This window comes from Leucopleurus acutus (genome assembly GCF_964270905.1).
Source record: "Leucopleurus acutus genome assembly, chromosome: 7".
Classification (NCBI taxonomy): domain Eukaryota; kingdom Metazoa; phylum Chordata; class Mammalia; order Artiodactyla; family Delphinidae; genus Leucopleurus; species Leucopleurus acutus.
Window position 1 is genome coordinate 53,217,833 of NC_139150.1, and position 72,089 is coordinate 53,289,921.

Consider the following 72,089-nt stretch of genomic DNA (forward strand, 5'->3'; position numbering starts at 1 on the left):
TGGAATCCAGACAGCCAGATGCCCAAGTGTTTTGGGACCCAATATTCTTGCTGCTACCAGGAAGAGGAACTCACTGAGACGTCTGGCTGGTAATTTGAATCTCGAGCATATTCTAATCTCTAGGAGGATACGGAAAGTTTCGTTTTGTGTTGTTTGATGTTTTATTTTATTTGGTTTGTTTTTTCTTAAAAAGCATGAAAAGGGGGCAGTTAAGAGGGTCCTCCAACACTGTAACTCCATCCTAAATAGAGATGGTGCAAAAGCACAGAGAAAAAGTTGATCGATTACTCTTCCTCATGAACCGCAAGTTTAATCACTAGGGGGTTGTAAGACCAAAGAACACTAAAACTAGTATATGTAAAAGAGGGTTGTTCTTTAGTACTATTATCTTTTTATAGACTCCAAATAAAACTAATTTCCCCACAGTAAATACAATCTACAGCATGAGACCTGAATCACAGATGCCTGGTGGAGTCCATTACACACCATATTATTTCCCCGGTATCTGATGAAAGTGAGAAAGGATGATGAACATTTTGGCATGCTTTATACAAGGCTGATCAATATTTTCCATTTCTCCAGTTGTGTGCCACTACAATTCACCAGCCGAGAGGACAAGTTAACCGGATACAGCAGGAGAGAGCAGGCCAAGCAGACCCGTACGTCAAGGCAAAAAGAGAAGGGAAAAATTAATGGAAAGAAGCTGGAGGAAGAGGAAGGACTAGAGAAGCACAACAACAAGCTCATCAAAAAGCCTGTGAAGTGACCAGTACACATATAATGAAGGTGGCAGAGTGATCGAGAAAGCACCCCCCATCCACGCAGCACCAGCCCAGTGCTGTCCGTCTGTCTCCACAGGACTGTCAGCAATTCCTGGAGCCCCAGAAAGCAGAAGCTTCAGATCCTAGACTCATCACCAAGAGAAGACCCAGAAGAGAACTTTGAAACTATGGCCAGTTGCAGCATCAGCTCACTCCCTCTGAGATCTGTCTCGGGAGGCTGAAGGCTGCCCGTGAGAGTCAGGGTTGACAGGTTAGATTTCAGGCTCCCTGACACTGCTAGGTTGGGGTGCCTTGCTTCCTCGGTCCCCACTTTCCCCAGGGACTTGAGACTTGGCAGTAATGGAAGAAAGGTGTGCAGATCTGGGGATAAAGTCCAGTCTTAGCCAGGTGGATTACCAGCAACTACCTATCTCCTAGCATGCTCTGGTGGGTTAGCGTGAGGAGACTATATTGGAGCCCATCGTTGAGTTCCTTCAACTAAATAAAGCAGAGCTTGGGGATATATTTAAGAATATCAAAACCAAACCATCACATGACCGGGGAATCAGGAAATGGCCACGAGGCCAGGGTTAGAAATGTGGACATGAGAACCCATAAGAAGCCAAGAGAACAATGAAGAATGAGGTCAGGAGTGATGAAGACCCAAGTCAGGTTTCCTGGGAAGAAAAGGAAAATCAGGGACAGTCACTAAGGCTCTGGCTGCTCATACACATGGGAGACCAGGGAGATGGAACTCCAACAAGAACATCTCCTGTGGCTTCAAAGGACCTGCTGCATCTGCTCAAGTCTCCTAGACTTGATCCTTCCATGAATTTACCCCAGGGGCCACTCGATCTGCTTGGTTTTTTGTTTGTTTGTTTGTTTTGCAGTACGCGGGCCTCTCACTGTTGTGGCCTCTCCCGTTGCGGAGCACAGGCTCCGGACGCGCAGGCCCAGCGGCCATGGCTCACGGGCCCAGCCGCTCCGCGGCATGCGGGATCTTCCCGGACCGGGGCACGAACCCGCGTCCCCTGCATCGGCAGGTGGACTCTCAACCATGCGCCACCAGGGAAGCCCCAATCTGCTTGTTTAAAAGTGGATGTTTATTAAATTTGCTTCTGGGATACCCACAGCCCTCACTACACGTAATAAACTAATGACCCACAAAGCAAGAGGACAGCCTGCTGTGAAGCTCCAGTTGACATGACTGTCCAGACGAAGAAGGGCCATCAGATGAATCTTTGGCCTAACGGGATACATACTTGATAAGGGTTATCTCTAGGAAGGGCAAGGAAGAATATGGGACCGACGCATCAAAAAGGGCTTTAATTTTACCTATAATGTTTTATCTTATTAAAAAAATTCAGAGTTTGAAATGTTAATTATAAATTTTACATGGTGGAAATTGCCATATTATGCTCAGTGCTTTCCAATATTTTTTCTAATGAATCGAAATAAAGAGAAAGAAACCAAAAAAAATTATGAGAGTGAGGAAGGGAGGATTGGGGGATAGGAGGGGGAGGGGGAAATAACAGGAAACGGGGGAGCTGGATGGGAGTGAGAGGAAAAGAGGAAACATTCATGTGGAAAGGCTTTGTGAGGCTATTGGAGAACCTAGGGCTCAACTGACACTGAAACCCAGCTCCACAGAGGTCCTTACAAGTATCTAAACTAAAGGGAGAATGAAGAAGTGTTAGAAGCCATGAACATCGAGACAAACATCTTAGAATCCACAGATAGACCCAGAGTCCTCTTCCCAGGAATAGTGTGACCCGAGCCTCTAAAGGAGAGAAGAGAATTACAGGTGAAATCCATTGATGTTCCCAGAATTTCAGGGACCCAGTAACCCTCTGAACCAATCATCACACGTTTTTGAAGTCATTTGTCTAGTCTAGCAAGGCAGTTTCTCTGCTTTAGAATAGAAGCTCATGAGAAAAGAGGATTCACTTTGCAGTTAAATGCTGAACCAATTTGTTAGGAAATTGACATTTTCTATGATGGAGTACCTATACCACATTTACATTTCTGAAACAGAAGTATGAGCAGTAAGCATACCACCTAGGGACAGCCTACCTCTTATGCTAGAAGCACAAAAATCCATTCCCTCTTGAGATAAGAAAGAAAACTGGAGTTTTTTCTCTTATAAGACTTTAAATATCCCAAACTAGCAGCTTATAAAATTTTCAGTGTTGGAGAGAAGAAAAAATCCCAAACATGTACAGATTGTTTCCTTTCATTAACTGAATACTGGTAACAGAGGAGGATTCATAACTGCAGGCAAAGTACATTCTCTCATTAATCCCAGCTGCTTAATTAAACCAAATGAAAGGTTCTAATTTTATTACGTCTTTTCAGATACTTAAATTCATTTATTGGGAAAGGAAGAATTTAGAAGGTTCAAGTCACATTTGGTTAAATTTCCTCAGAAGAAATCATCTTTTAGTGCAAAAGGGATTGTCTGAGACAACCTACTGATGGATTTCCTGCCCCCCACTTTTTAAGGCTGTCAGAGAACAAAGCAACCATAACACTGGGTCCGATTTCTACAAGCCACATATGATAGGAAGAAAAAAGCTTAGCTTCTTCACTGGAAAGTCACATTTCAGTCCCGGGAGAACGTAAAATCCGACCACGGCATCTGGCTAGCAGAAAACTACCTCAATTTAAGAAAATGCATTTATATATCCCTTCCTGGAACAGAAGGTAATCCAAAGTCACAGAGAAAAAGGTGACACATTTCAAAGCCATACAGTAAGGAGATAAGGAAATCTACACAAGGTCAGCAAAGAAACATCTGAACCTAGAGGTCATTCAAGACATGAGTTCAGTGCATTTGCGCTTGTATTGAAGCATCAGAAATGTTTTATTTCTGGGAGGGAGAAACACAAAATTGAAAGAAATGAGCAATAGATTATTGGGAAGTTTTGTATACGGGGACTAGTTTAAATGCAAACACCAGTGTCTAACTCTATAATCGGTAACAAATTTTTGCCCACCCCGCCCCCAAAAAAGAAAAATTCTTGACCATGAAAAAAGGGACTCCTGGGAAAGCTACTTTAAAAGAGGAGAAGACCTGCCAAATAGTACCACTCTGGTCTCTTTACTGATCACCGATCCATTTAAACAGCCTCTTTTCCTAATTTTCCCAAAGCATTGTTTTCTCACAGCATGTGGGTGTATAGCATTTCACGGAAGGCCTAAAACCATGGTAGGAATTATATCACAGCACCCTACATGCCCCAATAATAGAAAATACAATCACTGATTTTATGCAGCTTAGTTAAATGAAAAATGATATAAAATTATATGCAAATTCTAATTTTGTTAACATTACCCATGGTAGATGGCGGGCATGGGGAGGAAACATACAAAAGTGCTAATAGCAGTTACCTTAAGGTAATAAAATTATCATTAACTTTTTTCTTCTCCTTCCCCCAAATTATCTACATCTTCTCTGATGCGCCCGCCCTTCAACACGCAGAAGTAGACGGCCTCCTCTTCGCCTCCCACACCTTTGCGTTTCCATTTTACATTTATAAAGGAACGTCATCTCTGCCCCAGCTTATCGAACCGTTTCAAGTCTGTGCCTCTGCACTTTCCCATCTACAAAGAACTGCCTTCCAGTTACTTATCCGAGATGACCGCCAACTCCTTGCTGCTCAATATTTTGCACAAGTTCATTTGAAAATACATAGTATAAATGGAGAATTGCCTGAAGGCTCTTTCTTTTCCTTTATAGAATCACACTTTGGCAAAATGCCAGCAACGAGGGACATGCTATAAAGCAGTCCTATAGAATTCAGTGGCAGTCACTGTGGGGCATTTGAGAAAATTGATCCTCAGAGCTCAAAATATCCTCGTTATTTGTACCTGTGAGAAAAACGTAATTCTGTTCTCAGTGCCAGGGACAACTGAGCTCCTTCTAAGAAACTTTATTTTTAAAAATCATGTAACCAGATGAGATCTTCCTCTTTGCCCTGGTTGCCAAATTTTCATCCCACAAGCACACATTTTCTACCCCCAACTTTGCCTTATTTCTCATTGTCCTTAGTCCTCGTTATATTTTATATTCTTTTTTTTTTTTTTTTTTTTTTGCGGTACGCGGGCCTCTCACTGTTGTGGCCTCTCCCGCTGCGGAGCACAGGCTGCGGACGCGCAGGCTCAGCGGCCATGGCTCACGGGCCCAGCCTCTCCGCGGCATGTGGGATCATCCCAGACCGGGGCACGAACCCGCGTCCCCTGCATCGGCAGGCAGACTCTCAACCACTGCGCCACCAGGGAAGCCCCTATATTCTTATGTTTTAATTATCTTAGTCTTTATGAAACAAGATAGTTACAAGAAAATCACTTGCCTTAATGTTATAAAGAAAATCAAGTTTGAAAAAGCGTCCATGGACTGATGGAAGCATATGATCAGAACTTCCTTTCACTCTTCAGTGAAAAAGACATCCAGCATCTTCTCTGGCAAAACAACACTGATAAAGGAAAAGAATACTTCTCCAACCTTCAATATTTTCTCTAAGAATCCTGGGCTGTTTTCCATAAGAAAGCTGGATCTCTTTAAGAAGTTCTGAGCTAGCAAAATGTTTTCATTAAATACATCCAAACAGTTTTTCTCTGTGGTTTGTCCCAGGGAAATGTGTGCGCATGAGAGGACCTGCTGGTTGCTTGTTTTGCATCAACAGAAGCACACATTATATTCACTTTGGGGGGAAATAGCATAGATAAGGAAGACTCCCATGAACTTCTGTTCCAGGTCCTTTCCAAACAGAATAGTGATAGGTTCTAACTCTGCTTAGCTGGAGATAAGTCAGCATGACAAGGCAAACCTGTAATTCCAAAGCAGCCACTGCCTATACAGTGTATAGGCAATTGTATAAAGGTCATTGTATAAAGGTCATTGTATGATGGTCATTACGCCATGGCTGCTCAGGGGTCCCTTGGGACTGAGGATGAAGTATTAAGAAGAAATTCCCTTAAGTGTCAAGGGTCAGAGGGAAGATGTCTGCTTTCATATTTAAAACATTCCATGCAACATGATCCAGAGTTGGCTTGTTTTCCCCCTAAATTACTTTCCAGAAAAACTCCCATCACTTTTTGCAGAAATGGAGCTGTACCTTGTCACAGGGTTGTTCTATGCTGCCTTTGTGACGAATGCTCTTCCCCACAAAAATGAGTCCTCAAAGGATGACTGTTTTACCATAAGCAACAACACAAATTAATGGAGTGAGTTCTAACCAAGTGCCTGAAACCCTGCAAAGCTTTTTACTAAAGATCTCATGACTCCTCACCACCAACCTTCCAGGTAGGCCTATGCCCATTTTCACACTGAGGCTCAGGCTGCCGAGTACCTTTTCCAGGGTCACACAGTTACCAGATGACTGAAACAGGATTCAAACCCAGATCCGTCTAACTCCCAAGTACACACTCTTAAACATGACTTGATTGGGACTCCACTTGTCCAGAAGAGCAGAAAGTCTACATTCCCTTTCCAGCACCTGCCCACCCCAAAAGATCTAAGAACTCCCCAGGCACTTCCTCATAAACAAGGGGTTTCTTCATCCCTCTTGTTTCTAGGTAGCCCCTAGAACCAGAACTCAGATGTCTCCTTTGATCCCAGAAGCTCCCGACAGAAGATGGTTGCTTTAGAAAACAAAGACCAGAAACCTGGTGTTATGGACTTATTGTTTTCATCACCCCAAACTTCATACACTGAAGCCCTGGAGGTAGGGTCTTTGGGAGATAATTAGGTTTAGATGAGGTCATGAGGGTGGGGCCTCCATTATGGCATTTGTGTCCTCATAAGAAGAGGAAGACAGACCAGAGCTCTCTCTCTGCTACAGGAGGACACAGAGAGAAGGCAACACCTATAAGCCAGGAAAAGAGGAACTAAATCAGCTGACACCTTGATCTTAGCCTTCCCAGCTTCCAGAACTTTGAGAAATAAATTCCTGGTGTTTAGGTCACCCAGTTTGGTGTATTTTGTTATTGCAGTTCAAGCTAATACATCTGGGCTCCCATGAAGTTCAATAAGGTCTTCCATTGGCTATTAATCCCTTCACTAGAAGGCCTGGTCACTTCCAACTGTCTCCAGAGCAATGGAGGTGAGCTGAACCTCTACCCTTGTGCTTCTCAATGAGAATGGCATGACCTACAGAGGGTGTTTTAAAATTAGAAGGGCACATTTTGGTTGTCACAATGACTGAAGGTGTGTTACTGGCTTTTAGTGGGCAGAGCCAGGGATTCTAGACATCCTGCAAAGCAGGTGATACATCTTACTCATCAAGAACAATGACCTACATGACTCAACCATCCAAAAATACTCCACCAAGCATTAAAGTTTTATCCCCTGTTTATAATTATCTGAGCCTAGATCCTGATTCTGTTTTACATATAAGCACAAAAGATCGTGGCAAGGTTTTAACATACACTGAAATTTCCAGGAATGCAGCTACCACGTTCAGTAAAGGGAAAATTATTGGGTTTTTTGTTTGGAACGTCACCAGTTGTGGCTCACCATTTCAGAAGATTGTATCACTAACAGCTAAGCTGCTTGTAATATGACAGTCTTCAACCCACTATACCTGTATCAGTTGGCCTATGTGGCCATTGTGCTCACAGAGATTCTACATGTGTAATATCTGACTTTGTATTGTGTCTTCTGGTATAGTTGGGCCATATTGCTTTATTACAAATTGGTTTCCATTCATTTTTTCTTTATATTACACTTACGACATTAGGTTGATTATTTTTTGTAGATCATATATGTGTATATGTGCTATTATCTATACCTTTCATTTCAAGATAGAAAAGGAGCATTTTAAGATATTTCTTATTAAAGGGGTAAACTGATAGCATTGGGAACCACTCTACTCTCCCACCAAACAGAGTGCCAAAACCTGTCTAGGCAACATGGATCTTCAATTAGAAAGGAGGAGGGTTCCCTACTCAGAGTTATCTCAGCTGTGGGTGCCACATGCCAAACGTGACTTGGGCTCCCAACTGCCATCTCTTTAGATTCACCCACCCAAGACATTTGCTCAAGGCCAAACCCTTTGCTTTTGGGAACAAGGCAACATCCAGCATCTCTGCTCACACCCAACACATCTTTCCACCCTGAGTGCTTTTACAGAGGCCTTTTTATACTCCTATGGTACTAGATCACTCAGCCCGCCCTGAAGGTTTCTATAGCCTGAAATTACTAGGAAAGAGGGTTGAGATTTTGGTCCCTTCCTTCCCAGGAAGGTTATCAAAGTCCTTATGCAAATTTACTTACCCCTACCTACCCCTTCACGTGCACCTTCTCTCTTCGGAGCCAGAAGAAATGCTGTAAGAGATAAGTAGGGCAGGAACTATCTCCTTTCCCCAGTTGAAGAAAGTGAGGCCCAGGAGGAGTTCAGGAGCTTACTCAAAGACACAGAGCTCCTGAGCAGCAGAGTCTAGACTCCAACCCCAGTTTTTGAATCCAAATGCCAGCACAGGTCATATCACATCAAAGTGATGAAAATGGAAAATGTTGCAAAGCCATCCCAGAGTCAAACAAGCCCCTTCTGCAACATGCTGTTAGATGTATTCATTCTTTCTTAAACAAGGTAACCAGAGTCACCCTCCCTAGACAAGTAGAGAGGATAGGACTTACAATTTGGACAGTACTGGGTCACCAACAGGAGCCAGAAATTCTTTTAACACACACACACACACACACACACACACACACACACACACAAACTCCCACCTGTTACTTACTCAGCTGCTATTAATGGAAAATGCCCAAGCAATTTAGAATTTTATCTAGGGGCTACAAACTTCATATGGGAATTATCAAACACCACTGCTTATTATCCCCTGCGTTGCTGAACTCAAAGGTCCTGCAGAGCCTGGGAAAGAGCAAGAAGTTTCGAGGATGCCTCTTTTTCGTGTGTGTTCCTCATCACAGCAGGAGAGCTAAGGCCACTTTCTGCTCTGAAATTCCATATCGCTTTGACAGAAGTTATTCCTCCTTTCCCTTACCGAGCATGGGCACCTCACCATTCCTCTTCAGTGGGTGCCCCTGAACTCCGGGAGAGCACGCCAGGAGCTGATGGGACAGCCCTCCCACTTGCCTCTCAGAACTAACCTAGATCTGTGAGCAGAATGCCGCTCTGTGAGTGAGAAGGGCTGTGGGCTTCTGGGATCTGGAAACCAGTGCTTGCTACAAGCAACGGGAGCACCTCCAGGCTGTATGCATGGGACAGATGTGCACCCCTAGTGCCCACCCATCAGAGTTCATCCCTTAAGGATGGCACTTGTTCTGCATAATCTCCATCAATGAACAAGTACCACAGATCACATTCAGTGGTTCAAATTACACACAGTGGAACCCCACTGTTAACTTCTCTCCACAAAGCAACTTTAGCACAAGGTAAATGTTTCTTGTGTCCAGTCCCCAACTTAAGCTGTCAAGTTACACAAGGATTCCAGTACAGAGTGTCACATCTATGAGAGGTCCACGTTACATGCTCCAAAGGACAGAACTTTATGAAGGCTTCAAGCATTTGGGGTCTCAGTTCTGATTGCAGTAGGAATTTCAGTAGGTTACAGAAGGTAAGTCAGTACAGGCTGGGGACAGACATTCCTCACGTGTGTATGTGCTGAAGCCTCCCAGCGTGGGCACCATGGTTGTGGTCCCAAACATTACAGGGATGTCAACACAGCTGAAGAGATTGGACAGCCTTAAAAGGTTAAAAATAACAAAAGGAGGGCAAAGTTACACAGCAAACAAAGAGCAATGTTTTGTGATCCCCAACCTTATTGAATATGACACGTATATAATGGCCAAAATTTCATAGACCCCATCTCACATGACACTAGCAACCAAAGACCAAAATAAGCCACGAGAAAACACGTGACCGTAGCAGGGGGTTCTGGGTGAGAAGAGAGGGTGATGCACTCACAGAGACAGGTGGGGGCAGGAGGCTCCAAGTGTCCATAATAAGGGGGTTAGCCTTTGGAAGGAAAGACACTGGAAATTTCTCAGCAAGAGTAATGGGTACAGTAGGAAAAGCTGAGAAGATGAATTTGGCAGTCCATCTACACATGACCCTTGAACACATGTGTATGAACTGCACGAGTCCACTTATATATGGAGCTTTTTCAATAAATATATTGGAAAAGTTTTTGGAGATCTGTGACAATTTAAAAAACATGCAAGCGAACTACATAGCCTAGATATACCAAAAAAATTAAGAGAAAGTTAGCTATGTCATGAATGCATAAAATATATGTAGATATTAGTCTATCCTTACACAGGCACAAAGGTAAGTGATACTGCATATAAAATTAATCACATATTAGTTTCCTTACTGTTTTATAACTTTGCTTTCAAACAATTACATTACCATACAATATGCCTCTCTCTGGTAACTGGAGAAACTGCATATCAGCCTATCATCACAGGTAGGTGGGTTTTTAAGTGTAACAATGTTTCCAATACAATATCTAATATGAATATCACTGTAATACTGTATGCCATAAAAATTTTATAACGATTCATTCATTAGTGTACAGGTTAGGGTACTGTGAAGCAATCGTATTGATGACACTAGGCTGCCACAGGGCAATCATATTGCTGCTTCTTTGTTATCAACGCATGAATCATTATACCGTATGTCATTATATCATCATAAATATGAATTTCTTTGTACATTATCTTTTTACTTTTGATGCTAGTGTTAGTATAACATCTACACTGTTTTATATCATATAAGATGGTACTGATGCAGGTATTAACAGACAAGGCATCTTGTAAACAAAGTAAACTTACAGTATGGATAAAAACAGTACAGTGTTGTAAATGTATTTTCTCTTATGATTTTCTTAACATTCTCTTTTTCCTAGTTTACTTTATTGTGAGAATGCAGTATACAATACCTATACAAAATATGTGTTAATTGACTATTTATGTTATCAGTAAGGCTTCTGGTCAACAGTAGACTATTTGTAGCTAAGTTTTGGGGGAATCAAAAGTTATATGCAGGGCTTCCCTGGTGGTGCAGTGGTTGAGAGTCCGCCTGCCGATGCAGGGGACACGGGTTGGTGTCCCGGTCTGGGAATATCCCACATGCCGCGGAGCAGTTAGGCCTGTGAGCCATGGCCGCTGAGCCTGTGCGTCCGGAGCCTGTGCTCCGCAACGGGAGAGGCCACAGCAGTGAGTGGCCCGCGTACCGAAAAAAAAAAAAAAAAAAAAAAAAAGTTATATGCAGATTTTTGACTGCATGGGGTTGGGGGGTTGGCACCCCTAACCCCTGAATTGTTCAAGGGTCAACTGTATAAATAAATGCCACAAACCATCACAGTCTCTTTTTCAATCCAATTCAATCAATCAAAGACTCCCACTATACCCACAAGAAGTTTTTTTGGTTTTGTTTTTTTTTTAATTAACCAGGGAGTATTTGGGGAGAGAAACACGAAGAGCCCGCCAAAAATCCTGGTGAGCACACAATAAGGCACAGGGCTTGCTGCTGTGACTGTAAACCTAAGAAGTACGGTGTCATGTCTAGATACAGGACAAGTATTTATAGCATGATTTAAATGGCCAGCACCATTTCCTTCCAGAGATACTCTGGTGATTAAGAAAATAAAGATTCTAATGGAACAGCTACTTCATCTGACAGAGTATCACACCTGTCAGTGGGAAAAACACTGAAGCCAGTTCGTATCAGCGTCAAAGGAAATGGGAAGAGAATTTGACCTATACTGCTGAACAGTTCCTGTTTTCACCTTCAATTTCTAAATAACCGTTGTTGCAATACTTCCAGTAATTCGTCCAGTGAATCTTCCCCTGAAGTGGACCTTGATTTGAGGAAATGATTTAAGATCTACGAGGCACCCTTCCATTCCTCTTCATATCCTGTGAATTTTCTGCCATGGGCAGGACCTCCCAAGATTTCTTAAGAGAGCCAGGCAGAAGGCAGGGCAGGGACTGGGAAGTGGAATGAAGAAAAGAAAAATAAGCAAATTTATTGGATGTGATTACATTTCCCTTGCAAAGGCAGAAAAAGAAATAACTACCGCAATTGTTCTTTCCTTCAAGTTAAAAGAATTTCTAATTACCCTACTTTGCCACAAGATCCTAATCAGAACAGAGGGAGGTACGACGTTTCCATTTCTCTCTTCAAGGAATCTTCTCTAAGACTCCAGGTTTTGCTGAGGTGAGTCAATTTGGTGTTGTCATGATGACACAAATACTTCTTGGTGTTTCTTGTTTTGTTCTGTCGTTTTATTTTTGCCTTACTCCAAAAAACAAACAAACAAACAAAATGGATGGAGGCTAGATTGAAGCATGGCCATTTGGGAAAAAGTAAGAAACAAGAAAAACATACAGTGTGTCTTCTTAAAGCATGAGACATAGAGTTCACCAAGAGACTGCAACGTGAACTTTATCTGGCTGTGTTTAGTATTAACACCATCTTTCTCTATGTGAGATTGAGAACTCAACCAATCTGGGACACTTACTTGAGCTGAGTCTGGACACTGATCTCTGCTTGAGCTCTTTCCATACTGCTGAAGAGGGATTATTCCCCTGAAAGTCTGTCCACAGTCTCCTCCCAGGGAGCAATGGTGTCATGTTTGTAGAGTACTTTGAACGTTCTCAGAAGAAAGTCAGTGCACAAATTCAAGACATTCTTCTCACACTATGTAAGACATAACCATCATTTTTTGTTGTTGTTGCACATTTAGAAAACAGCCCCACCAGCCAGGCAAGTGCTATGGAATCACTATAAAAGGAAGAGAAGATCTTCCATGACCTTCAGAGATTTTCTGTTGGGTGTTCCGCATAGTGTTTGTGCCAGCCAGCCTGCCCTTTCTCCCTCATCTCTTTGTTCTTTGTTGAAGTCTCTGGCAAACGGAAGAGAGGAGTAAAGGAATGTCAAAAGAGAAACCTCAGCAATTACCCATCTGCCTTTCAGTCGCTTATTCACAGAAAGATGCCTTTCTGGAGCTCACCAAGAGAACCTGATTAAAAGACCTGTTCATATATTCCAATTCAATTTCACAAACATGGCAAACATTTAAACCATAATTTTTGCTTACTATTTACATCAGGAAAGGAGTAAGTTTTGATTGCAAAGAAGAATACTGGTGATATTGGGGTGTTATGGTTAAGAAGGTGAAAGGCAACCATTAGATTCAGTAGAAGTCTCAGCTATGTCTCATTTCCCAAGCTCCCTCATCCCAAACCCAGTACCCTCCCAATTCCATCTCTATCTACATAAGACCTCTGATCCGTGCTTCCCAATGGCCTTCTGTTATCTTCTTTTATTTTTTTTAAAGGTCCACATGTGTTTACTTAATTAATTTATTTATTTTAATTTTATTTATTTTTGGCTGTGTTGGGTCTTCGTTGCTGCACATGGGCTCTCTAGTTGCAGCGAACAGGGGCTACTCTTCGTGGCGGAGCACGGGCCCTAGGCACGCAGGCTTCAGTGGTTGCAGCAGTGGGCTCAGTAGCTGTGGCACGCAGGCTCTAGAGCACACGGGCTTCAGTAGTTGTGGCGCGCAGGCTTAGCTGCTCCGTGGCATGTGGGATCTTCCCGGACCAGGGATCGAACCCGTGTCCCCTGCATTGGCAGGCGGATTCTTAACCACTGCGTCACCAGGGAAGCCCATGTTATCTTCTTCCCAAGTCAAATCCAAGGAACAAGGTCTGATTTGGGTCATTAACCATCAATCGTCCTTCAGTCTGGATCAGTAACCATGAACCTTTCTTCAACTCTAGAAGGAAACCCCTCCCAAAGGGTGAAGCTTTTTTATTTCCCTCACATGTAAGAATTGTCCATCCAGAAAAACAATCAGACCCAGAAAATTACTATGGTAAACATACTCTCTGAGAGAGTTCAATTTCCCCTGGGGTAGGGGGAATAATTGTTAAGATCTCAAAATAGAATTTCAATTTCCACCAGGTCTTACATGTGTTCCCACCATGGTTTAGAAAACAACCACAACTAGCACGTTGTTAGTCTATGAGATGATCAGCTGAAATCACTATTCCTTAATGTTCAAAAGCATACTTTTTCTCCCACACAACTTATTCAAACGCTCCTTTAAGACTTCAGTGGGGGCTTCCCTGGTGGCGCAGTGGTTGAGAGTCCGCCTGCCCATGCAGGGGACACGGGTTCGTGCCGCGGTCCGGGAAGATCCCACATGCCGCGGAGCGGCTGCGCCCGTGAGCCATGGCCGCTGAGCCTGCGCGTCCGGAGCCTGTGCTCCGCAACGGGAGAGGCCACAACAGTGAGAGGCCCGTGTACCGCAAAAAAAAAAAAAAAAAAGAAAAGAAGAAAAGACTTAAGTGGAAAACCCAGCTCTTGCTCAAATTGCCTCTCCTAGTACAACGGAATCCCCTTAACTCTTTGATCTGTCTATCCATTTATTCCAGACTTCTGACTCTAGGAATCATTAAGTGGTCTTTCCTCTCTTAGATGGCAAACTCTGTCATGCTTCATAATTGAGTGGGCACTCGATAAATGAATGCTATAGTGCTAGGAGGAATAATACACTTCCTATTGGCAGCAAATCCAAGAGAAACTTCCTTAGAAGGAAGGACTGTCAATTACCACTTAACAAGCCTGAATTTTGGCTCCTGTAGAAAAGGCAAACAAAACAATAACAACTCACTCCTCAGTGGCAGCCACATCGCTATCTGGTTGCTGCCCTCCAGTCACCTGGCAGGCGGCTGGGCCCCAGAAAGTGCTCAGCAAGTCCTTGCTGGGGGATTGATGTGCAAAGGCATGAGACTGGCGATACATAATCTATCACTGATGGGGAGACACCAGCTGGGTTCCTCGCAGTCTGGTTGTGCAGAGCTTCTGACTTCCCATGGTCCTTGGCTCTCTTACAGCTGACAAATCTAGCTGAATGTGGGATGCCAGGCCAGGAGCAGGACACACAGAGCGAGGACAGCGAGGCTGTTCTGGAACACAGACAGGGGATTTGCTCGTGATTCCTCTGCAGCCGCCGCCATGGCATCCCTGTCGCCCTTGGGGTGAAGTTCATTCAAGTGTTACCACCCAGCTTTTCCTGTCTCCTCTGGGCCAGGCAGGGCATCAGGCCTGACACCAAGTGAGTCATAATTAGAATGCAAATCACTTGGGAAGCTTAAAAATGCTCAGGTCTAGGCCCTGTTTCCAGACACTGTTATTGAATTGATCTTGAGTAGGACTCCAGGGTTGATAGTCTTAAAAAGCTCTCCGGGGGATTTTAATGTGCATATGGGGTCCAGTACCACTGCCTTCCAACGTTCCAATCCTGGGCCCACACCTGTAATCCCTTTGCCTCTTTTACACGGGAGGTGCTGGTAATAATAAAAACAACAAGAAAACAATAAATGTCATTACTATTAACAAGAGTCGCTAACAATTCCTGAGCATTTATTATATGCCAGGCATATTTCTAACTGCTTTACTTGTATCAATATGAGTGCACTGAATTCTTTTTTTCTTTTTATTTATTTATTTTTTTTTGCATTACGCGGGCCTCTCACTGTTGTGGCCTCTCCCGTTGCGGAGCACAGGCTCCGGACGCGCAGGCTCAGTGGCCATGGCTCACGGGCGCAGCCGCTCCGCGGCATGTGGGATCTTCCCGAACCGGGGCACACACCGGTGTCCCCTGCATCGGCAGGCGGACTCTCAACCACTGCGCCACCAGGGAAGCCCTGAATTCTTAAAAGAAGTGGGCATACTTGTTATCTCCATTTTTCAGGTGAAAAAACTAAGGCATATTGAGAGGTTAAATAACTTGCCCAAAATTTCACAGCCAGTAAGTGATTGAGCCAAGCTTTGAACCCAGGAAGACTGGTTCCAGCACCTTCTCTCATAATTGTTAACCTACATTGCCTCCCCGCATGCATTGAAGGCACAAAGGCTTTCAGGGACCACATAGAGCGACCTCTGGATCCTATACAGCCATAATCACCTTCTCAAATAATCATATTTCTGAAGACATATATCTGATCCATCATTTCTTGATCCAAAACCTTCAATGGTTTACTAACTGCTTATGGGATACAGATCAAAACGATACACAAATAACTTCCCCAACGGTACTTGGCTACCCCTCTGGTATCTACTCCCACCTTAAGCCGCTCTACCCTTCAACAGTTCAGAATTACTTGCACCTCCTTCAAACAACCATAAAAAGCAGGCTGCAAAACCCAGGCTTCCCTCCACACTCCAGACACAGTCATCAGCATTTGAACTCCTCGTAAATGTGTTTCTAAACGATTTAGAGATGCTAGGACAAAACCTTCTCAAAGAGCCAGGTTGGACAGAAGTATATCCATGTAGAAACTCAGTCCTTCAAGGAATGCAAGCAGCAATGTCATACGAATTTAAACTACATGCATAGCCCACTACAACAACATTAGATATATCAACTATCCATTTCCACAAAACTCCTAAAAGTTTGAAAATGGAACTATCCTGGTGAAATGGTACATGCTTCACAGCTCACTGCATTACTCATAACTTGCAGATTAAAATTCTTATGTTCTAATAAGCATCTATACTTAGCTAGCACAGTAGGGACCACAAAGCCCCTACTTCCAAAAACACTCCAGTTGTAAGAGTGTTTTTAATGCTATAGCACTACATTCTAAAACCTCTTGTAAATTGCATTTATGACAAATGAAAGCAATCAAATTTGGGACAAGGATCAGAGGAATTAACTATCAGAATTAAAGTAGAAATGGTCAAGCACTTCATCCCTGCCTTGAAAAACAAAACAAAACCCTTGCAAACTAAAGGGCACTACGAATTCACAATGCAGCCAAAATGTAGATAGCCTACACTGGTCTACCTCAATTTGAATGGAATCTACTTGTCGTTTGCTTTACATCTCCCAGGTCTCTAAGTCTACACATTGCCCTTTGATACTGCATTCACAGCTGTCATCGACTGGACCAAACCCAGTTTGTCCTTTCGTTGTTCAAAGGGACAACATCCTTCTAACGGGCCATCCAAGTTCCAAATAATGTTCCCCTACCCTGTTCGAGGTAAAAAGCTCATACATTTCAGAAGCGTCTGACTTTACCTAGTCTAGCCCAGGATATCTCAACTGTGGCACCACTGATACAGATAATTCTTTGCTGAGGGGGCTGTTCTGGGCACTGTAGGGTAAGCAGCAGTAGCCCTGGGCTCAACAACTACAGGGAGGCATGACAACTCAAAAATGTTCACTGGGGGCAACACTGTTCCCAGATGAGCATCACTGGTCCACCCTCATACTCAACCCATTTTGGAGCTTCTCTCTAAACATAACTCTATTTTTACCACATTTGGCCACACTTTTACTCTCTGAAATTCTTCAAAAGCTATCTGCAAAATAGTCTTTGGCCTTGGGATTTCAAAAAAAGTGTTCTTATTAGATCGTAACCCTCAATAAAGGTTCATTTGTAATAAGCCCACATGGAGTGTTTGATTCAGGGCTGAGGTATGGCGGGAGTCGACTTGGTCAGGATGCCCAAGAGAGCAACTGTTTAAGACGGTCCTTACTGATACCTGCATTCCTCTTCCAAAACCACGCCAGAAGGGGTGGGTGTGTTATTTCCACTGTAAATACGTCCACAGGTGGAGTTTTGCCCAGTGCTTTACCATATACACGCGACTTCCCTCAAGAGGGCACCTCTATCAGCTAATTACTTGTTAACAATGGAAAACTCAATCCATACTGGGCTTAAGCAACAAAGGGAATTTATTTGCTAAGAAAAGTGAAAGTCCTACAAATGGCAGCTTTCAGGAGAATCGCACGTGGGCTCCAGCTCCAGTTTGGGTGCTGTTTCCCTGATTCTCTCAGCTTCCTCTTCTCCATGAGTCAGCTGGTCTTCAGACTGGCTTCCTTCACAGTGGCACAATGGCTACAGAAGTCCTGGCCTAAGTCCATACACCACATTGCTTATAAAAGAGTGCCTTGCCATAGAGGGAACCTACCTCAACATAATAAAGGCCATATATGACAAACCCACAGCAAACATCGTTCTCAGTGGTGAAAGGCTGAAAGCATTTCCTCTAAAATCAGGAACAAGACAAGTATGTCCACTCTTGCCACTTCTACTCAACATAGTTTTGGAAGTCCTAGCCATGGCAATCAAAGAAGAAAAAGAAATAAAGGAATACGAATTGGAAAAGGAGTAAAACTGTCACTGTTTGCAGATGACATGATACTATACATAGAAAATCCTGAAGATGCTATCAGAAAACTACTAGAGCTCATCAATGAATGCGGTAAAATTTCAGGATACAAATTAATACCCAGAAATCTGTTGCACTTCTATACACTAGCAATGAAAGATCATTAGGAGAAATTAAAGAAACAGTCCCATTTGCCATCGCATCAAAAAGAATAAAATACCTAGGGATAAACCTACCTAAGGAGACAAAAAAACCTGTACTCTGAAAACTATAAGACGCTGATGAAAAACATCAAAGCTGACACAAACAAATGGAAAGATATACCATGTTCTTGGATTAGAAGAATCAATACCATCAAAATGACTATACTATCCAAGGCAATCTACAGATTCAACACAACCCCTGTCAAATTACCAAGGGCATTTTTCACAAAACTAGAACAGAAAATCTTAAAATTTGTATGGAGACACAAAAGACCCCAAATAGCCAAAGCAATCTTGAGAAAGAAAAACAGAGCTGGAGGAATCAGAACCACCCACCCCCCCCGCCAACTTCAGACTATACTATAAAGCTACAGTCATCAAAACAGTATGGTACTGGCACAAAAACAGAAATATAGATCAATGGAACAGGATAGAAAGCCCAGAAATAAACCCACGCCCCTATGGTCAATTAACCTACGACAAAGGAGGCAAGACTATACAATGGATGAAAGACAGTCTCTTCAATAAATGGTGCTGGGAAACTGGACAGCTACATGTAGAAAAATGAAATTGGAACATTCTTTAACACCATACACAAAAATAAACTCAAAACAGATTAAGGACCTAAATGTAAGACGAGATACTATAAAAGCTCTTAGAAAAAAACAAAGGCAGAACACTCTTCGTTGACATAAATCACAGCAATATCTTTTTGGATCTGTCTCCTAGAGAAATGGAAGTAAAAACAAAAGCAAACAAATGGGACCTAATTAAGCTCAAAAACTTTTGCACAGCAAAGGAAACCACAAACAAAATGAAAACACAACCCACAGAATGGAAGAAAATATTTGCAAACAATGCAACCGACAAGGGATTAGTCTCCAAAATTTACAAACAGCTCATATGACTCAATATCAAAAAAAAAAACAAACAACCCAGTCAAAAAATAGGCAGAAGACCTAAACAGACATTTCTTCAAAGAAGACATACGGATGGCCAAGAGGCACCTGAAAAGATGCTCAACATCTCTAATTACCAGAGAAATGCAAATCAAAACTACAATGAAATATCACCTCAGACCAGTCAGAATGGCCATCATCAAAAAATCTACAAACAGTAAATGCTGGAGAGGGTGTGGAGAAAAGGGAATCCTCCTACACTGTAGATGGGAATGTAAGTTCGTACAGCCACTATGGAGAACAGTATGGAGGTTCCTTAAGAAACTAAAAATGGAACTACTATATGATCCAACAATCCCACTCCTGGGCATGTATCCAGAGAAAAACATGGTTCAAAAGGATACATGCACTCCAATGTTCATTGCAGCGCTGTTTACAATAGCCAAAACATGGAAGCAACCTAAATGTCCATTGACAGATGAAAGGATAAAGAAGATGTGGTACATACATTCCATGTATTTATATGTGTGTGTGTGTATGTGAGTGTATATGTATGTGTGTGTATATATATATATATATACACACACGCATATACACACACACACAATGAAATATTACTCAGCCATTAAAAATAATGAAATAAGGCCATTTGCAGCAACATGGATGGACTTGGAAATTACCATACTAAGTGAAGTAAGTCAGGCATAGAAAGACAAATATCATATGATATTGCTTATATGAGGAATCTTAAAAAATGATAAATGAACTTATTTACAAAACAGAAACTCACAAATTTAGAGATTGAACTTATGGTTACCAGGGGGAAGGGGAGGGGGAGGGATAGATTAGGAGTTTGGGACTGACATGTACACACTACTATATTTAAAACACATAACCAACAAGGACCTACTGTATAGCAGAGGGAATTCTGCTCAATATTCTGTAATAACCTAAATGGAAAACAAATTTGAAAAAGAATAGATACGAATAACTGAATCACTTTGCTGTACACTTGAAACTAACACAACATTGCTAATCAACTATGATCCAATATAAAATAAAATTTTTAATTAAATTAATTAAAAATAACAACACTGGAAAAAAATTAAAAATAAGAAGTCAGTGAAAAGGAAAAAAAAAGAAAAAGAAAAAAAGGGTGCCTTTCTAACCAAGCAAAAATCCTGAACTTCATTATAACTGGATCGACTTGAATAATGTGCTTAGGACTGAAGTATCCAATCAGTGTGGCCAGAAGACCACAGGCTGACTGGTTGAGACCCTTGAATTGATCACAGTGGCTGAGGGGGGAAGTTATGCTGATGGATTTAGAGCGATGGTTCTCAAAATGTGTTCCCTGACCAGTGACATCAGCATCTCCTGGAAACTTGTTACAAATGCAAATACTCTGGCTCCACCCCAGACCAGCTAAACCAGAAACTCTGGGATGGTGCCTAGCAATCCGTGTTTAACGAGTCCTGCAGGTGATTCTCATGAAAGCTAAAGTTTGTGAGCCACTGGTTTAAACCATCAGATCCTACCTGTAAAGCCTAGAGTGGGGTGAATCCCGTTTATTTCACTGGCTGCCACACAATTAGAAAATGGTGGAGTGGAGGCCTGAGAAAGTACCGTCAAAATACTGTGGAAGGAGAAGGCTCCAGAAGGGGACAGTTCGTTTCACTTCTTACTTCCTATGGTAAGGCTATGAAGTAGAAAACACAGTAATGAGCGCTTCAGCCTAGCAACATGGTTTGAAGATGACTTCTGCTGCCCATATTTATTAGTTTCCAGGGCTTGAAGAAAAAGAAATGCCCAACATTAACCCTCCCGTTCTCTGTGGGCCCTAACCCACTTTCCCTGGGGAAATTGGACAAATATATACATACAGGTTTGAGAGAAGTAAAGCTACTTAGCAGTTAAGACTGCATTGAAGAAGACATTCTCTAGGAAGGTTTCTTTTTTTTTTTTTTTTTAACATCTTTATTGGGGCACAATTGCTTCACAATGGTGCGTTAGCCCCTGCCCCACAACAAAGTGAATCAGTCATACATAAACATCTGTTCCCATATGCCTTCCCTGTTGCGTCTACCTCCCTCCCACCCTCTAGGAAGGTTTCTTAATCATGGCTAATCCTAAGAGTCGCCTGGAGTAAGGTTACAAGTCCAGCCCCTTGGGCTGTACTAGACCTACAGAGTCAGGATCTCCAAGGGAGGGACCTGGGAATCTGTGTTTTTAACACACATTTCCAGGGATTCTTTTTTTTTTTTTTTTTTTTTTGGCGGTATGCGGGCCTCTCACTGTTGTGGCCTCTCCGTTGCGGGGCACAGGCTCCGGACGCGCAGGCTCTGCGTCATGTGGGATCTTCCTGGACCAGGGCTCGAGCCTGTGTCCCCCACATTGGCAGGCAGATTCTTAACCACGGCGCCACCAGGGAAATCCCCAGGGATTCTTACGGATTGACCATGGTTGGAAAACACTGTTCTAAAAGCTGATGCAGGGCTTCCCTGGTGGCGTAGTGGTAGACAGTCCGCCTGCCGACGCAGGGGACACAGGTTCGTGCCCCGGTCCGGGCAGATCCCGCATGCCGTGGAGCGGCTGGGCCCGTGAGCCATGGCCGCTGAGTCTGCGCATCCGGAGCCTGTGCTCCGCAACGGCAGAGGCCACAACAGTGAGAGGCCCGCGTACCGCAAAACAAATAACTAAATTAATTAATTAATTAAAGCTATATGCAGAGGACTGGGGAGAAAAATCTCACGAAAGAATTACATGAATATTTCTGACTGCAAATAATAGCTTCTTCCTGTCCTTTCTTGGTGCCTTCCGTCACTACCAGGGCCTCTAACTGTTCTTCCTCTCGTCTCATCCTACACTGCTTCCCAGAAGTCACCCTACAGACCCCTTCACGTCAGAGTGAACTTTCTAAAACACACGGAATGTCAGGCCTCTGATCACAACCTATCACGGTAGAAATCGATCACAAGTCCTCACCATGGCCAACAGCATCAAGTCCGAAGTGTTGGCATGAAAGGGGGGGAGATAAATTAGGAGTCTGGGATTAACAGATATGCAATGCTATATATAAAATAAATGAACGACAAGGACCTACTATACAGCACAGGGAACTATATTCAATATGTTGTAATAACCTATAATGGAAAAGAATCTGACAAAGAATATATACATATTCTCACATATATGTATATGTATAACTGAATCACTTTGCTATGCACCTGAAACTAACACAACATTGTAAATCAACTATACTTTAATTTAAAAAAAATTTTTTTAAATGCAAAAAAAAAAAAGTGTTGGCATTTCATACACATTTCCATATAATCCAGGCCCTGACTTTCTTCCTTAGCCTTACCTCCTGCTGTCAGCCCACTGCAACCCCATTATGGAACCATCCTGAAGCCCCTGCATTTCCTCAACACTTGGTGTTCTCTTTGCCTTTGTTCCCTCTGTTCACCAAGGTCTTCCTTCCCCCTTCACCCAGAGTATCAGTCAAGTTAACGAAGGAGAGGTCATGCTGCGGTAACAAAAGCTCAGTAGATAAAGACAGCAAAGGTTTATTTTTCACTCAATGTCAGGAGGTGGTAAGTTTTTTCTCTAAAGACCCAGATGGTAAATATTACACACTTGGTGAGCAACATACAATTTCTGTTGCCTTTTCTTCTTCTTCACTTTTTTGTATAACTCTTTAAAAAATGTAAAAACCACTCTTTTTCATAGGTCATACAGAAACAGGTCACTGGCCATCTGCTGACCTCTACGCTACATGATCATTGCCAGAGACATGGAGACAGCAGAGAACTACTCAGTCTAGTCATTCGGACCAGGCTAATGGAGCAGCCATCTCGAGCATCTCTAGTCACCATGCAGAACAAAAGAGAGGGTCTCATGCAAGTCCCACTAAATGCCCCAGTCCAGAAGTGACACCCTAGAACTTCTGCTCACAAATAATTGGCCAAAATTGGTCTTTCAGCCCCACCTAACTATAATGGAGCCAGGAAGTGCAATCCTACCATGTGTCCAGCAGTAAAGAGAATTGGAATGGCTTGGTTAAAGTCATGACTTCAGCTCAGAGAAAAGTGCTCTGGAAAGCCTTTTCTGACCCTCTGGTCCCCCAGTCAGATTAGCTACTCTTTGCTTATAACCTTATAGCACCTTGAAGCCTAAGCGTGTGCTGTGCATAGGGTACCACAATCGCCAACTTCTCTGCCTCCCCCACCAGATCCTGAGCTTCCTTAGACAAACATCTCCGTATACCTACTGCCTAGCACAGCGCCTGCTACCCAGGGATGCTCAGTGTGTGTTGCTTCAACAACTTAACGAATGTGGTAGATTGTGGGAGTGGGGTTGCCTATGCATTTACCTGAAGGCTCTGTAGGCAGCAGTGTCAGCCTCTCTGAGCCTAGTTCAACCACACCCATCTCCACTCATGATAAATTTATCATTTTGGTTATTCGGTTACTTTCTATATTAATCAAATTCACTCTTCCTTACAACCTTTCCTTCTAATAATCAACACTTTGCAGACAGCTGGTCCTTGAGGCCACAGAGCACTTTGACTTTATGTGAACTGGTTTTGTGTCCAGTTTGTAGGTCAGAAGGCAGGCACAGACAGGCACTGAGATTTTCCCAAGTTACACAGCCAATGAGAGGGAGAGCCAAAAGTTATGCTTCCTTTTGATCCAACAAGAGAGCTACAGGGTTGAACACAGAGCCGCAGCTAAGTGCACCAACAGGTTATTTATATCCTTTGGAGAGATAGAAAGCATAACGTGTATGTCAAAGGTAAATTTTATTATACCATATCAGTGTTCAGCTTATAGTACACATATTTATCTCTGAGTAAAATATTAGAAACAAACCACACGACTATATTAATGTGCTCTTTCAGAACCCCGAGAATATTGAAAATGCCACACACCTGTTTTACCACCATCCCTTAATGCCTGCTAGGTGAGCAACACCTGCATGCATCTTCACTACTAATGGCATAGAGCAGAGCTCAGCTGTTTCACACGCAACACATGTGCGTCTGCTGCAGTTTGTATCAAACGTGTAACCACAGAGCGAGCAAACCAGAGTTCAAAATGAACTGTAGTGCAAGTCTCCACCAATACATATTGACAGAGTTAAGCCCCTTCGTGTAGACCATTCACAATCTGGGTATCCTCTGACCCCACCCCAAAGTGTATCCTGACCTGGAATTTTCCTCTCCTCTCCATCTCCTGGATCTAGTAAGTTCCTAATAAACATCCCATCTGATGGTTAGCCTTGACAATGCCCTGGAGCACCAAGACAAGAGGAATATAGCTAGCCAGGAGCCCTCTACTTCTCACATCATCGACAGAATAGCGTCAGAGCTGGTCCTATTGAAATCGGTGGAGTTTGAGTCATTCGAGATCGAAACTACTTTTTTAAAATATACAAACCCTTTATTTAAGAAGGTGAAATAGCCCGGTGTGTCCTCCCCGTCTGGTTAAATGGGGACAACCAGGGGAAATTGTGCAAGAAAACTGAAGTACACAAAAGCAAATTACAGGCTCAGTATTGCCAGACACAAAACAGGAATCAATCCTTTACAGGAGTCTTGCCTTTGCTTCCTTCTTTCTTTCCTTGAGCCTTGTAATTGAATGTTGCAAACTATATCAAGAAGAATAAACCGGGTTTCCCCTCCCCCAAGCAAGAAAAGGTTAAGCTTCTAATTACAGGCCCTCTGACTATCATTTGTGCAATTAGCCATCAACTATAATCGCTGATGAGAGAATGCAGAGCTGCGCTAGCGATATCCCCCTCCTCCTCAGCCCAGACTGGGTTACTTTCGTCCCATTCTGTTACAGAGGACCAACCACAACCGCGCGCACTCTCCTTACACACACGCTCTCACTTAAAGACACATTTAATTTTTAGCAAAAATGGCATCTTAGCGTTTGACTGAGACAGGCATCCCCAAACCCACACCAAAGTAGCCCAAACGTTTAGATCCACTCCTCTTCATCACTTTTAAGTGGAGAGAGGAGGCCCAAGAAAGAAGCTACCTACCAGCCTCACAGGACCAGCCCTCTTTGAGGCGCAGCAGAAGGTGGTAGAGAGACGCTTGTTGCCCCTGGAAACTGCAAGTCCCCCCCTCCGGGCTGTAAGCCGCGTTACTGGGAAGGCGGTGGCAATAGCCTCAGTAGTTGCATCAGTGCTAACTGCTGCTGCTGCCACTGCTGCTGCTGCTGCATTTACGGTTGGCGGCTGCCGGGAAGGTACAGTAATGACTGTAGGGAGCGCACAGCTGCTGCGGCGGCAGGTTCCCTGGATCAGGAAATTAGGGCAGGCACCGGGGATTGGAGGCGAGGGCGGCGCGCGAGCCAACCAGCGGCCGCCCCGGGCCCCCGTGAGCCCCGGGCGGACGCGCGGAGCAGCCGAGCCCCGGGAGCACTCCGGGTGGCAGCGGCGGCCACGGCCACGGCCACTCACGCTCACACTCGAACGCACACTCACACAACCCCGACGCAGGAACCTGGCTGCCCCGAGCTTATAAGAGGAGCGCGTCGAGGGTGGGGAGGGAGGGCTGAAGCCGCCGCGCCCGCCCCCATCCCCCGCTGACCACTCCCCCTCCTGCCCCCTCCTCGCTCCTCACCCCGCGCTCCAGCGGCCGCCAGGGTGGGTGCTCCGCGGCCGGCTCCTCTCTCTTCTGTCTTCTCCGCTCTTGGCTCCCCACCCCCTCTCCCTTTCTCCCCTCCTCTTCCCTCCCCTCCTCTGCAGCGCCTGCATTATTTTCTACCCGCGGGCTCGGCTTGCACTACCGCTGCAGCCCGGGGAGGTAGGTGGGTGGGTGGGTTGGCTGGTGGGGGGTAGATTGTGCAAGTTGTAGGGGAGGGGGTGCGCCTCTTCTTCCCTGCTCCCTTTACCCCCCTTCGAACTCCTTCCCCTCCTCCCCTTCCCCCTCCTCCCTCCCCGCCCCCACCTCCTTCCTCCTTTCCGAAGGGCTGGTAACTTGTTGTGCGGAGCGAGCGGCGGCGGCGGCGGCGGCGGCGGCGGCACCATCCAGACGGGCACCATGGGCACGTCCGCGCGCTGGGCGCTCTGGCTGCTGCTCGCGCTGTGCTGGGCGCCCCGGGAGAGCGGCACCACCGGAGCGGGTGAGTGAGGACGCGCCCCTCCGCGGCCTGCCCGGACCTAGCCGGGGCGCCAGGGGGCCCCGAGGCGCGGGTCTCCTTTTGCCCACCCCCCTCCTAGGAGGCGTCTCTTCACTCTCGTCGCCTTCTCTCCCTCCCCACCCTGGTGGCGCCTCTGAGCTGTCAGCACCGCGGCTCCCGGGAGCCAGGCTGGGGGGATAGTGGGATTTGGGGTGTCCTAAAGCCTTGCCCGAACTAGTCTTCATTCCCTTACACTGCCTCCCCTAAAACCTGTGCTTTGCCTCGTTTCTCACTCCGCTTGGCCGGGGATGGGGAATATGGGCTTCTGAGCCGTTGAACAATGGTTGTGTCTCTTCTGCCAGGCGGAGTGTTAGGAAGGAGGCAGGGGGCCGGGTGGGCCGGGACGTGCGCGGCAGCCCCCGGAGCGCCCCTCGGACTTCACGGAGGGTGGGAGCGGGCGGTGGGTGAGGAAGGGCGCCTCCGGCGATGCGGGGCGCCGGGTGCCGACCGGGAGTGGGGTTCCCCGCGGCGGTGAGGAACCCGCACGTTCGGTGGGCTGCCGCCGGGAGTCTCCGCCGAGCGGCTAGAAGTGCGCAGCCTGCGCACCCGGACTGCGACTCCCCGGGCGCCGGGCAGTCTCTGTGTAGTGCGGGTTAGAGGAAGAGTGAGACTGGAATCAAATAAGACTCACCTCTAGATATTTCTCCGCTCTCCGGGGAGCGTTTGTAAACCTCTCGGGTCTCCAGGATAGCTGAACGGGGGAGGGGAGTGGAACGAAGACTTAATCAGGTTAGTTTGCTGAGCCTCGTTCCCGGTGAGATTTCCTCGAGAGGAATTGGGTCCTTATCTGGTGACTGTAATTAGCCTTCATTCTAACCAGTAGATCAAATGGAGTAGCACGAGAGCTGGGAGAGCTGGTGTGTGACTGTGGCTTGTTGGGGAGGGCGGTGGGGACAACTGTCGGGTCCCCAGGGTGTGCCGCACTGGGCCTGGGAGCCCTGTCCTCAGCCACTCTCTCATTTGGGGCCGCACAACTTTCTCAGGCAGGCGACAAGAAGCCCTTCTAAGAGGATTCGGTGAGAATCCTGGCAGGTCCCTGAAGTGATCTCGACATGACACCAAGGGGCTGGCTTGCCACCTCTGGGGAAGTGGGACGGAAAACTGCCCCCGTCCTAGGTACCCACTCCAGAGTCCCTAGCTCCTGTCGCCCGGTGGCTTAGGAGACCCGCCTGCCCGCAGTCACGAGCCTCCTGAAGTGAGAGCGAACTTTAATGTATGGTCAAGCAGCCCCTCAAGCAATACTTGTGGGGGTTGAGTCTCCGAATGCCCCCTGCCCTTAGGTTCTGACTGTCCCGAGCGTGAGAAGCTGCGACGGGCTTTTCTGCGCTCTGCGATTGGCTGGCCGCCCGATCACGTTTAGGTTGGTCACGTGGCTCCGCGGGCTCGTAATTTAGCAGCCCGAGAAATGTTATCTTTAAGGGAACGTGAAAAACTGACAGGCTCCAATGGACTGTTCTCTCAAATGCTTTCCCCTGCCTGGACTCCTTGAAAAACGGCGAGTGTCTAGTGAAGATGACCCCTGATGTGTAACCAAACTAAGAGATTGGAAAAGCCCTGAAAAGTTTTCAGACTCTAACATTAATCATTAATGGTTGAGCAATACTAACTTATTAAACGATTTCTCGGAGTAGTGCCATGGCTTACATTACACCTTTCATATCATTTCAAAAGACTCCGATATACCAGAAACCACTGATGACTGTCCAGAAAGGTGGGAGAGAAGATTAGTTTTTGCTGCGTTCTTTTCATATTCTTTTAATTTAATGTATAATAACTTTCCACTGGAGGTTAACTTTATCCTATAGAACGCTATGAATGCACCTAAATTGTCGAAATGAGTTAGTTGAAGCCATATGTTCACCTTGTATCAGGTAGGTGAGCCTCCCTTTTGCTCCCCTAGGTCACATGTGAAATATGTGACATGCCATGAACAGCGGAAAATAGAAGCCCACGTAAGACTTAAATTCTTCGAAGGAAAGGAGACACATCCTTTCTGAGCTGGAGGAAATTGGGGGTTGGCTGAGGCAGGTATTGACCCTAAGCTAACCCAGGCTGGCTCCTGTCTGAAGTTCAAAGCCCCAAGGCATACGGACTGACTTTCTGGCCCTGGTCTTCTACACTCTGCCCATACACACGCATGATGCTGGTCTAAAATATTCTAGGACAGGACACGTGTGCTTTAAGACTCTGCCAAGGAACTTAAGTCAGGCTAACAAGAGAAATTAAAATTCAGTAATGGAGCATACCTGATGGAAAAAAATCCCTGGGAGTTCTAGGACATTTTCCTCCAGCCTAGGTAGTCAAGATTAGGATCTGGGGTACTATATATTCATTAAGGCCAGAGCCTAGAAGAACCAGGGTTTTGTGAGAGCTATTCAGATATGGCTAGCCACCAACAAAAGAGTCAACGGAACTTCTCCTCTTGTGGGGAGTGGGTTGGTGAAATTGGCAGTACCTGGAGGGACAGGAGACCGGAGGGCAGAGGGAAAATAAACCTGACTTATCCAGATAGCACCAAGAGGAGATATGACAATAATCGTAATCCTCATCTAGATCAAAGAGTGAGCATGTGAGCAGGGACTCTTTAAAGGAGGGTCACCAGTCAGGCCTTCATTGGCAATGACGGCTGCCCGTGGTCTGGAGCAGCATTGCTCCCCAGATCGCCCCTTTGCCCAATTCACGTGACATTTAGCTATGTACCTGCCCTGGCTCATTTTGGTTCTTTGCTTGAATTGTTTGGAGTCCCTAGATACCTAAAGCATGTATAAAGGCCAAGTGCAGTAGGGCTGCCAAATGTTAGGACTTCAATATAACCATACTGTATATTTTAATTATAGCAGCCTCCGTGCTCAAAAGAAGTGCTTCTGCCTTTTATAAAATTGGATACCCATAAACCCAATCTCACTTGAGTAGTTTTGTTACAGTTCTAGGAGAGGTGAAAAACAGTCACAAGCCCCTTCTGTTCCAGGAGGAATGTCAAACTGATCAGACTTAGCAAGAACTCCTAGAGTAGAGCACAACCAGAAGCTCAAGGGAACAGCCCCCAGCCGTAGGGCTTCGGGTTTTGGTCCAGAGACCAGAAGACCTGGAGCACCACATAGAAATGTAGATATTAGCTATTTAGACCATTTTCTAGTTCTTACAGAATGTGAATAAAGTTGTCCCTCTCTAGAGGGAACAGTGATCAAATTTAGGTGGTCATCTATACAATTTCGAGTCATAATTGAATTTACTTTGGATACTGACCTTTCTTTGGAAAGCCACCTTCACGTTACTAGTCTATAAAAAATTAAATCCCTCAAAGGACTATGATAAGCTCTATAATGAAGCTTATGATAAAAGTTCCTGCCTTAGAAGCATTTCTCAGGGTGGGCTAATACGGCTGCTCTCCAGGTGGTTACGTGATAGACTCAAAACTGCTTCGTTTGTTCCCGTCTGTGCTTAAGCCGCAGCACGGAGACTGCTTCCAAGAGAAAGAGTCTAAGAATACCTGGGGCAGAGATGGAGGAGATGTACCTGTTGAGCAGAAGTAAGTGGTCCAGGGGCAGTGTTCTGGCCCACCTAAAGAGTTGTTGGCTAGGAAATCTGAAGACTGATAGCTTTTCGTAGGACTTAAAGACAGAGGAATGGCTTAGCTCTAGGAGAATCTGGCTTTGTAAAGGACGATTACCTCAGTTTCACTCTGCATTTTTTCAGTCCGAATTGGTGTCTCTGCTAAGCTTTTCTGTTGGTTTTCAATAAAAATTCTAAACATTGTTAACACTGCCTAGTTAGATACACTAGATGCACTGCAGGGACTAAATGAGATGGCAGGTGATACCTTAAACTTAGCACACGTTGCCCTTCATGTGAAGTTTCCTAGAAAAGTTTGGGCCTGATGGCTAGATGGTGGCTCTAAATTAACAAGAGAATGCCTGTCAGGTGCTGGGAGAATAAATACAGCGATTCTGCTAGAAGTGGCTTAATATCTGCTTAGAGATCCTTGGCCCACTTTGTATTTTAAAGATGCTGCATGGGTGGGCGGAGCAGGGAAAGGGCATTCATGGCCCTGTATTTAAGAGAGAACTTTGGGGGCAGAAACTATAAGATAGGACCATGGTTGTGGGAGAGGGAGGGGTGGGCTATCGGGTCGGGCTTGTAATTTGCCAAACAAGGGAGGCGATAAAACCCTTGGTGATAGACAACATTTGCAAGTTACATCGTGTGTTATAATTCTTCCCCCAGATACTATGAGTAAATAAGGTTCTTTTATAGACTGCCTCTAATCTTTCGTTTTCTTAAGATACCTTTCCAAGGTCTGAGCTACTAACTGATCTGTAGGTTCCCTAAGTAGGTGGTAGCTTGATGCCAGCATCAAGCTGGCAGCCTTTGTACCTCTGCTCAAAAGCACTTGACTTCCATTTACTGAGTGCCCACCACATGCCATATAGCACCAGGCATAGGCGACACAGCGACCAAGAAGTTGGGCTCTTCCTTCATGACATTTAGTGTAGTGGGAAAGTCAAACCAGGAAATCAGTGATCCAAAGACAGCCTGGAATAGAAGCTCTGGATGGGAGCGAGCAGACCCAGCGGTGAAGACTTAATCATAAAAGAGGCAGGTAGCAGCTGAAGATTGCTGGAGGTCCCACACATCACATGGGTTACAGCTTATGAAGATTTCTCAAAACTCACCGGGAACTTAGACTCTCATGTGACAAAGCCAGGAATTAGTCCATCTCTGCAGATGATCCTACAAAGGTGACAGCACTCAATCAACAATGGATGGCTGCCAACGTTACCAAAGAGCGCTAAAATCCGTCAGAGGTAAAAAGCCCCGAAATTTCTAACTTTACCAGTGAGGCCCTGCGTGCCGGAACTGCTCTCCTCACGTGGAAACGAGGCTAACGGACCCACACTGACACACTCATTCTGATATGTAAGTGCAGGAAAGTGCTCTGTTTTTAAATGATAAAGTTTCTGAAGATGTGAAAGTACCCTCGTAGGCATTGAGAACTGTGGCCTTTGTAACCTAAGAGCCTTTCAAAGTATGCTAACTAGTGAAACAACTGCTCATACTTGGTTTCAAGTTCAGAAAACCTGGGAAGAATGCTTTGGGAAAAAAATCTGTAGTTCAGACCAACTTTATTAGTGAACTAACAAATCAACGGATGCATTGGGGAATACTCGCTAGAGCCTAAAAAAATTTTAGACATCAGGCACCCGGTCCCAACTTACAAAGACACATTCCGGGCCCTGCCATAGGGGATCTCCGCTTGTAGAGATGGAAACACGTAGGTGAGCACATCTCAGTATGTGACGGCTCTGTGACAGGCACAGGAGACAGTGAGAAAGCAGCCAGACCACACCTAATTGGTCAAGAAAGCAACTGAGGGGCTCGTTCAAGGATGCCATTTGAACGGGTGGTAAGCAATAGGAAGAAGCCGGGGGAAATGGGTAGGAAACTAGACTCCATCCTAGAGCCCGTGAGAAGCCTGCAAGTGATCCCATCCCTGGCACTCTGGGCCATTCCTGGCTGCCTGATTCACCGTGTTGATGTGGATAGAGAACATGGCAGCCTGGAGGCAGAGGAACAAGAGACAAATTTAGATCCAGTGAGAGATGAGTGCTTGGACATGCCCAGGACTTGATGGCAAAATGTCAGAGGAGAAGAATCTAGGCTCACGGTTGGACTACTGACTTAGAGTAAGTGGTGGGTCAAAGATCAGGCACATGGGGATGGGAAGACAGATTTTAGAAGAACCTCTTTACCGTGTACGCCTATTAAGATATCCAAGTAGATTTTACCTAATGGCACAAAGGTCGTCATCATAATCTCTGTTGTTCGATTGGCAGTTGTCACCTATGTCCATCTAGTGATGCACACGACTTATGGGGTGAGTACTATAGAGTCCAACCCTGAGAATGAAGTAGTCACCCGCATTGTGGGTAGAATCTTAGCCTCCTAACCTTCCCGCAGTGGTTTCAGCGTGTGGTCAGGGACCAGCTAGGTCAACAGCCTCCGGGAACTCAATAGAAATGCAAACTTGGGCCCCATGCTAGACCCACAAAGTCAGAATCTCTGGTGAGGGGGCAGCAGTGTTTTAGTAAGTCCTTCAGGGGTTTCTGATACAAACTCGATCTTGAGAACCACTGACTTTTACCACCCACAAAACTAATAACTTCCCAAATATATCAGGAGGGGCTTACTCTTTCTAGACAAGAAGACCAAGCATTATAGTCCTTCTAGGAAAAGACCTGCTAGGGATACTGAGGCAGCAGTTTTTAAAAATCAAAATGGGGACGGGAGGGTGGGCTCTATCTCAACAATAAGGCTGTGTTAGGACAGTGACATCCTGACAAGTGATAGTACCTAATTCCGGATTAATTTAAACTGACACTACTACCCACATCACAAGTCAGCAGAATATTCTGGAAGGAAGTGGTCCTGAGTCAGGTGCTCTAGTGGGTATGCGTGCTCAATCACATGGTATCTGGAGCCAGACTGCCTGAGTTCAAATTCTAGTTCTGCCCAAGGTGATCGTGGGCAAATACTGTCCTCCCTTCCCCAAACAGGTTCCCTGGTACGTAAAAGGGGAACAGTAGCGCTGACTCTGTAGGATTGAGAATTAAATCAATTAAGAAACTGAGGTCTTAGAACAGTGTTTGGCTAAGAATAAAAATTAAGTTATTTATCCATGATTCTCAAGATCATCTCAATCTGATGTAAATGGGAAAACTGACAATTGAACTGTAGGATTGAGTGAATCAGGATTAACCCAAGTATTTCACAGTTTTTAGTTGGCCCCCGCCTCGTTCTCACAAGGCTTGAGAGGCTGTCTGTAAGGCCAGAATACAGCTCAGTCCCTCATCCTCAGTTCCTCTTTCTAACCTTCTTCCCTTGTAGGAAAACTTCTTTGCTGACTTGAAAAGCTGCTTGTCCTAAAAGGAGTTTTAGCCTATGAATAGAAAGATTGGCGTTCAAGTGGCAAGCAGTAGGAATGAGCTGGACTAAAAATAAATGCCCTTGGCAGCCCCAGAAGTGCCAAAACAAATGGACTGAACAAAATTCCAGGAGATGATAACACCCGTACACTCAAGCAAATGGGAGGGCTGTGAAAGATGTGAACACTTGGCCTTGCTAGTCCCAGCAGTGTGGCAGCCGCAGCCCCTCTGTGCAGGCTGAAGTTCATGTCTGAGCCTGACACGCAGAAACGTCTTACTGTGGGCATCCCTTCTGGAGCACTCCTGCAAAGGTGCCACTCGGAGCCCTACAGGGAACTTCGTAGCCCACTTGGAAGGCTTGGTATTTACCGTAAGATCTATGCAGTTTTTTGGGTTTTTTTTAACCGAAGCTTACGTACTGTTCTTCCATGTTAACCGTTGCAGGGACAATTAGACAACAACGGCAGGCTGACTTCTAAATGCATTAAAACCCCTGAGTTCCTTGGAGCCAGTGAACTGCCAACATGTCTGGGTAGCAACGTTAACTATTTAGGTAAGCAAGGCTCCTGGGACATGGGTGCCTTGAAGTAAGTTTGCAGAGTCTGATATCAACTGTGTAAGCGCAGAATTAGTGAGGAAATCTTCAACGCTTCTGGGCCTTCAGTCATTTGTTACAAGTGTAAACAGCCGTGCAGACGACTAGGTACAAGTGACTTCCAACCCCCTGGCCCAAAGGGGTAGGGGTATTCATCCTAAGTATCAGAGCTGAAAGGAAACCCAGATCTAGTCCAACCGTTTGATTTCTTAAAGTTATGGAACGCTTTTCAAATCCTTACACAAAACTCCAATGTTGAAAAGAAATGCTGGTTGAAACAGGCGGAATACCCAGGTTCCCTGCTGTCGTAGCCCTTCCCCTGACTGCAGCCACCCCGATGCTGCCAAGGCATTCCTGTGAACCCCGTGACTTTGAGGAACCCGCTAAAAATCACATTGACTCCGACTTTTCACCCTTCTGAGCAGATAGACCCTGGGTTGTAGGATGCCGAGCGCTTCTACTTGTAATTTATTTTCTGAGGCATCATTGGCTTTAGCTTAGCCTAAGCATTGAAAGGACCCTGGGTGTCGATCATTTCAAGCTCACCCTGTTCTCTTTATGAAAGTATAATGCGGAACTTGAGACTTAACTGTCACGGATGGAAATAGACTACAGGCCCACAATCCTGTAATCCCCCAAAGCTTTGCAAACCGAAAGCTTAATTCATTTGGCATTTTCGATTCTTTTGGAGCTCTGTACGGCAGCATTCCCAGGTAGGCACCACAGGTGTAAAGGGAGAATCTTCCTGAAACTTGGGCAGAAAACCCACCATGCTGCAAACAGGTGGCTGAGCTCTCCCCGCTCTGCACGATGCAGGGGATTAAACAGAACTAGGGAGTCCTTTCTACCCAGGAGCAATCTTGCAAAACAAGGTGCTTAGGAAACTTAAGAAACCGAGGCGCGGCCATAGAGCTTAGGGTCTTTCTTCTCTTCTCTTTAAAGAAAGAGCCCTTTATAAAGCCAGCTAGCTTTACCCACCCCCACTCCCACCACTCTCCTCTTTTACAGAAGCAGGGATGGTTGGTTAGCAGCTACTCCATTCCTAACGCCACTGTGCTCCTTTCTTAACGGAGAGCCGTGTGTGTCATGGTAAAACACAGCTTTATGACCATCGGGCAGAAGCTTGGGTGAAGTGGAAACGTCTGAGATAAGAGGTAGAAATTCAACTCCTTTTTGTCTTGAGATATTGGAATAAACACTAAGGAAATGCCCGTGTCTGTCCTGAGCCCGCTCAACAGCGACTCTTAAAGCAGCATTGCTGGGATTTTCACCCAGCATTTATGACTGTTGATTGCCTGTATGTTCCAGTTACATTCAGAGAGCTTCCTTAAGGTGATAGTCGACTAAACACCAGCCTTAGGCTATTGTGCGCCCATAGTTAATACCAGGCCAGCTTGAGTGTCTATAAAATCTGTAGTTACAATCAAGGCTCGTTGTTAAAGAGATCTGCCAGGTACCTAACCCCAAGTGGAAAACCATCATCTGACGCCTACTTTTTTTTTTTTTTCTGACACCTACTTTTAAGTCCCTGTCCAAGTCGGATTATATGGTTACCTTTCTGACAGCATAGATATCAGCGTCGCTGTTTTTGTCTCATTTTGACCAAACAACTAAAACCTTTGGTAACTAACACCTTTTAAAAAGGAATTCTAATTGCAACCTGACTTGTCTTTCCAAGTATATGTATATTTCTGTTCTCTGACTATCATAAATTGTTCTTTTTTTACTTTCCAAGTAAAGTACTCTAAGTAGATTCTTACCACTCCCACAACAGTCAGAGGTCATGGGGATAAAGAACTACAGCCAGTGGGCCCTGGAACAGATAACCCCAGCATTGAGAATATTAAGACTATATCGAGACTCCAGTGATAAAAGGGGGAGGGTGAGAGGCAGCCAGGTACTTCATACTTGGTTTCGCGGTATAAAAACTAGCGTGCGATGCTTCCTGACAGCCTCTACCCTCTCCTTGTTCCCCCTTCTTATGCCCAGTAAAATATTTGTGGATTGAATGAATAGTATGAAATACAGGTAGGAAGAGGAGTTCCCTGGTGGCTTAGTGGTTAGGATTCTAGGCTTTCACTGCCATGGCCCGGATTCAATCCCTGGTTGGGGAACATCCCTCAAGCCACGCAGCACGACCAAATAAATAAAAATGGTTAACATGGTAAACTTTAAAAAATGCCGGGGCGGGGAGGGGGGTTGGCCACGCAGGGTGGATTTCCTGTTGGTCCAATGGTTAGGACTCAGCACTCTCACTGCTGGAGCCTCGGTTCAGTCCCTGGTCGGGGAACTAAGATCCTGCAAGCCACGTGGTGTGGCCAAAAAACTAATAATAATTATAAAAAAATAAAATACAAAATGAACTACAGATAGGAAGTGCCGTTGATTCATCCTGCTTTGTATCTGGGTCCCAGCTTAACTACACTCTTGTGGGCAGAGTGCTACATATAGTTCTTAGACGAGTACATTTAGTACCTAAGTAACCACACACCCATATGGTAAACTAGGACCAGATTTTAATCTCCCTGGGAATTAGCCACAAAGTATAGAACGTTCCCAGACAGTAGGGAGTAGCTGATAGTACGGATGCCAACTAGAGCATTGTGTACATGACACAAGAGTTCCAGTCTGTGCTTGTCACTGTAGCATCTGTTCTTATGCCCACATGCCACAGCTGCAGATGCTGAAAGGTACAGGAAGTCGCAAGGCTTTCTGCTGGGAAGACCTCCCTAAGGAATCTGCATGAACCATGTGGCTCCACTGTTTTTCTCGAATATTTGCAGTGTATTTGCTGTAAGCAACCACATCTTTGCCTTTTATCTCGAAGAAATTACGTCCTCCAGAAGGATCGACCTGCTAATGATAGGAAACACCTGAATATCAGCTGTCCCATTCCAGGCAAAAAAAAACTAAGTGCCCTACTTCCAAGTATTCATTCATGCCATTATGTGAATTATATTCATACACTGAGCATAGGAAAACTGAGTTTCAGAAAAATAGAATCCAGGTCTGTGGCTCCCACCTTGCTTTGCTTTTCTCCCATCACTAAGTTAAAAATGATCTCCCTTTGGGTGTGGAGAAAAGCGAACCCTCCTGCACCGTTGGTGGGAATGTAACTTGGTACAGCCACTATGGAGAACAGTATGGTGATTCCTTAAAAAAACTAAAAATAGATCTACCATATGATCCAGCAAGCCCACTCCTGGGCACATACCGGAGAAAACCATAATTCAAAAAGATACATGCACCCCAATGTTCACTGCAGCACTGTTTACAATAGCCAGGACATGGAAGCAACCTAAATGTCCATCGACAGAGGAATGGGTAAAAAAGATGTGGTACATATATACAATGGAATATTATTCAGCCATAAAATGAATGAAATAATGCCATTTGCAGCGACATGGATGGACCTAGAGATTATCATACTAAGTGAAGTAAGCCAGACAAAGGCAAATAGCATATGATACCAATTATATGTGGGATCTAAAAAAGTGATACAAACGAACTTATTTACAAAACAGAAACAGACTCACAGACTTCAAAAATAAACTTATGATTACCAAAGGGGAAAGGTGCAGGGGGGGAGGGATAAATTAGGAGTTAGGGATTAACATATACACACTACTAGGTATAAAATAGATAATCAACAAGGACCTACTGTATAGCACAGGGAACTCTACTCAATATTCTGTAATAACCTATGTGGGAAAAGAATCGGGAAAAGAATCTGAAAAAGAATGAAGATATATACATGTATAGCTGAATCACTTTGCTGTACACCTGAAACTAACACATTGTAACTCAACTATAATATAAAATAAAAATTAAATTTAAAAAATGATCTCCCTTCACCTCTTAACTGTACCTTCTTCGTGCTTTTTATCGTATCTTGGAGTCATTTTGTAAACATGTCTTTTTCCAATTAGACCTCCAATTCTGAGATGAGGAAGCATGTATTAAACCTCACGCCTTTTCTAAATATCCTTTACTTTGCTCGTAATAGAAGCATCATTGATGAGTAACAGTATAGAATGTGGACAAGAAATGCCATTAAAAGATCAGGATTTGGCTGCATGATTATAATGACACAAATGAGTTAAAGGAATGGGAGAAATGAGTCCACAGGTGAATCCCCTGCCCTGCCACCTGCAGTCTCTGGGCAATCTACGTTCCTTCTATCTTGGTCTGGCTCCCTTGACCCAAGATTACTATTCCAGCCACCATGCCTAGTTTTCAGGAACCAGAAAGGAATAAAATTAAGGAAACTGGATCCCCTGTGCCTTTGAGGATATTTCCCAGAAGTTGTATATACCATTTCTGCTTACATCCCATTAGCCGGAACTTAGTCCCATGGCTATGCCTCCTGCAAGAGAGGCTGGGGAATCTAGCCTTATCCAGATGGAGTGTGCCCAGCTAAGAACTCAGTTACTGTCAGTCACTGCCCCAAGGCCCATCCAGCTCTGGCCCCTACAGTGTTATGGCCTCTGAGTCTGCAGCTGTCCCTCCAAGAGGACTCCTATCCATGGGTTTCAGGTAACGAGCACCTCTAACTTACCATCCTTGTGTCCCAGCTTAGCTAAGTGTTCCCTCCTGATTTTAGGAAGAAAAGCCAAATGTGAACCCTCCCAATTCCAGTGCACAAATGGCCGCTGTATTACGCTGCTGTGGAAATGCGATGGGGACGAAGACTGTGCTGATGGCAGTGACGAAAAGAACTGTGGTGAGTAAAGAGCTGGACAGTCTCACCTGCCACCTCACTAGGACGTACACATTGTACTGCAAGATGATGATATTATATCTTAGTGTCTACAAATGTATCGAGATTCTGAAAAATAGAATCCACTCCTAAGAACTGCTTTGAACTCGAGTCCAAAGATTCTATACTTCCTGGTCTGGAGGGATATGATTGATTGATGTGAAGTTAGCGACTTGAGTATGGAATTTTGAAGATACAGTGGAGTTCCTTTCAAATGATAGACGCGGTTGATCTTAGATCAGACAAAATTTTGGTATAGGAAGCTAGAGGAAGGAAGGGGAGGACCAGAAATAGAGACAGACAGAAGACTGCTTTGAACAGATTTTCTTTCTTTCTTTTTTTTTTTTTGCGGTACGCGGACCTCTCACTGTTGTGGCCTCTCCCGTTGCGGAGCACAGGCTCCGGACGCACAGGCTCAGTGGCCATGGCTCACGGGCCCAGCCGCTCCGCAGCATGTGGGATCTTCCCAGACCAGAGCACGAACCCGCATCCCCTGCATTGGCAGGCGGACTCTCAACTACTGCGCCACCAGGGAAGCCCCAGACTTTCTTTTTTTAATTCTCAAATGGTTCCGATCCCCAAAAAGCAAGCCGTGGACGGTAAGAAATCCCCTGCAGTTTCAGGAATTAATTAACTCCTGGTATAGAAACTATAAGCCAGCCCAGATCAAAGATCAGATAAGAATTCTTTTTTTAATTCCCTGTCTACAGAGATGCTGATTTTAAAGCACTAGGCAAGATGGAAGACATTCTCTCCCCCCCCTCAAGAAAATAGGGATACGCCATCATACCCATTGATCAGCATCTATTAAAAGATCATTATGAGGGCTTCCCTGGTGGCGCAGTGGTTAAGAATCCGCCTGCCAATGCAGGGGACACGGGTTCGAGCCCTGGTCCGGGAAGATCCCACATGCCACGGAGCAACTAAGCCCGTGCGCCACAACTACTGAGGCTGCGCTCCAGAGCCCGCAAGCCACAACTACTGAAGCCTGAGCGCCTAGAGCCCGTGGTCCACAACGAGAGAAGCCACCGCAATGAGAAGCCCGCGCACCACCACGAAGAGTAGCTCCCGCTCACCGCAACTAGAGAAAGCCCGCACGCAGCAACAAAGACCCAACACAGCCAAAAATAAATAAATAAATTTATAAAAAAAAAAAGATCATTATGAGAAATGCCTGTCTTTGCAACCTATATAACCTCTCATTAAGCCAGGACAGCTGAGAACTACATGTCAAGATGGCATTTAGGTACCTTGAATACATGCTGAAGTTTGCTTTATGATCCCTTTGTTCTGGGTTGTAAAACTCTTGAAATAAGGTTGTTCATGAATGTCGGTGATAACATTGCCATTTGCCTTTTAAAAGACGTTACATAATAAGGTAGATAGCTAGTGGGAAGCAGCCGCATAGCACAGGGAGATCAGCTCGGTGCTTTGTGACCGCCTGGAGGGGTGGGATAGGGAGGGTGGGAGGGAGGGAGACGCCAGAGGGAAGAGATATGGGAACATATGTATATATATATAACTGATTCCTTTTGTTGTAAAGCAGAAACTAACACACCATTGTAAAGCAATTATACTCCAATAAAGATGTAAAAAAAAAATCAAAAAAATAAATAAAAGACGTTACATAAAGATGTCCACTATACAAACTAAAAATCCAGAAGAAAAATAGAAGCTAAATGTAGATTTTACCAACTGCCATCTTGTTATGCCCTTACCTACTTCATGCGTCATTACTAAACTGCTATAGTATAAACATACTGGCAGACAGTCCTGTGCTTGAGCTCTCAGAGCAGCATCATGGATGTCTGCATGCCAATATGTAAATTAGCAGCTCATTTGGAAGCAGAGTAAACCCATGCTGCAGTATCACAAAAGCAGCTTATCTCCAGTCTCAGGACCAAGAATAGTTCTCCAGTGTGACACATTTATATCATTTGCATCCTAACACTAAGATTTTAATCTGTTCTACGAGATATTGAGTTCCATGCTCTTTCTGGGTTACCGGGGTGATATAATTCTCTCACTAATTTTCTCACTAAAGGACCTCACTCTTGTCCCACTGTTCTCTTGGTGTAAGTAGCCCTTCTTCTTCTGTGCTAAACTATATTTGGCAAAACCCATTTGTTTTTTGTTTTGTTTTAAGAGAGTAATTATTCTCTCCATGGTGTGAAGTCTTACTTTACCATTTGACTACCTCAGTAGAAACTAACCTGAGTCATTGTAGGGGTCATCGCTGGCTTTTCCTAAAATAGTCTCTGCATAAATCGATTCTAGCCACGTAACAGGAAGGTTTGGAAGAGGTAAGGGGGTAGATGTACCTACAATCAAGATCATGCAAAGTGGGAAAAAGTAAATATATTCTTGGCCAGAATTTGTCTCTGCCTCTCAGATATGAAGGTAGAGAAGGAAAGTGGGAGCTTTGCTCGGGGAAGCTCTGAATGCTTATTTTGAGATGTTCCTCCATGGAAGGGAAAAGCTACACAATTACTTAAAACTTCCAAAGCCAATTCCTGTTTTTCCTGTCCAACCTCTTGATGTTGAACTTGGTTACAGTTTCAGCAGGGCCTTTTCTTTCAAGCATGTCAACTAGCATATTTAGTCAACTTCAGCTTGGATTCTGCAAGCCATGTTCCATCAGTCCTAGTAACTCACTCTTCTACAAGTGTTAGGCTGAACTGATACATCAGTAACTCGGATACCCCAAGAGTGGAACTGGTAGTTCTCTTCCCCGGTGGCACATCTAAATTTCCATCCATCTCTCAAGGCCCAGTTCAAACAGCCTATCTTTACCCTCCCAGACTGTGCTCAGAATGGAGAGAGAGGAACCCTAGCAATCTATCTGACCCTGTGTATCTTGTTCACTTTGTAGTATAACCAGTCTTTTCTATCCCTGTAACATCTTATACTTCTTAAATTCATGAGGTCTCTTTACAACCATTCCGTACTCTCTCTTTTGCTACTTCTGAAGAGTATCACAGGGTGAATTACAATAACTGACTCTGAGACCCTCTGGCACCTTCCTACATGCTCAGGAGAAGATGGGCCTTGGATATCACTTAAACTGTTAACACTGGCGTTTGAGTATTTCAGTGATTTTAGAAGCAGTTATGAATCTAAAAGGTAATATGGCCTTTCATGTTCCCTTGGCTACACAATTTTAGGAGGTAAATAATCCTTTTCAGATCATCATAATTGATCATCCCATCTTGAGTTCTAGAAATTGACTATCATCACTGTCTCCCCATTAACAATATCTGAGGCTAACCCAGAGCAGCTGAACTCTGAGTGCTGTACCTGGCTTAAACCCCTGACCTGAGGTGGTCCCTTTCATCTTTTCAGCAAATTGTTGGCTTTTAGCTGATTTCCCATTACAGCATATTCGTCAGAGAAGAATGTTTTAAACTGGAAATTCAAGTAGAAAGTATAGGCACACGGGCAAAGAAGAATATAATCTGAGGATGACCCTAGAATACCCGACGTGGCTCGTTGTCAAGCCGCTTCTTACTCCCTCGCTTCCTCGCAGGTAGGATGACCAAGCTGCCTGCTTTGCTTAGCACAGTCCTGGTCAACGCTTAGCTTCCTGGGAAAATTAACACCATCCCCCTTCTACTGAGATTGTGTCAATTTGGACAACAGATCGCATGGTCTCCCTAATTGAGGAGAAAAGGCTGCCCTAGTAAGAATTAGTAGCAGAACTGATACCTTGTCTAAGGCTATTTAAGTCTAGTAGTCAGTTACGGGTGCTGGCAGCTTCCACGGCAGGCTCAGTGACTTTTAGCTGGTGGATGTGAACCCGCCCTTCGGATGCTAAATACAACCTCTCTTAGACTCAGGTTTGCACTTTCTCTATTTCTTACCCAGTGGGTTCCTCTGCCCCAATAGACCTGTAGGGGTGACAGTATTCAGTACTGGAGCTGGGTCTTCTGCCTCTGCACTAAACCCATGTGTTGTTACAAGATGCCGCTAGAACAGTTATACTATGATCCAGTCGTTTGACTGTTAAACTTGAATGACTTGGAAGAAATGCGTGAAAAGAACAAAATTATTACTTAATCTCAACGTTAGCAAGCAGGCAAGAAGTTCATTATAAGGGATCCCTTCACCTCAGCGTCCTCTAAGTCTCTCAAATGATCACCTTCCTCTTCTGAGGAAAAAGAGGAAAAAAAAAAAAAAAAAAAGATTTTTCTAAGATTCTCCGGGATATTGGCAGTTGAGTGCTAACTGACTCACATTTATTTTTTAGAGTAAAACACATCAAAATGCAGTTGTACCCCCAGTGGGAATGTAGGGCTCTTGGGTGAGTGACTTCAACTTTAACCCTGCAAATCAACTTTCGTAGTGAAGAAGACGTGTGCCGAGTCTGACTTTGTGTGCAACAATGGCCAGTGTGTTCCCAGCCGATGGCAGTGTGACGGGGACCCCGACTGCGAAGATGGTTCTGATGAAAGCCCAGAGCAGTGCCGTGAGTGTGACTTGCTTTGGACTTGAACTTTTCCAGGCTGTTCCGTGTCTCATAGCTCTAAGTACTGTATAATCTAAAACTTGATTAGTTTTCCTTGGCCTCCCTTAAAGTTAGGCCAGTTGACTCCGAGGTCAGTCAAATCATTAACAGCCAATCTTTAAAAACATTAAAGAGTGCTCTTCCTAGTCTAACAAGACTGACGTTCTCTTGGGTAGCTTCGCTATTGAACATTTAAGACTGAAGCCAGAAGATTCAAGAACTCCTTGACTAGGTGCATAGATTTCAAATGTTTGATGATAATGACTCTGAGTGGATGGTACTCTGGTCCTGGAAGCTAAGTCAAGATGTGAGGGTCCCCCCGTGGGCCAAGTGTAAGCTTTTAGGTGCACAGCTTCTCATGTTGTGAAAAAAAATCTGTTACCGAAGGGGTAAGGTGACTAGAAATAGGATGATAGAGCAATTCTTAAGAAACATGTAACGTAAAGTTATTAAAGTAGGGAGCTTACAGCTTGTTCTTAAATAAGAGAAACTTCATAGGCATGCAAATACGTGTGTATCCTCAAGCTGATATTCAGGAAAAAGTCTATGAGATCATAGAGGAAGATGATTTGGGACAGTTAAATTAGAATCATTTGCATGTCCTGGTGAAGAAAGTCTCAGTGTTCCTTTTAAGGCAGTAGAGGCCTGTTAGAGCACTAAAAGTGGAAGTCTAACATGAACAAAGTTTAGGTCTGGAATCAAGCAGGAAGGAAGGGATGTGTGTTAATTTCAGTTTTCCAGGCAAGAAGTAAGGGAAGTTATATGAGCATTGGCCAAGGGAGGTGAGTTACCATAGGTGAAGACAGGTTCCATGAAGATTCAGCCCAAGTTTTAGTGGGGGATGACCCCATAAAGTCAAGAATTAGGGGGTGTCCCTACTTGGCAAGATGTCAGTGGAAAAGAGGTTGTGAAGGAGGTCTGTGAAGGAATCCAGGCAAAGGAAGACTTCATAGGTGATAGAGCATCTGGCTTTTAATGAAGTTGGGATTAGGTTGCCAGTATCTGGGTCTGTCACTTGATACCCAGCAGATAAATAACGGTCAAGGAGCAGGCCAGCCAATGAACGTAACCACGCCAAGTAAAACAAAAGCCAGGACTGCGCACACCGCGGAACCTTGACGGAGTAGCACGGTCAAGGCTCTCCGGTGGACTGCCAGGTAGCCTAGGTTGGCATGGCTTCCGAGACATGGAGTTGTCGAAGGATCTGCCCAGGCTTCAGCTAGTAAGTCGAATTTCACCCGTGTGCCCGGCCACTGAGTTACAGATGTCACCACTTCCAGGCAGCACAGGAGCAGCAGCTCTGCACTCATGAGTTTGGAGGCTCTTTTGAGACTGTATGTCATCAACAGATATGAGAACATGCCGCATAAGTGAAATCAGCTGTGGTGCCCGTTCCACTCAGTGTATCCCAGTGTCCTGGAGATGTGATGGTGAAAATGATTGTGACAGTGGAGAAGATGAAGAAAACTGTGGTAAGAAGATCAGTGTTGAGTGGCTTATCCCAAAGACCCTTTTGCTCAAAGAAGGGTGGGCATGAAGGTGCAGTTGACTTGCCTTTTAATGACCTCACTCTCTGCTCTACTACTTGTCCTTCTTAAGTGCCCTCAAACTCTGAGAGAAGTTCGCATGGTAACTGACCATTGCTTGCTTGGGTGTTTCTTCTAGGCAAATAGAAATAAGAAGGTAAGTCATCCGAGGCACTTCCATGTAGAAGTAGCTCAGTGAAGCCGCAATTCTGTGGACTCTTGTCTCAACCAGGACAGTAACTCGTGGGCCTTCCTCACTTGGGCTCAATCAAGCTAGAAAGGGACTAGGGCCAGCGAACACATCCCTAGGTCGAAAATTGGATCTGCTTAGTGGAATAAACTACTGGAGTCTCACCCAAGCATTTCTCAGTCCCCAAACTAGTTTTTCTTTTAACCTTTCCAAAAGTTAAACTGGCACAGAAGTAGGAATTAACATCTTGCTGGCAGATACCCAAAGATAACTCTACCCAACCGGTGGTACCTTTGTCTCCTATCACACAGTTCCTGCCTGTAAAAGCGAACTCTGTTTCCTAGCCTTTCATGTTTCTGCTCTTGGAAAATATGTAATAAAATGCTCAGTGTTAAAGGTGAGGCCCTGGGAAAATCTCTAGGTTAAACAAACATTGCGTTGAATGTTCTTTCAAGCTACCGCCCTTTTTATAGGGCCTCCTGAGACTGACAAGCACAGGCCTCTTGATGCAGTAAGTGTACAATGAGCTGAGGGTACTTGTAGCTGAAACACCAGTCTTGCGCGTAGAAGTCACCTCCTGAGGTCATTACCACTGCACCTAGTCCAATGAGTTTTGGCATTTAATCCTAGAACTGAGCTTTATGGATTGGTAAGCTGTGGCGCTGCCACACGTTTCCCTCTGAAATCCAGACTTTGCTTCCCAAGAGAGTCGTGGTCTCCACCCCAATCACCACCAATTATTGACCTTAATTAATTTGGCAGGAATTTGAGTCAAAGTACAAACTGGCTAGTCTGACTAGCTTATCGTTATTATTGCACCTGGCTGCTAGATTGCGGTTCTAGCCCCAGAAGTGACTTTCTAAAACTTGAAAGTATTGAAGACCTGTTATTCCTGATCCTGGTTGGAAAGACCAAAAGAGAAGGAACCGTGTATGGTGTTATAATACATGGGGGCTACTTTTTGGTGATGGTGTCATAATGCTTATTATGAGTGAATGTTTGCTTATGTACCTGATGCATGATCATCTCATCTCATGATATGTGGCCTGGCCTGATGAGCAGTATATCCATTTAAAGATAACTCATGTCTGCCTTCCCCAATGAAGTCTCTTGTGACAGTTTAAGTTATTAATCACTGTCCCTTTAAGATGCATCTCATCTCAAATGAACTTCTAGTCTTCAACTCTTTTCTCGGTTCTACATTTCTCTTCGTATTCAAATGTCCTAGCATCTCTTACGTGGTAAGACTGTTTCCTAGTATTCTGGGAACTGCCTATTGATATAATCTGACTTTAGCTTTTAAGTTAGGCAAGAAAGCTTGGATTCATGATCCATGATCTGCATGTTAGATTTTGGGACAAGATGCTTGAAAGGACAGGTCTGGATGCATTTTCAGTGGGGCGTCCTCTCTCTCAATAGGCAACGTAACGTGCAGCCCTGATGAGTTCACTTGCTCCAGTGGCCGCTGCATCTCCAGGAATTTCGTGTGCAATGGCCAGGATGACTGTAGCGACGGCAGCGACGAGCTTGACTGCACCCCACCCACCTGCGGGGCCCACGAGTTCCAGTGCAGCACCTCCTCCTGCATCCCCATCAGCTGGGTGTGCGATGACGACGCAGACTGCTCGGACCAGTCGGATGAGTCCCTCGAGCAGTGCGGCCGCCAGCCAGTGATCCACACCAAGTGCCCAGCCAGCGAGATCCAGTGCGGCTCTGGCGAGTGCATCCACAAGAAGTGGCGATGTGACGGGGATCCTGACTGCAAGGATGGCAGCGATGAGGTCAACTGTCGTAAGTAGCTTTCCTGTCAGGACGGCACGTTCGGTTCTCTCCCACGTATCAACCAGGGACGCTTTGGCTGGCTTCATCCCCTGCCGTTCCCTCCCGCTGTAGCTTCCCGAACCTGCCAACCTGACCAGTTTGAGTGCGAGGATGGTAGCTGCATCCACGGCAGCAGGCAGTGCAACGGCATCCGAGACTGCGTCGACGGTTCTGATGAAGTCAACTGCAAAAATGGTAAAGGGTCCCTAGGTGTGGGGTGTTAGTCAAAGGACTGCTCTGATCAGACCCACGAATGGAATCTCTCTTCTGTGTTTCTCTTTGTAGTCAATCAGTGCTTGGGCCCCGGGAAATTCAAGTGCAGAAGCGGGGAATGCATAGATATCAGTAAAGTGTGTAACCAGGAGCAGGACTGCAGGGACTGGAGTGATGAGCCCCTGAAAGAATGTCGTAAGTGAAGGGGTTGCTTGAGGACAGATTTGGGAAGGTTAATTAGACCCGGCAGAGCTGATGCGGTTCCGAGCCTGCCTAATGCCTGGGTAAACTACTTTGATGAACTAGGTTCGGTTGTTGGGCTTAGAAGTGAAATTTTATGACTTAGAAGTAGTGACAAAGTAGTTCCTAGTTTCACCCCCTTCAAGGTAACCAATCAGCAATAGAGAAACTTGACTAAATACTGCTTAACTAACTGGTAACGTGCCAAGGAGATTGGGTTTACTCTTCCCCCGATACACGCTGAGATGCATATCTATAAGACGGATAATTAGATCTTAGAAAAATCATGGGCTTGACCAGACTATCTAGACAAACAGCCTGGATTTTAAATGTTAATAGGACAAATATCAGTTGGAGTGTTGAGTTACTCTGCTACCTTTTGATTTCAGATGTAAATGAATGCTTGGTTAATAATGGCGGATGCTCCCATATCTGCAAAGACCTAGTGATAGGCTACGAATGTGACTGTGCAGCTGGGTTTGAACTGATAGATAGGAAAACCTGTGGAGGTGAGTTGAAGAACAGAGCCCAAGCCCCGGGGGTGATGGGAAAGGTCTGTAGATCTCCGTAGGTTATCTAGGAACAGCAAGACTAACTCTAATTTCCCTCCTAGATATTGACGAATGCCAAAATCCGGGAATCTGCAGTCAAATTTGTATCAACTTAAAAGGCGGTTACAAGTGTGAATGTAGTCGTGGCTATCAAATGGATCTTGCCACTGGCGTGTGCAAGGCAGTAGGTAAATGGACTTGGACTGGTGTTGCTCTGGTACCTTTCTGAGTACGTGATTACGAAAGGTACAGCCAGTGACTACAACAGTCAAACGAAATATAAAATTTAAAAAGTACTTGAGAGCAATGGTACTGAACGCACAGTGCAATATCATAGGCTAAATAGCAAATTGTTGCCCCAGACTCCTGCCTTGGTCAGTTCCTTTTGCATATGGTACCTTGAATATCTACTTACTCTCTGCTTCCAGAACTTGAGTGCAATTCAAATAATTCAAATAAGTAACTTATCATCGGCCGCCCTCTTACTGAATGCTGTGACTCCAGGGCTGTCTTCTTAAACCGTAGGAAGTGCTGAAGTGCTTGCAGGTCCCAGGGCATGGACTTCAGCAAGAGTACTCCTGAGGTGTTCAGCAGTGCCCTCACTTTTTAAGTGCTCCTCTGTTGGGAGGAGGGGACTTGGAAGGACGTTGCCTTTTTACAGCAAAACTAAATTAACCTGACTCCTGTCTTGCAGGCAAAGAGCCAAGTCTGATCTTCACTAATAGACGGGACATCAGGAAGATTGGCTTGGAGAGGAAAGAATATATCCAACTAGTTGAACAGCTGAGAAACACTGTGGCTCTCGATGCTGACATTGCTGCTCAGAAACTATTCTGGGCTGATCTAAGCCAAAAGGCCATCTTCAGGTAACTTTCAGTTCTTGGTGTCTTCGCCTAAGTCATTGTCACTGGCCTTTGGGAAGGTTTGGAGGAATTTCTCTTGTGTCTTGCTCCAATCTAGCATCTAACTAGTTGGGAATAATAATTCTAAACACTGATTCTTTATTAAATTACTGTCAGTTCCTCATTAGAAACTAACAATCGCCTATAAAAGATGGCTACAACTATAAGATTATAACAGACAACATCTTAATTTTTCCAATTTTCCTCCCTTTCTCTCCAGTTAGTTGAGAACTGTTCATAGTTGCTACAAATAGAAATGGTAGTGATAGCTTTTTCTTAACGGCAACTATAGAAACTCAGGTGATGGTTACTGAAACAAATAGCTTCACTTAGAAGTGTGGTGTTCTTGCATGTAGAGTACAGGCCAACAACGAGATAACCTACAGTATTGTTTAGAATCAGTATAGCTTCACTTAGAAGTGTGGTGTTCTTGCATGTAGAGTACAGACCAACAACGAGATAACCTACAGTATTGTTTAGGATCAGTAAGCAAAATGGTTACATAATTTGAGTGGTGAGCTGAGCTATGGGGTTTGCTAGAGTTCTTTCCGAACAAAGTTGTTGACCATTTTGTGAGCAGAAAGTCCATTCTCCAGGCTCCGATGGTGTCAAACTCTTAAATTTCTTGTGACCTATTCTGTTTCAGTGCCTCAATTGATGACAAGGTTGGTAGACATGTTAAAATGATCGACAATGTCTATAATCCTGCAGCCATTGCTGTTGATTGGGTGTACAAGACCATCTACTGGACTGATGCGGCTTCTAAGACTATTTCAGTAGCTACCCTAGATGGAACCAAGAGGAAGTTCCTGTTTAACTCTGACTTGCGAGAGCCTGCCTCCATAGCTGTGGACCCGTTGTCTGGGTTTGTATTCTGTGTTATTCATCACGTAGCCTTTCGGATGCTATCTGCATAGGTCAGGAGCTTTCCTCATGCCTAAAGCAGTACTTAAATCCCAAGACTTAGCAGCTCCCCACAACAAAGAATCATCCAGTCCAAGATGTCAGTGGTGCCACTGTTGAGCAACCCGGGGATGGCCTCATCTATACGACAGGCCCTCCCTGAGCAGATGACTGCTGGTTCACATTAGTGGAACAACATTTCTGATTTGAGGTACACCAAAAGCTGTATCTAAACCCTTATGCCCACCCAGCTTCTATGCAAGTGATTTTTTTTAATTGAAGTATAGTTGATTTACAATGTTGTGTTAATTTCTGCTGCACAGCAAAGTGATTCAGTTATACATATATACATTCTTTTTCATATTCTTTTCCATTATGGTTTATCACAGGATATTGAATATAGTTCTCTATGCTATACAGTAGGACCTTGTTGTTTATCCATTCTATGTGCAATAGTTTGCATCTGATAACCCCAAACTCCCAATCTATCCTTCCCTCAGCCCTGCTTCCCCTTGGCAACCACAAGTCTGTTCTCTATGTCTGTGAGTCTGTTTCTCTTTCATAGATAAGTTTGTGTCGCTATGCAAATGATTTTTAATTTCTGTCTGAACACTTTATCAGGTCAGCTCTGGATGATCCAACCTAAGTAGTAGCATGAGTTGTAAGGGTTTTGGTAACCACATTACCTCTAGGCTTTCATCTAAATGTGCAAGTTGTCTGAAAGTCCAGTGGAAATAAACAGACCTCTCTAGAAACATTTCACTGAGGACTTCCCCCAAACTGCCCCTAAATAATATAGAAAAGCAGCTGTTAGGAATTTGACTATAAAGAATATGTGGTACATATATACTATGGAATATTACTCAGCCATAAAAAGGAATGAAATAGTGACTTTTGCAGAGACGTGGATGGACCTAGAGACTGTCATACAGAGTGAAGCAAGCCAGGAGGAGAAAAACAAATATCATATAATATCGCTTATATGTGGAATCTAGAAAAATGGTACAGATGAACTATTTGCAAAGCAGAAATAGACACACAGATGTAGAGGACAAACGTATGGATACCAAGGGGGGAAAAGGGGGGGATGAATTGGGAGATTGGGATTGACATATATACACTACTATGTATAAAATAGATAACTAAGGAGAACCTACTGAATAGCACAGGGAACTCTACTCAGTGCTCTGTGGTGACCTAAATGGGAAGGAACTCCAAAAAAGAGGGGATGTATGTATACACATAGCTGACCCGCTTTGCGTTACAGCAGAAACTAACCCAACATTGTAAGGCAACTATACTCCAATAAAAATTAATAATTAAAAAAAATGTATTTGACTAAGGCTGTAGTAATCACAGTTGGCCCCCATGAAGCCGCACTAGGACACAGTCAGCCCGCCCCTACCGTAAAACTTAACAGATATTCATCTTTTGCTCCACTGAAAGAATTGGCCTTTTATACAGGAAATATATAACCTGTGACTTTGGGCTGAAATTTAAATATCAGACTTACATAGTTTACTATAGTTAATAATGAGCTTGTAGATTCAGTGTTAACGTCTGTTTACCCAGAACATAATTTAGACCCTTAAGTGGCACAATTTGTACCCTAGAGTTTTCTGCTCACTCTTTGAAAATGTCTGTCTCAAGCTGCAACTTTATTCCTTCTAAACCAGCAAGGCTTATTTCTAATTTAATTCTTCCCAGCTTTGTTTACTGGTCAGACTGGGGTGAACCAGCTAAAATCGAAAAAGCCGGAATGAATGGATTTGATAGACGGGCGCTGGTGACAGCGGACATTCAGTGGCCTAACGGAATTACGCTTGGTACGTATGTTCTTCCTTCCTCGACCACGATTCGGCTGTCTGCAGAGTTGTAACTCATCTCCATAGTTAATTCTGGACTACAGCAGACAACTCTCATGGTGCCTTCTTTAGCAGGGACTTAGGATGAGAGGAACCGAACAGTACAAGTGGAATGGTGGACTTAACAGATGACGTGCTCCATAATTACTAGCTTTTCTAGCCATTTGGAGCTAACATGTGACATGAATTAGGTGACTCTTGGGCCTTGTGAACTCTCATCCTACATACTCCTGGCCTAGGAATCGCAGCATTTCCTGAATTGCACGCTCATAACGGTTTTCTTCTGGCTCCTAAGGGGAGAGCAGCAAAATGCTCACCTCTTTTAATACTTCTGTAACGTCACTAACACTTCTTAAGTCAGTTACTTTGACAATCTCAGGTACCCCTTGAGTCCCCCCAAATGAATGTGGGTACAGATTCTGCATGCTGCTTCACAAGGTTGGTGGGACCCTGTTAACAGCCCCTGCTGGAGAAGGAACCGTGAAAGTAGAGTATTGGATTCCTTAGCTATTTTAAATGGAAGCAGGGCAGTACTGACTTCTTATACAGTGACCATTCTTCTCCTACCCAGACCTCATAAAGGGCCGCCTCTATTGGCTGGATTCCAAATTGCACATGTTATCCAGTGTGGACTTGAACGGCCAGGATCGCAGGGTGGTCCTAAAGTCTCTGGAATTCCTAGCTCATCCCCTCGCGCTCACAATATTTGAGGTAAGACGTGTGTCTCACATCTAAGTGTATACCTCTGAGTTACTGTAGCACCTTGGGGAGCAGGAACAGGGGAAGGAGGGAAGGACAGAGGGGCATGACTTGCGAAACTGCGTTCACCTAAAACCTGGGACAAATGACGTACTGATTCCTCATAGCATTTTAAGAAACCTGAACTCATGCTTCTCTCAGAGTTTTACATCCGATGTCCCAGACCAGCTTTAAATAAACTTGGTCCATTAAATTGCCAGTAAATAATAATGACCTTAGAGACTGACTCGTGTTCATCCTACACGTACATACTAATATGGGGGTTCTGTTTTAGGATCGTGTCTACTGGATAGATGGGGAAAATGAAGCCGTCTACGGCGCCAATAAATTCACTGGATCGGAGCTGGCCACTCTAGTCAACAACCTTAACGATGCCCAAGACATCATCGTCTATCATGCACTTGTACAGCCATCAGGTACTGTGGGGAAGCAGAGCCCCTCGTGGCTACTTTCAGGGTAGCAGCATGACACAGTGCCCCTGGGGATCCGTAGCTCCCTAGCAACTCAGCTTGCTCTACGATGGAACTTTCCCCTCCTGGACCCTCCCTCAAACCTGGTGCTCGGTATATTTTATTCTGACTTCCAAGTCAGAGAGATTGAGAACTTCATCTCTTAGCTGCCCTCCCAACCGTCAGTGCTCTGTCTTTTATTTCAGTCCCTTCCATATCTCCTTGGCATTCATTCCTTCTTGCTAGGACTTTTGCACTAGCCTCCAAAGTCGCTTTTATGCCGCAGCCTTTTCCTCCCTCCCCACTGTGGCACGTCGTATATGGAATTGTGTGCTTCCTCAGACACTATGGTCTCCTGCTCAGAATACTTGACTGGTTCTACCCAAATGAAACGCTTAAACCTCCCCATAGCTGGGTTCCTTCTGTTTTGTGGGAGTGAGGCAAAGCCGCAGAGCATGCTTCTCTCCTTCCTCTGAGCCTCAGACTAGCCAGTTTGTAAGCTTTGGACCAATAGGGAGGCCAGGTCCGGTCACCCATCTCCTTTCCCCACCTGTTCCCTCACCACCCATCTGTTTACAGCATAACTCTTGTCCTACTTCCAAGAAGTTTCTGTGGCACTTTGCTGTCCTTAGAGCATGCTGCCTGTACCCTTACATTTGCCCTTCACTGGTATTGGTTTAACTTTAGGGTTTGACAGAGTATACGAGTTTAGGCTCCTTGGAGACAAGGAGTCATGTCTTCAGCATCTAGAACCAAAGTTTATGTACAGCAGGCACTGGAAGACCCATTTTAAAGGACTTTTCTTTCTGAACAGGTAAAAACTGGTGCAAAGAAGACATGGAGAATGGAGGATGTGAATACCTCTGCCTGCCAGCCCCACAGATTAATGACCACTCTCCAAAATATACCTGTTCCTGTCCCAATGGCTACAGTCTAGAGGACAATGGCCGAGAATGCCAAAGTAAGGCTTTTTACTTTTCAAACACAAGCAGGACATACGACAGGCATTAGACTAAAACACTAGCTACAGAAACTAGCCCGGATTTTAAGAATTCTGTTTTAACTCACTCTTGGAATAGATTGGAGAACATATCTGCTACTGTTGCATGCCAGGAGTTCACATCACTACTTCAGGACTAACTCATTTCAACATTAGATGAGTCTACAGGTGACTATGCTGATTTATACCAATTACAGCACTGAGCCAGCCAACTTGCAGATAATTAAACAAAGTCTTAACATTTTCCTCCAAAGAGAGAGGCCTGAAATTAGTCTTAAAAAAGGCCTTGGGGGACTTCCCTGGTGGCTCAGTGGTTAAGAATCTGCCTGCCAATGCAGGGGTCGTGGGTTCGATCCCTGGTCCGGGAAGATCCCACATGCCACAGAGCAACTAAGCCTGTGTGCCACAACCACTGAGCCTGGGCTCTAGAGCCCACGAGCCACAAGTACTGAGCCCCACATGCCACAACTACTGAAGCCTGCACGCCTAGAGCCCGTGCTCCGCAATAAGAGAAGCCACCGCAGTAAGAAGCCCGCACACCGCAATGAAGAGTGCCCCCCACTCACCGCAACTACAGAGCAAGAAGACCCATCGCAGCCAAAAAAAAAAAAAAAGGCCGTGGTTACAGGAAACCCTCTGGCCCCCGTGGGTGCCATTATCTTAAACTCCTACTTAAACGGAACGTGCATTTTAGTCTCCTGTTCTTAGCTTTTGATTAACCGGCAAATTAAACCCGCGGGTTGTGAGCAAGGATCTCATATTGGGAGGTTTTCATTAGCGTGATACTGAGTCCCTACGGGGACTAGCTCTGTTTACTGAGAAAGCAGTTACCAGACAATTAGGCAGGAAGACTGGTGTGCCTGGTGGTCTGCTTCTGAGAGCATTTCTTGCAGCTTCCAGGAGCCTGGGACTTTGCTTAGAGGGGTCCTTAAGTGAGGCCGTCGGTCCTTTTGAATTGTCTAATTCCAGATGCTTGCGATTCTGCCCGAAGACCCCAGTGTCTCTCTGGTTTTGCTGCTGTTTCCCTTGGTTATGGCACACCCACCCTGCAACTCGGTTTGGCAGTGGTTCGTCCATTTCCCGCAGCGTTCAAATAACCCATCGCATGGCTTGTCTGGGCTAAACGGCTATAGCCACTCTGGAACCTTGGCATTGACCTGGTTCTTGGTTTTGTAATTCAGGTACTGCAACTACTGTGACTTACAGTGAGACAAAAGATACCAACACAACAGAAATGTCACCAACTAGTGGACTAGCTCCTGGAGGTATTGGGTTCCGTTCTGCAAACTGTTCATCTCAGCTAACAGCCACACTCTTTGTACCTACCTGTTCCTTAAATCATTAATGCAGCCTTTAACTACTCATTCTGCCCCGAATTGGTAACCTATATTTAAACTCCAAAGACTTAGAACCTGCAACCCTTAGCCTGACCTGACTCATTAAGATTTCTCTGAGACAGCTGTTAGTGAAACGGCTATTATAGCCTGAGACTCACAAATACTTCTAGACCGGTTATTCTTGGTACACGACTGTAATAGATGTTGAGCATCAGTGATGGATGCAAAAGGGCATGAGGCTCTCTCTACCAGGTGGTTGAATTTCTAAGTCTGAATCCAGATCCTTCTAAACTGATTCCTTTTATTCCCCTGTAGAGATCAATGTGACCACAGCAGTATCGGAGGTCAGTGTTCCCCCAAAAGGGACTTCTGCTGCCTGGGCCATCCTTCCCCTCTGTAAGTAGATTCCCCACATATCTGGATCCAAGGAACTTCTTAAATACTCGATGGGTATTTCTAGTTCATCTAGAGATGCCCTTCCCATGGCCCCTTGTACTGTCATAGCACTCGTGACACTGAATCACCCTTGCTCCCCTCACCAGCCCGGCACACTGATTTCAGAGCCCACAGCCTTCTGTACAGCGACCAGCAGTGATGAATGGTGCCTACTGCTTTCTACTTCAGAGCTGTTCGTCCGGCTTTATCCCCTCTCATAAGTCCTTTCCAGTGAAGAGCACTGTTCTGTTCCCCTTCGAAATATGTATAACACTTCATACAGAGGAGCTACACAAATGCTAAAATGATTTCTTGAGGAGTTATAGCACTTGTAGAGGGTAAATTAAAAACAGTTAAGAATTTTCAAACGCTCTAAAGCTATTCTAGGGCGTGTGAATTCTAAAGCACTATGCCAAATGGCCTCTTTATCCTAAATTATGGGATTCCGAGCTTGGCTAACAAACCAGGAGGACCACTTGAAGAGCCCTCCAGAAGCTTCCGCAGTTCGAATTCAGTCAGCCTGGGGAGGGGCCCAGGACTCCACATTTCCCAGATGGATGTGCTGAGCTGAGCACCAGAGTCTATAGAATAACACAACCTCTGGTCTGAACTTGTTTTAAGCTCCCAGCCCATTTATAGTCTAACTTCTAGTCATCCCAGATTCCTAAAACGTGAAGCTTTTATTAATTAAAAGCTCGGATTATCATGGATTCTTTAGCATGATCTTTTTCGTATGCTTTGAAACTAGACCTTGTTTAGTCACCTTCTAACTTTTTTTCAGTGCTCTTAGCAATGGCAGCAGTAGGTGGCTACTTGATGTGGCGGAACTGGCAACACAAGAACATGAAAAGCATGAACTTTGACAATCCTGTGTACTTGAAGACCACTGAAGAGGACCTGTCAATAGACATTGGTAGACACAGTGCTTCTGTCGGACACACGTACCCAGCAGTAAGTCAGCTTTGTGTCTTTATGTACCATGACTCGCAGTAGGACTTTTTGGAAAGGAGACCACAACTCAAGCTATGGCTGCCTGGGCTAGAAAGAACCATTAGAATCATGGAGCCACCGAATACTTCATCTACGACCTGGAGATTAGACAGTCTAGGCTGTTAGAACTTAAGTAAGTCAGTTGACAAGTATCTGCCCCGAACAGAATGACAAGTCAATTAAGGACAGCACTATACAATTTGAGATATTTTGGGTTATAGAAACTACATGTAAACATTAGCATGTATCTAGGAGCCAAGTGTCTCCTTTCTGAACTGTTCCATCAGTTGCCTGCTGGATACTTAAAAGTAAGTAAGTTAGCATATCATCGATAGGGGGGTTGACTTAAAGTCAGTGTATTGAGCAAGATTCATTTAACCAAAATGACCAGATACTTGAAAATGACCTCTTACACCTCGTAGAGCTAGCTTCCCTTTCAACAGTAGAGTCAGTCACTTGTTCTTCAGTTGAAACTCATGTGGAGTATATGGCCTTCACTTACAGAACTCTGAACAGAACAAGTGCTGAGCACTCCCTCAAGCTCTGGTGAAACAAGAGTGTGGTCAGTTCACGGCACACGTGTGTCTTTTCACATTTTTCTCCAGGTTCTAAAATCATTAAGTAGAACAGGCAGAATTAGTCATACTGTTTTCTCTCTCTGCCAAGTAGATAGAGTTGAATTCAAGTTAACATGCATTAGTGATGCAACTCAATACTGTCTGGGATCTGGCTTCCCTCCTGTGCACCTTTGGTCTCTGGATGACCAACGCAAAAGCAAGGTTCATTTTAGAGACTGAAGTTGCTACCACCAGTGAGGGAATCCCCAGACACATTCCATGCTTTTTCTCTTCCACAGATATCCGTTGTAAGCACAGACGACGATCTAGCTTGACTTCTGAGACAAGTTGTGACCTCTGAGGTCTGAACCAGTAATAACCCACTTCGGAATGGTAACCGAGCCAGCAGCTGAAGCCTCTTTCTTCCTCCAGTTGGGAAGAACATCGAAATATCTTTGCGTGGATCAAGCTTGTATACTTAACCCTTTTTATATTACTTTTGTAGATATTCCCGTCCACATTCTACTTCAGCTTTGGATGTGGTTACCAAAAGTATCTGTAACCCTTGAATTTCTAGACAGTATTGCCACCTCTGGCCAAATATGCACTTTCCCTAGAAAGCCATATTCCAGCAACGAAACTTGCGCTATAGCGTATACCACCTGTACATACACTGTATAGGCCACCTGTAAATATCCCAGAGAACAATCACTATTCTTAAGCACTTTGAAAATATTTCTATGTAAATTATTGTAAACTTTTTCAATGGTTGGGACAACGGCAATAGGATAAAACGGGTTACTAAGATGAAATCGCCAAAAAATTTGTAAACTAATTTTGTACGTATGAATGAAATCTTTGACCTCAGTGGAGGTTTGCAAAGACTAAGTATTCAAACTACTGTACATTTTTTTTCCAAGTGCTAAAAAAATTAAACCAAGCAGCTTAACCATGGTTTGTGCCTATTCCTCTAGGATGAACTTCTGTAAACAAGCTGAGTTAGTAGCAGGTGTTCTAACTAAATAGATGCGCTGTGGATCTTGATATTGTATTATATAAGGAAGCCTACAATTTGGCTGGTTTCTCTTACAATCAAGTGCTAAAAGGATGAGGTACCACGTGATACTTGCCTCCCCAAATATTTATTTTGTAAAAGAAGCTAGCTTAACCTGCACCTGGAATTCTTCTTTGAGTAAAGTTCCTATTCTCATTCATTTGTTGCCTGATCCAGAAACATATGCCAAGATTTCTGTCAATTCTGCTTCTCTGTACTTAAGTCTCTGTTTTACGTGTCCTATCATTATATAGTGTTCAAGGGCAAGCGCCTTGCAAAGCATGGGTAAGGACTTCCTCCTTTTACACGCCTAGACAGTCAACCCTGAGGAGAGCTAGGGAGGTAACAAGCAGAAACGCCATTCCTGAACAGTCTAAAGCAGTGGTTCTCAGTGGACTTCAGGTTAGCATCTGCATCACCTGGGAACTTGTTAAACATGCACATTCTCAGGCCCCACCCCAGACCTGCTGAATCAGAAACTCTGAAGGTAAGGCCCAGGGATATATGTTTTCAGAAGCCCTTCAGGTGATTCTGATGTGAACTAAAATTTGAAAACCACGGTTCTAAAGTGACTTCGTGGAGAATCTGTAAGATGATCTAATTTGTCAGGCTGGCTGGCATAGGATGGACTCCTTCTGTGGACAATTTTTGAAACGTGTGATATGAAGAGTAGATAAGAACTTTGGGTAGAAGAAAAAGTAGCACAGAGCTTGCATAAGTTTTTCATCAGATGGGCCATTTCTTTCTCTAAAGCCACAGGAAGCCAACAAGCAAGGGAAGATACGCTTTAACCCTGGGAAGATGCCCTAGGTGAGAGTCCACTGCAAAAGGTGCAGCAGTCTTCATGAATTGAATCATCAGCACAGTAGCCAAAGGATGAAGAGAAGATGTTTTGAGTAGCTAAATGGATCAGTGGATGAGTCAGTACACCTTCATATGGAACATAAATAAGACAGTGGACATGTGGCTTGTGGCTCAGGCAAAGAGATCAATAATCCTGGATGAAGAAGGTGCTTCTGTCATCTTGCTTAATAGATACCCTCTTGAGATTTTGGTCAAATGGATGAAAGTGAAAGAAAGAATAGGCGTGAACCTTTTTTCTGGGAGATGAGGAGGTCAAACATGTAGAGCAAAAGGACGTAGTTGTGAAGGTAGGACTCTTCTGGCCACCTGTTGCTTCATCTTCAGGTAGTCATAACACTAAACAGGATGTGGCCTGCTGATGTGACGTGTCTGGAGTGCCTATTTGATAAGTAGATGAGCATTCATCTTATGTAAACTCTAAAGGCCATTTGGTTGATTGGGACTTTGACCCTGCTCTGGTACAAAACCCACTGATTGGTTTATTCATTTGGAGCAATACAGAATTCCCTCCTAGGAAGCTTAAAGACACCAGTGTTCTCCGCCATTACAAGGATTATACAGTATTAATCAACTCTTAACACCCAAAGTCATAGTTGTTAACAAGAAAATCAAGCAGATTCTCCATCATCTCTTGGATTCCAGTCCCTAGTGTGTTCCTCCAGGTTCTAGGTCCCAATTTCTAACCTTCCAAGAGTCTAAAGCAGCTCATTCTTTTAGCCAAGGACAGAAACGCTAACGTAAAAGGTACAAACTCACTTGAAGAAATGACGTAACTAGATATTTCTATGGAAATTAGAATAGTTACACTGCTAGCCAATTCAGCATGAATTAAGAGATCATGGGAGGCCAGAGCCTGTGCATCAGTACCCACACAAGAACTTTAAGAATCCTATGTGAAACCTTTTGCTGTAAGTTTGCTGTGTCTCTACAGTTTAATGTGGGAAATGAGAATGAATTAAGAGATAAAATATGAAGCTTAGCAAACGCTAAAGGAGGCTGTTTGAAGTTAAATGAGCCTGTCATACAGGTCACAGAAAGGAAGTCCTCCAGAGGCTTTACCAACTGCTAGAAAGACTGATACTGATAGATGAATAAACAGGTTTGTGGCCTCTGGTAAGGAAATCCAGTCAAGTCTTTGAGTCCAGATTTTTAAGTGGCCTTTGCAAGCTATCTACTTGGCAAGAAACCATCCCAGTTGATCAACCAGCTCTCTTAAAACATTCTTACAGCTATTTTAAAGCCTTGGTATCATTTCCGAACCTATGGTATTCAATTCTCGATGAACACAAGGCAAAAAGATGGAGACTTCGACTTTGACACTTGCTTCTGTTCCTTATATCTTTGGAAGTCTGATAGCCCTTCTCAAAAAATGAGAAGACAGGCTTTCAATAGCAAAACTATAGGGCATTTAAAGGACTAACTCTTCAGTTGACACTTAGAAACGGGAGACCTAAATAGAAGTTTCTTTTTTTTAAACCTCTTTATTGGAGTATAATTGCTTTACAATGGTGTGTTAGTTTCTGCTGTATATCATAGTGAATCAGCTATACACATACATATATCCCCATATCCCCTCCCTCTAGCGTCTCCCTCCCACAGAAGTTTGCCTTTTAACTATCCTCACACCCAACCAGAAGATTCTGATGGGGTGTACTCCCGTGTCGTGCAGCCCAACGAGTAATTTCCTAGAGTTCTTACCTTGGGAAGCAGTTTATTATTTTGAACCCAGTAGAAGCTTGACTCCTTGCTTTAATGCTGGGGAAACTTTCAAAAAGCATCTACACTTTTGCTGCGACAACTTGGGTCTGAGAATGAAGGATACAAGCTGCTAGTTTTTGTCATTGATTTTTGGGCTCTCAGTTTCATAATCAAGTGTTCAGCCTGACTCTGGGAAAACTGAGAATTGTATGTCCATGTTTCAGCCATATCGTGGACCTAAACTGCGGAAGTTCAGGAATACATAAAAGTCGAAAAAGGCTTCAAAGGTATCTTCCAAACGCAGCAGCAACAAATTTGAAGATTAAACGATGGCATTTTTTGGACTTATTTCTCTCAAATCAAGCATAGAAGCTTTCCAGCTCAAAATAAATTCATGGGAAGGGCGATCAGCCTTCTTTTTACATGAAAAGCTGAATGCGAGATAGTGGTGAGGTCCTATATGTGAAATGTCGGGGTCCAGGGATAAGCTACTAAGAAACAGCCCACAGGAGTGGCCCATCTCTCTGTCCTGTCCCCCAAATGCGTTGTGTTTCTGAGCCCGGCTCATCTGAGACACAGGAACTAAGCGGGACCACCGACCAACAGCCCCACTCTCAGTCTCCTTCCAACCACAGTCACTGAGGCAGAAGGAAGGCAGGCTGAGGGTGGAGGTACAGGCTCTGCGGGCGACCCTGTGGCACATCAGAAAGTTTTCTTCTTCACTGTGCTCAAGGGCAAAGTCAGATTGGCAGCAAGGAGGTTAAGGGCGCTGGCTGCTGCGTCGGCCTTGCATGTGGTACCTTTGGGCAAGTCCCTAAGCCACTCTGTACACAGAGGTGCTGGGGACTCTCTTGCTATGACACGGTAAGGATTCAGTGAGAAAGCAAACAAAAGCTCATCCCTGCATCTGGCATTTAGAGGGTGCAAGGCACACGTCACTGCTCTATGTCACTCTCAGAGATATGCCTCTGCTTGTATTTATGGTGGCACGGTCTAGAAACTAGTAAGCGACCTGCCCAGTGAGAATTATAGGGAACTTAACTCATTGAGTGTAACACGCATTAGACCTTGTCCCATCTGTTTTCCACTCTACCTATCTGATGAGATCGAAGTCTGAAATTCAGGTAGAAATAGTACCTTTTATGTAGATAAAAAGGCTTAAAGGATTACATGCTTTGAACCCTAGAGACAGAGCAGGTGTGTTTCTGCCTCAACCTTCTGACTTCACTGCCTAAGACGTGGAAATAAATATTTGGGGGCCTGCACAGGCTTTGGATGGCAGCCAAAGCACTTTGAATCTCAACTTCTCATCATATGTTTAATAACGTGCTAAATAAATGCTCTCATGTATTTTATTTGATCTTCACAACAAACTGAATAGGTAAGTATTACCTCCATTTTATAGATGTGAAAACTGAGGCTACAAATAACAAATGATTCCAAACCCTATGTGCTTACTGGCATCTCCTCTCAGGAAAGGAGGCAGTGCTGTGTAAAGGTTAAGGTGAATGTCACGTTGTATGTTTGCTGAGTTCCCTTTACTAATGACCTTAGGATGCTTCCACAGTTTCTCAGATGCCCACGATGGCTGACTTCCAATATGGCGGCACACAGGGGTGGAACCCTAGCACCTCCACATCAGGTTGGCACAGAATAAGTGTATTAGTTCTGTGCCACGCCTACAAGATGCTAGAAGTTCCAGAATTATTTTCCTTGGCCATCACAGAAGCAGGAGTAGATTACTGGATTGCAAAGTGAAAGATAAAGAGTCCCTAAAGGAATTTATAGACATGCAACATCATTCCTGTGTATGAAGACACTGGGGAAAACAAGCTGTAACACAACAAATCTTAAATTTTACGGTTATTATAAGGAGATACATGCCCAAGAAGACAGAAAGAACTGGAACTTGAGTCCACGGAGTGATGATGCTGTAACTCTGAGACTGGATCTTAGGTATTCTGGAACCTACCCCTGAGACCTGGGCATTGCTCACATTTCACACATACGCAAGGAGGGGGAAGAATTCTTTGAACGAAATGACTGGCTTTGACAAAACTCTCTTGCCCTTTTAAAGATGTCACCTGATACCAAAATGTGACTTAAGAGCATGTAAGGCCTCAGGAGTCCAGAGCGTACCACCAGTTATCACGCTCAGAATCTTTAGAATTCTAGAGGCACATGTTGGGACACATCCCATCCTGCTGACCTGTAGATAAACATTGTTTTATTAATGAACTGTACGTTTAACCTAAATAAAGTTTATTTTTGAGAGAATTATTGTGAGCCTTTCCTTTTTCTAGAGCACTTTTCCAAAAGTTTTTACCCAAACCTTTCTCCTTTTCTCAACTGAATATGGCTCAGTCACCCCTTTCTGGGAAGCAACCAGGGCCACCAGATCTGGGCCCATCAAGTTGAAAGAATGAGAGATGGCCCTTTTCTGGCCATCTTTAGAAGTATAGTTAGTGCCTCACCAGAGACAGCCAATGTGCCACCCTCTCAAACTCCCCCTTTCCACCCCTCCCATGAGAGAAACGAAAATCAAAGCCACTATTACCAAAGAATGTTAGGCCAGAGCTTCCTCCCTGTGGATGACAGAGAACAGGCCCTAAAGGTAGGAAGCCCCAGGGTGACAGGACAAGACAGGCCTTGACAAGCAAGAAAAATCATTTTGATACTTTCCTCTCATCAGCTCTTAAGTGGTCTGTGTTGAAATTCATTTACGATAAGGCTAAATTTTTATGAGCCTTTAGACAGATATTCCATCCGAAACTTTTTCCAAGCAAGGGCTCCCAAATGTCTGAGTGATATTGGGTGCTCAACCTTGGAATTGGCTCAGGGAGTAGTGGGAAGAAAATAAGGAAATTGAGGGAAAGATAAACCGTCAAAAAAAAAAAATCTTTAAAAGCTCAACAGAGAGTCCTTAATGAGTTTAAGATTCACTTAATGAGTGAAATGTTGAGTGAATACCAGCTTTGCAGTGACAGGAATGTAAGTTTGTTCCCTCCTCCACCTGACTAGCTGTGGCCACGGGTAGGTTGCTTATCATCCAAACTTCTGTCCTCTGAAAATCGTAACACCTACTTGCATAGGGTCCTCCTAAGACAGAGAGGCAACACTTATAAAGTGCTTTATTCAAGTAACAGCTGCTGTTCTCCAGTGCCAAAAAAATCATAATTCATTTTTTTAAAAAGTTAAAATTCTTTACTTGTGTCCATTTGGAGATCTGACTTTGGTCTGCACTCATACTCAATCCCATTTGCAAGCGTTCCCTCTTAGGTCTCCCCTCGGACTGCTAGCATTTGGAGATCTTTCTTCACTCCAAGAAATCAAATTCAATCGTGCTGTACCCAAGAGCTCTGCAGAAATCCTTGTATGTGTGACCCTCTGCTGATTAAAGCGCACAGGTGACTGGTTTAAGTTCACCGGTTATGCAGAGAGGTCTGTTTAATCAGTGGGGGGGGGGAACGATGTTAAACTTTGTACCACTCCAGGAGGTGAGGTTAGCACGATCTTTGGATTTATCACGCTCAGCAAATGTGATGGGCCCATAACCTAAGAGATGTGGAGGAATGATAAATATTGGGTCTGAACATTTAACTAATGCTCTAGGCTCTTACTTAGAGGTATTTCTTGCCCACTGGTTGATCGAGGGCAGAGAGTATGGTTTAAACCCATAGTCATGTATGTATGTTTTCTTAAATTCGTCCATTTACATGTGATATTTGCCAAGGACTACTTCTCTAAAGCTAAAAGCAAATTTTCCTTTTTACCTGACCCCAAACAAATAGCCCTGTGATTTCCTGAGAAGGGCTTATAAATGCTGGAGGATGATTTTAGATAACTAGATAAGCACTGGCATTCCTTCTCTGGTGTCAGGGTACTTACAGTGAGAGTTTCTGAAAGGTTCTAGGACAGTTTTATAATTGGCATATCCTAAATTGATCATCAGGAGGGAACTCAAAAAGCTCTTGAACTTTTAATGAAATTGAGGAAAGATATATATGCACCAACCCCTTCAAAAGGTACCGCCTCTATGCGCGCGCGCACACACACGCACACGCACACACACACACTTCATTTGTCCTTATTTCATGCATTTGTTCGATACCACCTATGTGCCATACTTTGTTCTGGATTCTGGGGAACCAGTGGAGGACAAAACAGGCCAAAGCCCCATCCTTCATGGTGCTCATTCTAGCTGGGAGTCAGGAATGGAACAGACATTTAATATGTCAGGGAGTGATAAGAACTCCAAAGAAAAACAACCAGGGTAGAGGGCAGAGAATGATAGAATGAGCTATTTTAGAAACAGCCATCAAGGAAGCCCTCCAAGGAGGTGACTTGGGCAGAGAACCTGGTAGAATTGTGGAAGTGGCCTACTGAGGACAGAGCAGAAGCAGAAGTCCTGAGGCAGGAGCATGCTTGTTTCATCTATGATAAAGCAAGGTGGCCATGTAGGTGGAGGTGACCAAGGCAGAGAGGGAGGGGAGAAGGGAGCAGCAAAGACCAAGTGATGTAGACTTCTAGGGATGTGGTTGGGGTTTGGGATTTTAAGCGATGGGACCACTTAAGAGGGTTTGGGGGCAGTAGAGGGACATCTCATTTTAAAAGGATCGTGCTGACTGCTTTGTTGAGAATAGGCTGCAGGGAAGCAGGGGTGGAAACAGGGAGATAAGTTAGGAGACTATGGCAGTAGGGCAGGTAGATGGCCATGGCTTGGGCTGGGGGGGATGGAAGAAAGCTCTACTCCACATGCAGCGGCCATGGGGATGGTGAGGGCACGGTACGTGTACAAGCCGTGTCTCTGGAGTGGAGAATGCGTCATGATGGTTGGTCCCCTCCTCCAGGAAAAGCTAGCTGGTTTCCATCCCAGCTGTGCTCTCTACCTGCGGGTATCGGTTTGGCTGCCCCCTGACTGGGCAGGGGTGACAGGCATGACTGCAGCATCAGTGGAGAAACTCAATGAGGCTGCATGGTAGCCGGAGGGAAAGTCACGCTTCTCCTCCCTAACAAAGGAAGTCTGCATCTAGAAGAAGGCACGAGCCTGGAGCATAAATCCCAGTCCACAGAAGTGCAAGCTTTTCACGCATTCAAAGGGAGTCCTCCTATCTGGCAGGGTCCTTTTTGTACAGAGTTCTGTGCTAGCTCTTGAGCAATGTCCTCTACAGGCATGTTTTCTATAGGTCGCACAATGTTTTTTTCCATGTAATGGCTTTAGACAGGATCCAGCATTTTCCATCTATCCAACTGCTATGTATTGATATGTTCCCTGTTACCCACCCGGTCTTTAAAGGCATTGGCAGATTATCGGAACTATTTCCCCCAACAAATTTCAGAATCCTGGTATTTCTCAGTTGAAAGGGATCCCAAGGTCACTGAGTCGGGTACTTGTCTGATATCGTTGGTAACAGGTCCCAGCTGGGGAAGCAGAACATGTCTGCCTATATCTACCCAGCAAGGAGACCCCATTCATCAGACAATGACCCACAGAGTAACAGTTACTCTCCTAATGTGCCTAGAAATTCAACAAGAGCTCGTGAGCCTTTATATATATATATATATATATATTAAAAAAAAAATAAAAAGAACGTTGTTTTGAAAGAAAAGTGCCTCCTAGGACCCAAAATCTGAGGAAAGGAATTTTTTTTTCTGTCCTCTTTTCGAGGAAAGGCTCTTTAAGTGAGGTGAGTCTCTGAAGGGCACCCATGCATGTCACAGAACAGAAGCCAAATATTAACAAACAGCTTAGAAACAGAAAACAGCCTCTTCCCAGACGTCAGCCCCGGTACCTGTTTCCATTCAGAAAAGAGAAGCAACCTTTCCTATCTCAGGATCCGGTCACCTCCGGAGAGGACGAGGCTGGGACTAGAGGCTACGTGCCATTCTCCCTGGCTTCTCCCTCCCCTGCAGCAGGCACTGTGTGCCCAGCACTCTGCGCACTATCTCTACTAGGAAACAAGTAAGATTTCCACGGACCTCATTGATAGTGCCAATTCGCCAAAAGCGGCACACCGGTTTCGACGGAATCTCTAGTTCTCTTAGAAATCCAGTGACATGAAGGTGAAAAAAAAGACGACTTAAAACCCAAACTAACTGTAGCTTCTTTTGCCTTGGCAGGAGGGCTGGGAATGTCCTGGGAAAGGAAATTTCTATACTGCTGTGAGAGAAGGAAAATCTTTGGAGTTGACAAAGGAAGTCCTGGGCTGGGTTTGGGGAGTGAGCGACAGACTGCTGAATTGCTCTGCGTTCTAGAAAAGAGGCCTCAGGAGTGGGGTGGGGAAGTGCTGGGAAGCAGTAAGGTGGAGAAGAGGGTGGAGCTACGTGGCGTGCACGGACCTCTGGGGCTCCAGCTGCCGGACAGCAGGAACGTCTAACAGGCAATTTGGGACCGCTGACATTTTCTGCACTGTGAACCCTTCCACCTCTTCAGCTCTTCAGGAAAGTGTGTGGCTTCACACCTTGTGTGAGTGGCTTTTGATGAACGTCCTGGAAAGGAGCCCAGTCCCAGATCTGGGTAGACGTGGCAGCAGGACAGGGAAGGGACTTACAGAACAATCCAGGAACTGAACTGAACTCAGTAGCTGCAAGAGCTTAGACAGCAGAAGCCCCCCAGGGACGCTTAGAACGGGGACCGTGGACTTTCTACAGAATGTGAGATGGAAGTTCAAGCCCATATTATCTGGAGCTTAAGGGACAGAGTCACTCCAGATGATGCCACAAATTATGACATGTATTAGGTGGGGTCAGGTGGCTTTAGATGATGCATGCTCGGTGTTTTGCTAGTTAGTCAGTGTACAGAACTTATCACAGCAATGGCCTGCAGGGGCTTGGAGTAATTCAAACCATGGAGTCATCTTTCCAAAGTGCAAATATGACTGTGGCACTCCCTATCTTAGATGACTTCTTGCTGCCTGCCGACAGAATGAAAGCCGGTATTCTTAGGCTCAGGCTCGAGACCACCATGACCCGACCCCTGCTACTCAATTCTCTTCTATCCTGCAATTCCCCAGCCCAAACTCCACGCTCTGGTAACACCTGACTGTTTGTAATCTCCACCCCACTCCACAAACTGCTGCTTCCCAGACAAAGCTGTGCCTTTGCTCATGCTCTTCCCTCTGCTTTGTGTGCTCTTCTCATCTCTCCTCACTTGGCTCTTACTCTTCTTTCAAGACTCGGTTCACATGTCACCTCCTCCAGGAAGCCTTCCCTGTTGACCCAATTTGGCTCACGTGTCTCTTATCTACCCCATTATATAGAGATTATCTATTTTTATGTGTATACCTTCCTGACTGAATGAAATAAAAGCTTCACTAATGTAAGAATTCGGTCTTGGTTATCTTTGTCCCCCCCCTCCCCCCCCATGTATAGCACAAAGTTGGGCACTTTTTAATGCTCGAATACCATTCGTTAATCTGAAACCCACAAACGCAAGCAATATTTTATAAACAAGCATACCAGCACGACGCCTTCAGGTGAGCATAATCTCATTAAAGAAGTACCCTTGAGAGGTTATTTACCTATTCCAACGTATCCTACACCCCACACAAGTTGGAGGTCCTTTTGTGGACTTAGGTTCAGGGGGCATACAGCGGTCTTTTGCTCACATATTGTTATAGCAAAACTTACATCCTTGAGGGTAGACTGAATATTCTGAAACAGCAAAAACCACTGAGCGTTCTGTCAGGGACCATAGTAATTTTTTCATGTTGATTAAAACCATTTTGACACCCTCCCTGGCCGTCCTAATGAGGAACTCTAAGAACATACTTCCAGCCGATAGCACCATCTCTGAAATAAACACATAACCAGCCAAGGGAATTACACTGACTAGGGTAACACTCATCTAGGTTACTATATACTGCTAAGACAATTTTAAAAGTTATCCTGTAACTTGATAATCACAACTGTTACTTCATTTTAGTGTTTAGAATTAATTTGCTAACGAAGTACCTTACATAGCATGGCTACAAAAAGCTTGATCCCACAAGCCTTCGTGTGTTCCGGGAAAAGCGTTACGAGATTTGAGTTCCAATCTTGGTTTTGCCACTTGCCTTACAATCCTGGTAAATTCTCTTCCAGCTCCAAGCCTCCATTTCTTCATCTGTAAAATGAGTCAATGATAAAATCCGACTTAGTTATCAGAGAGTTGAAAGTCAACACTCACGAATCCGTGATTTACTAAGCACTACGACTACACACAGGAGGATTCTGGGTACTCTGAAACAAACACAGATGATTAAGATGAACTCTCTCTTATTTATAGATACAGTTAGGTAACAAGGCAAAGCTGTGCTCAATGGGTACCCAATAAACGCGGCAAACAGACAATAAGCTCCCTGATTGCTTAGGAGGTGGAGAAATCTTTGGGGGCTGCCTTGGTGTGGGAAAGGGGGAATTGTTTTTGTGTCTATTAGAGTAATTGTTCTTCAAGAATAATCACATTCCTTTTTAAAGTTTGATGAAACCAAAGGATCTGCCCCGAAAAAGACAAAACAAAAAAATGTTAAAAACATACAAAAATTTACATTTAATTTCAGGGATCCCTGTATCTCCTGGTACCTATCTATGGATTCTAAAAATGTCCTATAAACCCCTGTTTATACATTTAAATACATTCACATTTTCCATGACTGTCTCCTTTTTCCCTAAGATTCTACACATAAGCTCTCTGAGATATCATCAAAACGGTATATTAATGGACAGAATTAATTAACCTTATTTAATAACAAAAACCTAACAGTTTTTTCTCTGTGGAACTATAACATTTGGGAGTTGATTTACAAACTATTAGATACGAGGGGTGTAATATTAGCTTGCCCTTTGTTACATACCAGGTGTGCGCATTTTGGGTTCTGCAAGCTAGGAATCGCTTCATCATCACATCTGTGTTTTCACGCCAGGGAGGCAGTGTGCCATTAATAGTAATAGCAGGGGAGCCAGCGTTAAGAGATTTGAGTTCCGATCTTAGTTTTGCCACTTACTTGCTTTATAATCCTGGTAAATTCTCTTGCACCTCCAAGCCTCCAATTTTTCATCTGTAAAATGAGTCAACGATAAAATTTGAATAAGTCACTTCACATAGTTATTTAAAGGGCCAGATGAGATTAACAAATGTGTATTATCCAAATGTGAGCTTTTTTTTTTTCAGGGATGTTTGAAAAAAAGACCTTTGCCTTGTGTACATTTTGTAGGTTCACTTCCCAGAAGGGCATTTTACTGAAGCTTGACATCACGGACTTTTTTTTTTTTTGCGGTACGCGGGCCTCTCACTGTTGTGGCCTCTCCCGTTGCGGAGCACAGGCTCTGGACGCGCAGGCTCAGCGGCCATGGCTCACGGGCCCAGCCGCGCCGCGGCATGTGGGATCTTCCCGGACCGGGGCACGAACCCGTGTCCCCTGCATCGGCAGGGAAGCCCCGACATCACGGGCTTTTTGTTTACAATGAAAATCACTGTGCACGATGTTCTGTGTTTAAAATAACACCACCCATATTGACAATGCCAAGTCATTCACACTGATGCCAAATGAAAGCCATTCCCTAATCCACTGAATTTTCCATTGATGTCAGTTGTGTCTCCTTCCCGACAGCATTGCATTATATTAGAAAGGTGTGCCTGCTTTACTAACATATAGGCATTGTTTGAGTTGCCGTGCAGAAGAAAACGCCGAACAATGTTCTCATGAAACTTATATTTGGGGAAGTATTTTCACTCATGAGTTGAAAAGAGCTTGTAAAATATGATGGCTTCAGTCTTAAAACAAATAACATATTGTTATTTTTGCAGTTTGAGTTACTAAGCTCCTTGGTTGGCGCTGGCCTATCCTATCCCTAGAGCTGATGCAATAAAGTGAAACTCATTGAGAGTGGCTACTGCAATCCGATGATCAAATTGCAATATTGTTCTTAAAATAATTAACAGTGTAGAAGGACATATGTAGAATACCATGCCCAGAACAGAAGACTGTGCTTGTTCAAAAGGACAAATCTCCAGTGTTGAGGGCAGGCAGCAAATTTACAGAGTTGTGTTATGAACGAGTCCTTAAGATGTGTGTTTCTTTTATGACCCTTTAAACCTGTAAAGAAAAGAAAATGTGAAATAATTGTGGCGCTCCAAGGACAGGGATGCTTCGAGGACAAAGGACGACCCTGCCTGCAAAGTTTCAGTGTTACACCCCCTACCGGACTCTTAATCCCCCTACCCACCATGTTGTGATGGTTACGAAATTCCTGAGCCCACCTGGGCGACGCCCACCTGGGCCCTGGGACCTGTCCCAAATAAGGAAAGGCATCTGGCCTGTCCCACTCCCACCCTATAGAAGGAAGGTATATGTGCCTCGACCAGTCAGTAAACGAAATTTTCACCTCGGACCATTCCTTTGTTTTCTGGCTCTAAAAACTGATCAATAGCCCATGTTCGGGCTCGACTCTCCCAGACTACTAGGAAGTCAGCTCGCTGTTCTGGCAGCGACCCTTCCTTCTAATAAATTCTATCTTCTTTACATTCTGCCTTGTGTCTGGAAATTCTTTTCCAAACCACGTTCAGACCACAATAATCACTTTCCTTTTAAAAAACTTTCAATCACTTAAGAATGCTGCAATCTAACTCTGGTTGGGGGACTTCATAAAGCAGGCGTAAAGCCAGACTGGACTTATTTAGCTTAACGAGAAACCTTGGGCACCAAGATAAATTTTTCAGTGACAACAGTTGCACCACCCTTAGAGCCTCTCGGTGAAGAAAAGGCACCTTCCAGCCTATCTGCAGTTTTCATCAAATGCAGTCACTTTCCTTTTTATGTGGGGAGTCTCCTCAAGCCTGTGAAAAATTGAGCAAAGCTTTATCTGCAGAACTTTTGGAAATTATAATGTTTTTCCTGCTGCTTCTGTCTAGGCCCTCAATGCCAACATATCTCCTGCCCACAGCTGTCAGATCCATATTCCCAAAACACACTTTTCAGCCATCATCTCTTTACCATAGGGACCAGTGAAGGTTTCAGAGCAAAGGCCAAGCTCTTGAGCGTAGCATTCAAGGTCCTCTAAATGGCTTTTCTAGTGAATTCAACCAAACATTCAAGAAGAAAGAAAAATACCATTTCTACCTGATCTCTTCCAGAAAATTGAAGAGGAAGGTATATTTGCCAAGTCATTTCAAAAGATTCTAATACCAAAGCCAGGCAAACATTATAAAACATCAATAACCCTCATGAACATTGATGTAAAAATTCTTAGCAAAATATTAGCAAATCAAACCCAACCATATATTAAAAAGTTAATACATCATGACCACATGGGATTTATTCTAAGGATGCAGAGCTGGTTTACAATTTGAAAATAAATCAGTGTACTTACACTATCAATAGATTTTTTTAAAAACATGATTGTCTCAATAGATGCAGTACTAGCATTTGAGAAAATATAACATCTACTCCTGATAAATAGGCAAACTAGGAATAGAACTTCCTCAGACTCACAAAGAGCATTGTCAAAATGCTTATTGCTAACATCCTAATAATAAAAGACTGAATGTTTTCCCCCTAAATGCTGTTTTTTTCCAAAGATGTTTGCAACTTACTCACTTTCGTTCTTCATCTTATACGTCTCGCCTCCTGGCCTCAGGGGTTTTTGGTTTCCTGAGTTCATGCCACTAAAATTTGCTGCAGGGTCCTGGATAACTTGGTATCAGAGAGCTTGTACCCCACTTCCTAATTTGGCTAAACAATCATGCAGAAGCATCTG

General features: G+C 44.3%; 1 protein-coding gene across 4 annotated transcripts; it reads left to right on the forward strand.

The window, feature by feature from the left end:
• Positions 1-26,079: 26,079 nt before the first annotated feature.
• VLDLR (very low density lipoprotein receptor) lies at positions 26,080-57,509 on the forward strand (the record flags this gene model as incomplete). 4 transcript variants are annotated; one of them, XM_082842703.1, is made up of 19 exons in its annotated part: positions 26,080-26,161; positions 38,340-38,459; positions 42,838-42,960; positions 44,349-44,471; positions 46,135-46,506; positions 46,609-46,731; positions 46,822-46,944; positions 47,379-47,498; positions 47,603-47,728; positions 48,235-48,406; positions 49,089-49,307; positions 51,053-51,171; positions 51,782-51,921; positions 52,244-52,385; positions 53,233-53,379; positions 54,600-54,683; positions 55,071-55,151; positions 55,972-56,141; positions 57,037-57,509. In XM_082842703.1, the coding sequence occupies 19 exons, from the start codon at positions 26,080-26,082 to the stop codon at positions 57,070-57,072; spliced, it is 2,622 nt and encodes an 873-aa protein (XP_082698829.1). In that variant the 3' UTR covers positions 57,073-57,509. The 4 variants fall into 4 exon arrangements, with proteins under 4 accessions (XP_082698829.1, XP_082698830.1, XP_082698831.1 ...); XM_082842704.1 differs by lacking the exon at positions 54,600-54,683; XM_082842705.1 differs by lacking the exon at positions 44,349-44,471.
• Between the last annotated feature and the right edge of the window lie 14,580 nt (positions 57,510-72,089).